Raw genomic sequence first — 72,089 nt, forward strand, 5'->3', positions numbered from 1 at the left:
GCTCAGTTACACAGCAGAGATCACGGTTACAAAGCAGAGAGCACAGTTACACAGCAGAGAGCTCAGTTACATAGCAGAGAGCTCAGTTACACAGCAGAGAGCACGGTTACACAGCAGAGAGCACAGTTACACAGCAGAGAGCACAGTTACACACAGAGAGCAAGGTTACACATCAGAGAGCACAGTTACACAGCAGCGAGCACGGTTACACAGCAGAGAGCTCAGTTACACAGCAGAGAGCACAGTTACACAGCAGAGAGCTCAGTTACACAGCAAACAGCACAGTTACACAGCATAGAGCTCAGTTACATAGCCGAGGTCAAGGTTTCACACCATAGAGCACATTTACACAGCAGAGTGCTCAGTTACACAGCAGAGAGCACGGTTACACAGCAGAGAGCTCAGTTACACAGCAGAGAGCACAGTTACACAGCAGAGAGCTCAGTTACACAGCAGAGAGCACAATTACACAGCAGAGAGCTCAGTTACACAGCAGAGAGCTCAGTTACACAGCAGAGAGCACAATTACACAACAGAGAGCTCAGTTACACAGCAGAGAGCACAGTTACACAGCAGAGAGCACAGTTACACTGCAGAGAGCTCAGTTACACAGCAGAGAGCACAATTACACAGCAGAGAGCTCAGTTACACAGCAGAGAGCACAGTTACATAGCATAGCAGAGAGCTCGGTTACTCAGCAGAGAGCACGGTTACACAGCAGAGAGCACAGTTACACAGCAGAGAGCAAGATTACACATCAGAGAGCACAGTTACACAGCAGCGAGCACGGTTACACAACAGAGAGCTCAGTTACACAGCAGAGATCACGGTTACAAAGCAGAGAGCACAGTTACACAGCAGAGAGCTCAGTTACATAGCAGAGAGCTCAGTTACACAGCAGAGAGCACGGTTACACAGCAGAGAGCACAGTTACACAGCAGAGAGCACAGTTACACACAGAGAGCAAGGTTACACATCAGAGAGCACAGTTACACAGCAGCGAGCACGGTTACACAGCAGAGAGCTCAGTTACACAGCAGAGAGCACAGTTACACAGCAGAGAGCTCAGTTACACAGCAAACAGCACAGTTACACAGCATAGAGCTCAGTTACATAGCCGAGGTCAAGGTTTCACACCATAGAGCACATTTACACAGCAGAGTGCTCAGTTACACAGCAGAGAGCACGGTTACACAGCAGAGAGCTCAGTTACACAGCAGAGATCACGGTTACGAAGCAGAGTGCTCAGTTACACAGCTGAGAGCTCAGTTACACAGCAGAGAGGTCAGTTACACAGCAGAGAGCACAGTTACACAGCAGAGAGCACAATTACAAATCAGAGAGCACAATTACACGGCAGAGAGCTCAGTTACACAGCAGAGAGCACAGTTACATAGCAGAGAGAACGGTTACACAGCAGAGAGCACGGTTACACGGCAGAGAGCACAGTTACACAGCGGAGAGCACAGTTACACAGCAGTGAGCACAATTACACAGCAGAAAGCTCAGTTACACAGCAGAGAGCTCAGTTACACAGCAGAGAGCACAATTACACGGCAGAGAGCTCAGTTACACAGCAGAGAGAACAGTTACACACAGAGAGCAAGGTTACACATCAGAGAGCACAGTTACACAGCAGCGAGCACGGTTACACAGCAGAGAGCTCAGTTACACAGCAGAGAGCACAGTTACACAGCAGAGAGCTCAGTTACACAGCAAACAGCACAGTTACACAGCATAGAGCTCAGTTACATAGCCGAGGTCAAGGTTTCACACCATAGAGCACATTTACACAGCAGAGTGCTCAGTTACACAGCAGAGAGCACGGTTACACAGCAGAGAGCTCAGTTACACAGCAGAGATCACGGTTACGAAGCAGAGTGCTCAGTTACACAGCTGAGAGCTCAGTTACACAGCAGAGAGGTCAGTTACACAGCAGAGAGCACAGTTACACAGCAGAGAGCACAATTACAAAGCAGAGAGCACAATTACACGGCAGAGAGCTCAGTTACACAGCAGAGAGCACAGTTACATAGCAGAGAGAACGGTTACACAGCAGAGAGCACGGTTACACGGCAGAGAGCACAGTTACACAGCGGAGAGCACAGTTACACAGCAGTGAGCACAATTACACAGCAGAAAGCTCAGTTACACAGCAGAGAGCTCAGTTACACAGCAGAGAGCACAATTACACGGCAGAGAGCTCAGTTACACAGCAGAGAGCACAGTTACATAGCAGAGAGCACGGTTACACAGCAGAGAGCACGGTTACACAGCAGAGAGCACAGTTACGCAGCGGAGAGCACAGTTACACAGCAGTGAGCACAATTACACAGCAGAAAGCTCAGTTACACAGCAGAGAGCACAGTTACACAGCAGAGAGCACGGTTACACAGCAGAGAGCACAGTTACACAGCAGAGAGCACAGTTACACAGCAGAGAGCTCAGTTATATAGGAGAGAGCACAGTTACATAGCAGAGAGCACCGTTACACAGCAGAGAGCACAGTTACACAGCAGAGAGCACAGTTACACAGCAGAGAGCTCAGTTACACAGCAGAGAGCACAATTACACAGCAGAGAGCTCAGTTACACAGCAGAGAGCTCAGTTACCCAGCAGAGAGCACAATTACACAGCAGAGAGCTCAGTTACACAGCAGAGAGCACAGTTACACAGCAGAGAGCACAGTTACACAGCAGAGAGCTCAGTTACACAGCAGAGAGCAGAATTACACAGCAGAGAGCTCAGTTACACAGCAGAGAGCTCAGTTACACAGCAGAGAGCACAATTACACAGCAGAGAGCTCAGTTACACAGCAGAGAGCACAGTTACATAGCATAGCAGAGAGCACGGTTACACAGCAGAGAGCACAGTGACACAGCAGAGAGCAAGATTACACATTATAGAGCACAGTTACACAGCAGCGAGCACGGTTACACAACAGAGAGCTCAGTTACACAGCAGAGATCACGGTTACAAAGCAGAGACCACAGTTACACAGCAGAGAGCTCAGTTACATAGCAGAGAGCTCAGTTACACAGCAGAGAGCACGGTTACACAGCAGAGAGCACAGTTACACAGCAGAGAGCACAGTTACACACAGAGAGCAAGGTTACACATCAGAGAGCACAGTTACACAGCAGCGAGCACGGTTACACAGCAGAGAGCTCAGTTACACAGCAGAGAGCACAGTTACACAGTAGAGAGCTCAGTTACACAGCAAACAGCACAGTTACACAGCATAGAGCTCAGTTACATAGCCGAGGTCAAGGTTTCACAGCATAGAGCACATTTACACAGCAGAGTGCTCAATTACACAGCAGAGAGCACGGTTACACAGCAGAGAGCTCAGTTACACAGCAGAGATCACGGTTACGAAGCAGAGTGCTCAGTTACACAGCTGAGAGCTCAGTTACACAGCAGAGAGGTCAGTTACACAGCAGAGAGCACAGTTACACAGCAGAGAGCACAATTACAAAGCAGAGAGCACAGTTACATAGCAGAGAGCACGGTTACACAGCAGAGAGCACGGTTACACAGCAGAGAGCACAGTTACACAGCGGAGAGCACAGTTACACAGCAGTGAGCACAATTACACAGCAGAAAGCTCAGTTACACAGCAGAGAGCACAGTTACACAGCAGATAGCTCAGTTACACAGCAGAGAGCTCAGTTACACAGCAGAGAGCACAATTACACAGCAGAGAGCTCAGTTACACAGCAGAGAGCACAGTTACATAGCATAGCAGAGAGCACGGTTACTCAGCAGAGAGCACGGTTACACAGCAGAGAGCACAGTTACACAGCAGAGAGCAAGGTTACACATCAGAGAGCACAGTTACACAGCAGCGAGCACGGTTACACAACAGAGAGCTTAGTTACACAGCAGAGAGCTCAGTTACACAGCAGAGAGCTCAGTTACACAGCAGAGATCACGGTTACACAGCAGAGAGCACAGTTACACAGCAGAGAGCTCAGTTACACAGCAGAGAGCTCAGTTACACAACAGAGAGCTCAGTTACACAGCAGAGAGCACAATTACACAGCAGAGAGCTCAGTTACACAGCAGAGAGCTCAGTTACCCAGCAGAGAGCACAATTACACAGCAGAGAGCTCAGTTACACAGCAGAGAGCACAGTTACACAGCAGAGAGCACAGTTACACAGCAGAGAGCTCAGTTACACAGCAGAGAGCAGAATTACACAGCAGAGAGCTCAGTTACACAGCAGAGAGCTCAGTTACACAGCAGAGAGCACAATTACACAGCAGAGAGCTCAGTTACACAGCAGAGAGCACAGTTACATAGCATAGCAGAGAGCACGGTTACTCAGCAGAGAGCACGGTTACACAGCAGAGAGCACAGTGACACAGCAGAGAGCAAGATTACACATTATAGAGCACAGTTACACAGCAGCGAGCACGGTTACACAACAGAGAGCTCAGTTACACAGCAGAGATCACGGTTACAAAGCAGAGACCACAGTTACACAGCAGAGAGCTCAGTTACATAGCAGAGAGCTCAGTTACACAGCAGAGAGCACGGTTACACAGCAGAGAGCACAGTTACACAGCAGAGAGCACAGTTACACACAGAGAGCAAGGTTACACATCAGAGAGCACAGTTACACAGCAGCGAGCACGGTTACACAGCAGAGAGCTCAGTTACACAGCAGAGAGCACAGTTACACAGTAGAGAGCTCAGTTACACAGCAAACAGCACAGTTACACAGCATAGAGCTCAGTTACATAGCCGAGGTCAAGGTTTCACAGCATAGAGCACATTTACACAGCAGAGTGCTCAATTACACAGCAGAGAGCACGGTTACACAGCAGAGAGCTCAGTTACACAGCAGAGATCACGGTTACGAAGCAGAGTGCTCAGTTACACAGCTGAGAGCTCAGTTACACAGCAGAGAGGTCAGTTACACAGCAGAGAGCACAGTTACACAGCAGAGAGCACAATTACAAAGCAGAGAGCACAATTACACGGCAGAGAGCTCAGTTACACAGCAGAGAGCACAGTTACATAGCAGAGAGCACGGTTACACAGCAGAGAGCACGGTTACACAGCAGAGAGCACAGTTACACAGCGGAGAGCACAGTTACACAGCAGTGAGCACAATTACACAGCAGAAAGCTCAGTTACACAGCAGAGAGCACAATTACACGGCAGAGAGCTCAGTTACACAGCAGAGAGCACAGTTACATAGCAGAGAGCACGGTTACACAGCAGAGAGCACGGTTACACAGCAGAGAGCACAGTTACACAGCGGAGAGCACAGTTACACAGCAGTGAGCACAATTACACAGCAGAAAGCTCAGTTACACAGCAGAGAGCACAGTTACACAGCAGAGAGCACAGTTACACAGCAGACAGCACGGTTACACAGCAGAGAGCACAGTTACACAGCAAAGAGCTGAGTTACACAGCAGAGAGCACAATTACACAGCAGAGAGCTCAGTTACACAGCAGAGAGCACAGTTACATAGCAGAGAGCACGGTTACACAGCAGAGAGCACGGTAACACAGCAGAGAGCACAGTTACACAGCAGATAGCTCAGTTACACAGCAGAGAGCTCAGTTACACAGCAGAGAGCACAATTACACAGCAGAGAGCTCAGTTACACAGCAGAGAGCACAGTTACATAGCATAGCAGACAGCACGGTTACTCAGCAGAGAGCACGGTTACACAGCAGAGAGCACAGTTACACAGCAGAGAGCAAGGTTACACATCAGAGAGCACAGTTACACAGCAGCGAGCACGGTTACACAACAGAGAGCTTAGTTACACAGCAGAGAGCTCAGTTACACAGCAGAGAGCTCAGTTACACAGCAGAGATCACGGTTACACAGCAGAGAGCACAGTTACACAGCAGAGAGCTCAGTTACACAGCAGAGAGCTCAGTTACACAGCTGAGAGCTCAGTTACACAGCAGAGAGCTCAGTTACACAACAGAGAGCTCAGTTACACAGCAGAGAGCACAATTACACAGCAGAGAACTCAGTTACACAGCAGTGGGCACAGTTACATAGCAGAGAGCACGGTTACACAGCAGAGAGCACGGTTACACAGCAGAGGGCACAGTTACACAGCAGAGAGCACAGTTACACAGCAGTGAGCACAATTACACAGCAGAAAGCTCAGTTAAACAGCAGAGAGCACAGTTACACAGCAGAGAGCACAGCTACACAGCAGACAGCACGGTTACACAGCAGAGAGAACAGTTACACAGCAGACAGCACGGTTACACAGCAGAGAGCACAGTTACATAGCAGAGAGCACGGTTACACAGCAGAGAGCACGGTTGCACAGCAGAGAGCACAGTTACACAGCAGAGAGCACAGTTACACAGCAGTGAGCACAATTACACAGCAGAAAGCTAAGTTAAACAGCAGAGAGCACAGTTACACAGCAGACAGCACAGTTACACAGCAGACAGCACGGTTACACAGCAGAGAACACAGTTACACAGCAGACAGCTCGGTTACACAGCAGAGAGCACAGTTACATAGCAGACAGCACAGTTACACAGCAGCGAGCACAGTTACACAGCAGAGATCAAGGTTACACAGCATAGAGCACATTTACACAGCAGAGAGCACAGTTACACAGCAGAGAGCACAGTTACACAGCAGAGAGCACAGTTACACAGCAGAGAGCTCAGTTACACAGCAGAGAGCACTGTTACACAGCAGGGAGCTCAGTTACACAGCAGAGAGCACAGTTACACAGCAGAGAGCTGAGTTATATAGGAGAGAGCACGGTTACACAGGAGAGAGCACAGTTACACAGCAGAGAGCAAGGTTACACAGCAGAGAGCTCAGTTACACAGCAGAGAGCCCAGTTACGCAGCAGAGAGCACAGTTACATAGCAGAGAGCTCAGTTACACAGCAGAGAGCACGGTTACACAGCAGAGAGCACAGTTACACAGCAGAGAGCACAGTTACACACAGAGAGCAAGGTTACACATCAGAGAGCACAGTTACACAGCAGCGAGCACGGTTACACAGCAGAGAGCTCAGTTACACAGCAGAGAGCACAGTTACACAGCAGAGAGCTCAGTTACACAGCAAACAGCACAGTTACACAGCATAGAGCTCAGTTACATAGCCGAGGTCAAGTTTTCACACCATAGAGCACATTTACACAGCAGAGTGCTCAGTTACACAGCAGAGAGCACGGTTACACAGCAGAGAGCTCAGTTACACAGCAGAGAGCACAGTTACACAGCAGAGAGCTCAGTTACACAGCAGAGAGCACAATTACACAGCAGAGAGCTCAGTTACACAGCAGAGAGCTCAGTTACACAGCAGAGAGCACAATTACACAACAGAGAGCTCAGTTACACAGCAGAGAGCACAGTTACACAGCAGAGAGCACAGTTACACTGCAGAGAGCTCAGTTACACAGCAGAGAGCACAATTACACAGCAGAGAGCTCAGTTACACAGCAGAGAGCACAGTTACATAGCATAGCAGAGAGCTCGGTTACTCAGCAGAGAGCACGGTTACACAGCAGAGAGCACAGTTACACAGCAGAGAGCAAGATTACACATCAGAGAGCACAGTTACACAGCAGCGAGCACGGTTACACAACAGAGAGCTCAGTTACACAGCAGAGATCACGGTTACAAAGCAGAGAGCACAGTTACACAGCAGAGAGCTCAGTTACATAGCAGAGAGCTCAGTTACACAGCAGAGAGCACGGTTACACAGCAGAGAGCACAGTTACACAGCAGAGAGCACAGTTACACACAGAGAGCAAGGTTACACATCAGAGAGCACAGTTACACAGCAGCGAGCACGGTTACACAGCAGAGAGCTCAGTTACACAGCAGAGAGCACAGTTACACAGCAGAGAGCTCAGTTACACAGCAAACAGCACAGTTACACAGCATAGAGCTCAGTTACATAGCCGAGGTCAAGGTTTCACACCATAGAGCACATTTACACAGCAGAGTGCTCAGTTACACAGCAGAGAGCACGGTTACACAGCAGAGAGCTCAGTTACACAGCAGAGATCACGGTTACGAAGCAGAGTGCTCAGTTACACAGCTGAGAGCTCAGTTACACAGCAGAGAGGTCAGTTACACAGCAGAGAGCACAGTTACACAGCAGAGAGCACAATTACAAAGCAGAGAGCACAATTACACGGCAGAGAGCTCAGTTACACAGCAGAGAGCACAGTTACATAGCAGAGAGAACGGTTACACAGCAGAGAGCACGGTTACACGGCAGAGAGCACAGTTACACAGCGGAGAGCACAGTTACACAGCAGTGAGCACAATTACACAGCAGAAAGCTCAGTTACACAGCAGAGAGCTCAGTTACACAGCAGAGAGCACAATTACACGGCAGAGAGCTCAGTTACACAGCAGAGAGAACAGTTACACACAGAGAGCAAGGTTACACATCAGAGAGCACAGTTACACAGCAGCGAGCACGGTTACACAGCAGAGAGCTCAGTTACACAGCAGAGAGCACAGTTACACAGCAGAGAGCTCAGTTACACAGCAAACAGCACAGTTACACAGCATAGAGCTCAGTTACATAGCCGAGGTCAAGGTTTCACACCATAGAGCACATTTACACAGCAGAGTGCTCAGTTACACAGCAGAGAGCACGGTTACACAGCAGAGAGCTCAGTTACACAGCAGAGATCACGGTTACGAAGCAGAGTGCTCAGTTACACAGCTGAGAGCTCAGTTACACAGCAGAGAGGTCAGTTACACAGCAGAGAGCACAGTTACACAGCAGAGAGCACAATTACAAAGCAGAGAGCACAATTACACGGCAGAGAGCTCAGTTACACAGCAGAGAGCACAGTTACATAGCAGAGAGAACGGTTACACAGCAGAGAGCACGGTTACACGGCAGAGAGCACAGTTACACAGCGGAGAGCACAGTTACACAGCAGTGAGCACAATTACACAGCAGAAAGCTCAGTTACACAGCAGAGAGCTCAGTTACACAGCAGAGAGCACAATTACACGGCAGAGAGCTCAGTTACACAGCAGAGAGCACAGTTACATAGCAGAGAGCACGGTTACACAGCAGAGAGCACGGTTACACAGCAGAGAGCACAGTTACGCAGCGGAGAGCACAGTTACACAGCAGTGAGCACAATTACACAGCAGAAAGCTCAGTTACACAGCAGAGAGCACAGTTACACAGCAGAGAGCACGGTTACACAGCAGAGAGCACAGTTACACAGCAGAGAGCACAGTTACACAGCAGAGAGCTCAGTTATATAGGAGAGAGCACAGTTACATAGCAGAGAGCACCGTTACACAGCAGAGAGCACAGTTACACAGCAGAGAGCACAATTACACAGCAGAGAGCTCAGTTACACAGCAGAGAGCTCAGTTACCCAGCAGAGAGCACAACTACACAGCAGAGAGCTCAGTTACACAGCAGAGAGCACAGTTACACAGCAGAGAGCACAGTTACACAGCAGAGAGCTCAGTTACACAGCAGAGAGCAGAATTACACAGCAGAGAGCTCAGTTACACAGCAGAGAGCTCAGTTACACAGCAGAGAGCACAATTACACAGCAGAGAGCTCAGTTACACAGCAGAGAGCACAGTTACATAGCATAGCAGAGAGCACGGTTACTCAGCAGAGAGCACGGTTACACAGCAGAGAGCACAGTGACACAGCAGAGAGCAAGATTACACATTATAGAGCACAGTTACACAGCAGCGAGCACGGTTACACAACAGAGAGCTCAGTTACACAGCAGAGATCACGGTTACAAAGCAGAGACCACAGTTACACAGCAGAGAGCTCAGTTACATAGCAGAGAGCTCAGTTACACAGCAGAGAGCACGGTTACACAGCAGAGAGCACAGTTACACAGCAGAGAGCACAGTTACACACAGAGAGCAAGGTTACACATCAGAGAGCACAGTTACACAGCAGCGAGCACGGTTACACAGCAGAGAGCTCAGTTACACAGCAGAGAGCACAGTTACACAGTAGAGAGCTCAGTTACACAGCAAACAGCACAGTTACACAGCATAGAGCTCAGTTACATAGCCGAGGTCAAGGTTTCACAGCATAGAGCACATTTACACAGCAGAGTGCTCAATTACACAGCAGAGAGCACGGTTACACAGCAGAGAGCTCAGTTACACAGCAGAGATCACGGTTACGAAGCAGAGTGCTCAGTTACACAGCTGAGAGCTCAGTTACACAGCAGAGAGGTCAGTTACACAGCAGAGAGCACAGTTACACAGCAGAGAGCACAATTACAAAGCAGAGAGCACAATTACACGGCAGAGAGCTCAGTTACACAGCAGAGAGCACAGTTACATAGCAGAGAGCACGGTTACACAGCAGAGAGCACGGTTACACAGCAGAGAGCACAGTTACACAGCGGAGAGCACAGTTACACAGCAGTGAGCACAATTACACAGCAGAAAGCTCAGTTACACAGCAGAGAGCACAATTACACGGCAGAGAGCTCAGTTACACAGCAGAGAGCACAGTTACATAGCAGAGAGCACGGTTACACAGCAGAGAGCACGGTTACACAGCAGAGAGCACAGTTACACAGCGGAGAGCACAGTTACACAGCAGTGAGCACAATTACACAGCAGAAAGCTCAGTTACACAGCAGAGAGCACAGTTACACAGCAGAGAGCACAGTTACACAGCAGACAGCACGGTTACACAGCAGAGAGCACAGTTACACAGCAGAGAGCTGAGTTACACAGCAGAGAGCACAATTACACAGCAGAGAGCTCAGTTACACAGCAGAGAGCACAGTTACATAGCAGAGAGCACGGTTACACAGCAGAGAGCACGGTAACACAGCAGAGAGCACAGTTACACAGCAGATAGCTCAGTTACACAGCAGAGAGCTCAGTTACACAGCAGAGAGCACAATTACACAGCAGAGAGCTCAGTTACACAGCAGAGAGCACAGTTACATAGCATAGCAGAGAGCACGGTTACTCAGCAGAGAGCACGGTTACACAGCAGAGAGCACAGTTACACAGCAGAGAGCAAGGTTACACATCAGAGAGCACAGTTACACAGCAGCGAGCACGGTTACACAACAGAGAGCTTAGTTACACAGCAGAGAGCTCAGTTACACAGCAGAGAGCTCAGTTACACAGCAGAGATCACGGTTACACAGCAGAGAGCACAGTTACACAGCAGAGAGCTCAGTTACACAGCAGAGAGCTCAGTTACACAGCTGAGAGCTCAGTTACACAGCAGAGAGCTCAGTTACACAACAGAGAGCTCAGTTACACAGCAGAGAGCACAATTACACAGCAGAGAGCTCAGTTACACAGCAGAGAGCTCAGTTACCCAGCAGAGAGCACAATTACACAGCAGAGAGCTCAGTTACACAGCAGAGAGCACAGTTACACAGCAGAGAGCACAGTTACACAGCAGAGAGCTCAGTTACACAGCAGAGAGCAGAATTACACAGCAGAGAGCTCAGTTACACAGCAGAGAGCTCAGTTACACAGCAGAGAGCACAATTACACAGCAGAGAGCTCAGTTACACAGCAGAGAGCACAGTTACATAGCATAGCAGAGAGCACGGTTACTCAGCAGAGAGCACGGTTACACAGCAGAGAGCACAGTGACACAGCAGAGAGCAAGATTACACATTATAGAGCACAGTTACACAGCAGCGAGCACGGTTACACAACAGAGAGCTCAGTTACACAGCAGAGATCACGGTTACAAAGCAGAGACCACAGTTACATAGCAGAGAGCTCAGTTACATAGCAGAGAGCTCAGTTACACAGCAGAGAGCACGGTTACACAGCAGAGAGCACAGTTACACAGCAGAGAGCACAGTTACACACAGAGAGCAAGGTTACACATCAGAGAGCACAGTTACACAGCAGCGAGCACGGTTACACAGCAGAGAGCTCAGTTACACAGCAGAGAGCACAGTTACACAGTAGAGAGCTCAGTTACACAGCAAACAGCACAGTTACACAGCATAGAGCTCAGTTACATAGCCGAGGTCAAGGTTTCACAGCATAGAGCACATTTACACAGCAGAGTGCTCAATTACACAGCAGAGAGCACGGTTACACAGCAGAGAGCTCAGTTACACAGCAGAGATCACGGTTACGAAGCAGAGTGCTCAGTTACACAGCTGAGAGCTCAGTTACACAGCAGAGAGGTCAGTTACACAGCAGAGAGCACAGTTACACAGCAGAGAGCACAATTACAAAGCAGAGAGCACAATTACACGGCAGAGAGCTCAGTTACACAGCAGAGAGCACAGTTACATAGCAGAGAGCACGGTTACACAGCAGAGAGCACGGTTACACAGCAGAGAGCACAGTTACACAGCGGAGAGCACAGTTACACAGCAGTGAGCACAATTACACAGCAGAAAGCTCAGTTACACAGCAGAGAGCACAATTACACGGCAGAGAGCTCAGTTACACAGCAGAGAGCACAGTTACATAGCAGAGAGCACGGTTACACAGCAGAGAGCACGGTTACACAGCAGAGAGCACAGTTACACAGCGGAGAGCACAGTTACACAGCAGTGAGCACAATTACACAGCAGAAAGCTCAGTTACACAGCAGAGAGCACAGTTACACAGCAGAGAGCACAGTTACACAGCAGACAGCACGGTTACACAGCAGAGAGCACAGTTACACAGCAGAGAGCTGAGTTACACAGCAGAGAGCACAATTACACAGCAGAGAGCTCAGTTACACAGCAGAGAGCACAGTTACATAGCAGAGAGCACGGTTACACAGCAGAGAGCACGGTAACACAGCAGAGAGCACAGTTACACAGCAGATAGCTCAGTTACACAGCAGAGAGCTCAGTTACACAGCAGAGAGCACAATTACACAGCAGAGAGCTCAGTTACACAGCAGAGAGCACAGTTACATAGCATAGCAGAGAGCACGGTTACTCAGCAGAGAGCACGGTTACACAGCAGAGAGCACAGTTACACAGCAGAGAGCAAGGTTACACATCAGAGAGCACAGTTACACAGCAGCGAGCACGGTTACACAACAGAGAGCTTAGTTACACAGCAGAGAGCTCAGTTACACAGCAGAGAGCTCAGTTACACAGCAGAGATCACGGTTACACAGCAGAGAGCACAGTTACACAGCAGAGAGCTCAGTTACACAGCAGAGAGCTCAGTTACACAGCTGAGAGCTCAGTTACACAGCAGAGAGCTCAGTTACACAACAGAGAGCTCAGTTACACAGCAGAGAGCACAATTACACAGCAGAGAACTCAGTTACACAGCAGTGGGCACAGTTACATAGCAGAGAGCACGGTTACACAGCAGAGAGCACGGTTACACAGCAGAGGGCACAGTTACACAGCAGAGAGCACAGTTACACAGCAGTGAGCACAATTACACAGCAGAAAGCTCAGTTAAACAGCAGAGAGCACAGTTACACAGCAGAGAGCACAGCTACACAGCAGACAGCACGGTTACACAGCAGAGAGAACAGTTACACAGCAGACAGCACGGTTACACAGCAGAGAGCACAGTTACATAGCAGAGAGCACGGTTACACAGCAGAGAGCACGGTTGCACAGCAGAGAGCACAGTTACACAGCAGAGAGCACAGTTACACAGCAGTGAGCACAATTACACAGCAGAAAGCTAAGTTAAACAGCAGAGAGCACAGTTACACAGCAGACAGCACAGTTACACAGCAGACAGCACGGTTACACAGCAGAGAACACAGTTACACAGCAGACAGCTCGGTTACACAGCAGAGAGCACAGTTACATAGCAGACAGCACAGTTACACAGCAGCGAGCACAGTTACACAGCAGAGATCAAGGTTACACAGCATAGAGCACATTTACACAGCAGAGAGCTCAGTTACATAGCAGAGAGCTCAGTTACACAACAGCGAGCACGTTTACACAGCAGATAGCTCAGTTACATAACAGAGAGCTCAGTTACACAGCAGAGAGCTTAGTTACACAGCAGCAGGCAGAGTTACGCAGCAGAGAGCACAGTTACACAGCAGAGAGCACAGTTACAAAGCAGAGAGAACGGTTACACGGTAGAGAGCACAGTTACACAGCAGGGAGCTCAGTTACACAGCAGAGAGCTCAGTTACACAGCGGAGAGCTCAATTACACAGCAGCAGGCACAGTTACACAGCAGTGAGCACGTTTACACAGCAGATAGCTCAGTTACATAACAGAGAGCTCAGTTACACAGCAGAGAGCTTAGTTACACAGCAGCAGGCAGAGTTACGCAGCAGAGAGCACAGTTACACAGCAGAGAGCACAGTTACACAGCAGAGAGCGCAGTTACACAGCAGGGACCTCAGTTACATAGCAGAGAGCTCAGTTACACAGCGGAGAGCACGGTTACACAGCAGAGAGCACAGTTACACAGCGGAGAGCACAGTTACACAGCAGTGAGCACAATTACACAGCAGAAAGCTCAGTTACACAGCAGAGAGCACAATTACACGGCAGAGAGCTCAGTTACACAGCAGAGAGCACAGTTACATAGCAGAGAGCACGGTTACACAGCAGAGAGCACGGTTACACAGCAGAGAGCACAGTTACACAGCGGAGAGCACAGTTACACAGCAGTGAGCACAATTACACAGCAGAAAGCTCAGTTACACAGCAGAGAGCACAATTACACGGCAGAGAGCTCAGTTACACAGCAGAGAGCACAGTTACATAGCAGAGAGCACGGTTACACAGCAGAGAGCACGGTTACACAGCAGAGAGCACAGTTACACAGCGGAGAGCACAGTTACACAGCAGTGAGCACAATTACACAGCAGAAAGCTCAGTTACACAGCAGAGAGCACAGTTACACAGCAGAGAGCACAGTTACACAGCAGACAGCACGGTTACACAGCAGAGAGCACAGTTACACAGCAGAGAGCTGAGTTACACAGCAGAGAGCACAATTACACAGCAGAGAGCTCAGTTACACAGCAGAGAGCACAGTTACATAGCAGAGAGCACGGTTACACAGCAGAGAGCACGGTAACACAGCAGAGAGCACAGTTACACAGCAGATAGCTCAGTTACACAGCAGAGAGCTCAGTTACACAGCAGAGAGCACAATTACACAGCAGAGAGCTCAGTTACACAGCAGAGAGCACAGTTACATAGCATAGCAGAGAGCACGGTTACTCAGCAGAGAGCACGGTTACACAGCAGAGAGCACAGTTACACAGCAGAGAGCAAGGTTACACATCAGAGAGCACAGTTACACAGCAGCGAGCACGGTTACACAACAGAGAGCTTAGTTACACAGCAGAGAGCTCAGTTACACAGCAGAGAGCTCAGTTACACAGCAGAGATCACGGTTACACAGCAGAGAGCACAGTTACACAGCAGAGAGCTCAGTTACACAGCAGAGAGCTCAGTTACACAGCTGAGAGCTCAGTTACACAGCAGAGAGCTCAGTTACACAACAGAGAGCTCAGTTACACAGCAGAGAGCACAATTACACAGCAGAGAGCTCAGTTACACAGCAGAGAGCTCAGTTACCCAGCAGAGAGCACAATTACACAGCAGAGAGCTCAGTTACACAGCAGAGAGCACAGTTACACAGCAGAGAGCACAGTTACACAGCAGAGAGCTCAGTTACACAGCAGAGAGCAGAATTACACAGCAGAGAGCTCAGTTACACAGCAGAGAGCTCAGTTACACAGCAGAGAGCACAATTACACAGCAGAGAGCTCAGTTACACAGCAGAGAGCACAGTTACATAGCATAGCAGAGAGCACGGTTACTCAGCAGAGAGCACGGTTACACAGCAGAGAGCACAGTGACACAGCAGAGAGCAAGATTACACATTATAGAGCACAGTTACACAGCAGCGAGCACGGTTACACAACAGAGAGCTCAGTTACACAGCAGAGATCACGGTTACAAAGCAGAGACCACAGTTACATAGCAGAGAGCTCAGTTACATAGCAGAGAGCTCAGTTACACAGCAGAGAGCACGGTTACACAGCAGAGAGCACAGTTACACAGCAGAGAGCACAGTTACACACAGAGAGCAAGGTTACACATCAGAGAGCACAGTTACACAGCAGCGAGCACGGTTACACAGCAGAGAGCTCAGTTACACAGCAGAGAGCACAGTTACACAGTAGAGAGCTCAGTTACACAGCAAACAGCACAGTTACACAGCATAGAGCTCAGTTACATAGCCGAGGTCAAGGTTTCACAGCATAGAGCACATTTACACAGCAGAGTGCTCAATTACACAGCAGAGAGCACGGTTACACAGCAGAGAGCTCAGTTACACAGCAGAGATCACGGTTACGAAGCAGAGTGCTCAGTTACACAGCTGAGAGCTCAGTTACACAGCAGAGAGGTCAGTTACACAGCAGAGAGCACAGTTACACAGCAGAGAGCACAATTACAAAGCAGAGAGCACAATTACACGGCAGAGAGCTCAGTTACACAGCAGAGAGCACAGTTACATAGCAGAGAGCACGGTTACACAGCAGAGAGCACGGTTACACAGCAGAGAGCACAGTTACACAGCGGAGAGCACAGTTACACAGCAGTGAGCACAATTACACAGCAGAAAGCTCAGTTACACAGCAGAGAGCACAATTACACGGCAGAGAGCTCAGTTACACAGCAGAGAGCACAGTTACATAGCAGAGAGCACGGTTACACAGCAGAGAGCACGGTTACACAGCAGAGAGCACAGTTACACAGCGGAGAGCACAGTTACACAGCAGTGAGCACAATTACACAGCAGAAAGCTCAGTTACACAGCAGAGAGCACAGTTACACAGCAGAGAGCACAGTTACACAGCAGACAGCACGGTTACACAGCAGAGAGCACAGTTACACAGCAGAGAGCTGAGTTACACAGCAGAGAGCACAATTACACAGCAGAGAGCTCAGTTACACAGCAGAGAGCACAGTTACATAGCAGAGAGCACGGTTACACAGCAGAGAGCACGGTAACACAGCAGAGAGCACAGTTACACAGCAGATAGCTCAGTTACACAGCAGAGAGCTCAGTTACACAGCAGAGAGCACAATTACACAGCAGAGAGCTCAGTTACACAGCAGAGAGCACAGTTACATAGCATAGCAGAGAGCACGGTTACTCAGCAGAGAGCACGGTTACACAGCAGAGAGCACAGTTACACAGCAGAGAGCAAGGTTACACATCAGAGAGCACAGTTACACAGCAGCGAGCACGGTTACACAACAGAGAGCTTAGTTACACAGCAGAGAGCTCAGTTACACAGCAGAGAGCTCAGTTACACAGCAGAGATCACGGTTACACAGCAGAGAGCACAGTTACACAGCAGAGAGCTCAGTTACACAGCAGAGAGCTCAGTTACACAGCTGAGAGCTCAGTTACACAGCAGAGAGCTCAGTTACACAACAGAGAGCTCAGTTACACAGCAGAGAGCACAATTACACAGCAGAGAACTCAGTTACACAGCAGTGGGCACAGTTACATAGCAGAGAGCACGGTTACACAGCAGAGAGCACGGTTACACAGCAGAGGGCACAGTTACACAGCAGAGAGCACAGTTACACAGCAGTGAGCACAATTACACAGCAGAAAGCTCAGTTAAACAGCAGAGAGCACAGTTACACAGCAGAGAGCACAGCTACACAGCAGACAGCACGGTTACACAGCAGAGAGAACAGTTACACAGCAGACAGCACGGTTACACAGCAGAGAGCACAGTTACATAGCAGAGAGCACGGTTACACAGCAGAGAGCACGGTTGCACAGCAGAGAGCACAGTTACACAGCAGAGAGCACAGTTACACAGCAGTGAGCACAATTACACAGCAGAAAGCTAAGTTAAACAGCAGAGAGCACAGTTACACAGCAGACAGCACAGTTACACAGCAGACAGCACGGTTACACAGCAGAGAACACAGTTACACAGCAGACAGCTCGGTTACACAGCAGAGAGCACAGTTACATAGCAGACAGCACAGTTACACAGCAGCGAGCACAGTTACACAGCAGAGATCAAGGTTACACAGCATAGAGCACATTTACACAGCAGAGAGCTCAGTTACATAGCAGAGAGCTCAGTTACACAACAGCGAGCACGTTTACACAGCAGATAGCTCAGTTACATAACAGAGAGCTCAGTTACACAGCAGAGAGCTTAGTTACACAGCAGCAGGCAGAGTTACGCAGCAGAGAGCACAGTTACACAGCAGAGAGCACAGTTACAAAGCAGAGAGAACGGTTACACGGTAGAGAGCACAGTTACACAGCAGGGAGCTCAGTTACACAGCAGAGAGCACTGTTACACAGCAGGGAGCTCAGTTACACAGCAGAGAGCACAGTTACACAGCAGAGAGCTGAGTTATATAGGAGAGAGCACGGTTACACAGGAGAGAGCACAGTTACACAGCAGAGAGCAAGGTTACACAGCAGAGAGCTCAGTTACACAGCAGAGAGCCCAGTTACGCAGCAGAGAGCACAGTTACAAAGCAGAGAGCACAGTAACAGCAGAGAGCACAGTTACACAGCAGAGAGCACGGTTACACAGCAGCGAGCACGGTTACACAGCAGAGAGCCCGGTTACACAGCCGAGAGCACAGTTACAAAGCAAAGAGCATGGTTGCACAGCAGAGAGCTCAGTTACATAGCAGAGAGCTCAGTTACACAACAGCGAGCACGTTTACACAGCAGATAGCTCAGTTACATAACAGAGAGCTCAGTTACACAGCAGAGAGCTTAGTTACACAGCAGCAGGCAGAGTTACGCAGCAGAGAGCACAGTTACACAGCAGAGAGCACAGTTACACAGCAGAGAGCACAGTTACACAGCAGGGACCTCAGTTACATAGCAGAGAGCTCAGTTACACAGCGGAGAGCTCAGTTACACAGCAGCAGGCACAGTTACGCAGCAGAGAGCACCGTTACAAAGCAGAGAGAACGGTTACACGGTAGAGAGCACAGTTACACAGCAGGGAGCTCAGTTACACAGCAGAGAGCTCAGTTACACAGCGGAGAGCTCAATTACACAGCAGCAGGCACAGTTACACAGCAGTGAGCACAGTTACAAAGCAGAGAGCACAGTTACACAGCAGAGAGCACAGTTACACAGCCGGGAGCTCAGTTACATAGCAGGGAGCTCAGTTACACAGCGGAGAGCTCAGTTACACAGCAGCAGGCACAGTTACGCAGCAGAGAGCACAGTTACAAAGCAGAGAGCACGTTTACACAGCAAAGAGCGCAGTTACACAGCAGGGAGCTCAGTTACATAGCAGAGAGCTCAGTTACACAGCGGAGAGCTCAGTTACACAGCAGCAGGCACAGTTACACAGCAGTGAGCACAGTTACACAGCAGAGAGCACGGTTACACAGCATAGAGCACAGTTACACAGCAGAGAGAACAGTTACACAGCAGGATATACATTTACAAGCAGGGCCTCTCTGTGTGCAGCAGAAAACACATTTTCCTAAATCACCTTTTTCTCCATCTCGGCACCTTTTCTGTGTCATTGTGTGTGTGTCCTGATAGTCTCTTCCTGCTTTTCTGTGTGTCTTTCTCTGTCTGTCACAGCCGTGCTGATGTTACGCATTAATCTCACTTTTCCCAAACAGTAATTGTGATTGATAGATACAGAAAGATTTCCACAGTGACATTCAGTACCAATGTTTGATAGAAACTGAATCCCGCCCTCACATACAGTACCAGATATTGACTCATAATGAAGGAATCCTGCTCTCACAAACTGTTCCAGAGACTGAGGTGCAAAGTGTTCCCTCCACTCGCGAACACTACCTGTGATTTACAGATACAGAACAAATCTCAGTCAGGTGAGTAGCAGAGTTTGATGGGTACGACATGTATTCCACACTCACCTTCTCTGCGCCAGATAATCAGATGCAGTCGACACGCGGTGTCTGTGTTGGTTTAACAAGAGTTTTACACAAGACCCGGTCCACATTTACACAATATCAGGGTATAAGACGTTGGAGCAGAAGTAGGCCATTCAGCCCATCGAATATGCTCCGTATTTCAATGAGATCATGCTTGACCTGATATATGACGTGTTATGACCTCATACGGTGGCACGTTGTCACAGTGGCTACCTCACAGCGCCTGCGATCCGGGTTCAATTCCAGCCTTTGGTCACTGACTGTGTGGAGTTTGCACTTTCTCTCCGTGTCTGTGTGGGTTTCCTCCGGGTGCTGCGATTTCCTCGCACAGTCCAAATGTGTGCGGGGTAGGTGGAGTGTCCATGCTAAATTGCCCCTTAGTCTTCAGAAAGGTGGGTAGTGTTACAGGGATGTGATGGGGACACAGGGGCTCTTTCAGAATATCGTTGCAGAGTCGATTGGCAGAATGGCCTCCTTTTACATTTTAATGATTTCATGATAATCCTCATGTCCACTTTCCCGGCTTTTTCTCTCTACATTTCATGATGAATCTTTAAAACCAACATTCCAACCAAGCCTCAGGTAGCAGTAACTCCTCAATGGTCGTTGATTTCCCGGCTGTCAATCATTTGGCCAATCTGAGGGAAGTCACAACCTGGAAATGTCATACATTGATCCAGTCCTAAAGTAAATTAAGTCCCTGATCACCATAGGCCCTTTGAGGGTAAGATCTGACTGCTGGTGATTTAACCTGAGGATCACCATACCTCAGGCGAGGAGCAATAATAATAATAATAATCGCTTATTGTCACAAGTCGGCTTCAATGAAGTTACTGTGAAAAGCCCGACTCGCCACATTCCGGCGCCTGTCCCGGGAGGCTGGAACGGGAATTGTGAGAAGGCGGGGTTTTCATGATTCAGTTCTATTATAGCTGTGTGATCTGAAACTAATCCATCTGGTTTTCTCTCTGTTAATCTTGTCTCACAGTGAGGCAAACCTCACTGATTGGATAGACGAGTGATCGTTCTTCAGTCTTGTCATGAACGGACCCGCTGAATATGGAGGGAAATCCTGTGTGGCAGGATTTACCTCCAACTCAATCTATAAGTGTGTGGATGATAGCACTGTGGTAAGTCGTATCGCAAACAATGACGAATCAGATACAGAAGGTAGATAAATCACATGGTTGCATAGTGTACTGTTATGTGACTTTACCTTCAAGACATGGACATTTAAGCAATGTACATTGAAGAAAACAGTGATGTCAGAGAGTGGTAAGAGCTGGGCTTTAGGTCAGCCATTTTGTAGGTTTTTAGTTTCAGTTTAAAAGCAGCTTGTGTGTGTCTGTGTGTTTCCAGAGAGCTGCAAGTTTGAAAAGAGCTTGGGATCGTCTGTGTTTGCAGTGATCTGGGCCTCTGACATAAAGGACGATCTCTGGATTATTTGGGAGATTTAAATTCATAATTGGAAAGCCTTTAGCCTGATGTGATTCTGTTTAAAGGTGTTAAGTCGCTTGGAAGTTTGAAGGCACATTTTGTGGAATTATTTACCATTGCAATATTTTCTGAGTGATCTTTGAAGTAAGGGGTGTTAAGAGATCCAATGTTTATTTAAGATGTTAAGTTGAGTTCATGGGATAAACAGTTTTTTGTGTTTAAAAACCCACGTGTCCATAATTGTAATCCCACACCTAGGGAAAAAGCCATGTGCTAAGATGCTAAGAAAAGCAACAAATCCATTGAAGGGAGAGATTGGTTGAACTTCATGATACATCTTGGGGTTCTGAAAACGCCTCGCCCATAACAATTGGGGGCTCATCCGGGATAAAAGTCTATCTATTGGATTGGCTTTTGTGAACTTAAAGACAGTGAAGGATTGTTGCTTTTCCGCTGTGGTATTTTAGTTTAAGTGGGGAGAGTGTTGTGAACCATGGCTCTTTCAGAGGCCCAGAAGTTTTTGGATGTGGAGAATGTCACACGTACTACTTTACGGACAGGGACGAAAAGCAGACTGTTAGATTTGGCAAGAACATTGCAGTTAACATTACCTGACAAAATGCGAAAAGATGAGGTAGTTATGACGGTGGTTAAGCATTTAAAGTTGCCTGAGATAGAGTTTGACTCATTGGAAATGGCAAAAATTCAGTTGCTAATGAAACAAATGGAACATGAGAACGAATTAAAGCGGCTTGAATACGAGAGTGAGAGAGAGGAAAAAGGAAGAGAAAGAGAGTGAGAGGAAAAAGAAAGGGAGCGAGAAGAAAGAAGAAAAGCAAGAATAGCCCTAGCAGAACAAAAAGAAAAGGAAAGGGAAATACAGATCAGGGAAAAAGATAAAGATAGGGAGTTTGAACTTCAGAAAATGGCCATGAAACTTGACAATCTGTAAAAATTGGCAGATGTGAAGGGAAACGTACAGTTGGATGATAGCGATGAGGATAGTGAGAAAGAGCGTCATAGTCGAAGGCTTGGTGGGAATCTATTTAAATATGTCCAAGCATTACCAACCGTTGACGAGAAGGAAGTGGAAGCCTTTTTCATTTCATTTGCGAAGGTAGCGAAACAAATGAAATGGCCACAGGACATGTGGGTGTTACTGATTCAAACAAAGCTGGTAGGTAGAGCGAGTGAAGTGTTTGCATCACTCCCGGAGGAGGTATCTGGAACGTATGAGGAGATGAAAAAACCCATCTTGAGTGCATATGAGCTAGTGCCGGAAGCTTCCAGACAAAGGTTTAGAAATTTAAGGACAGAATTTGGTCAAACATACATGGAGTTTGAAAGGCTGAAACAGAGTAATTTTGATAGGTGTATAAGGGCTTTGAAAATAGATCAAACGTATGAAGCTCTCAGAGAAAGAATACGTTTGAAGGAGTTTAAAAATTCAATTCCTGATGTAGTGAGAACTCATGTGGAAGAACAGGGGGTTAAAACTGCGAGGTTAGCAGCGGAAACGGCAGATGATTATGAATTTGTTCATAAATCAAAGATTGGTTTCCGACATCAGTTTCAGCAGTGGAGGGATAGAAACTGGGGACATGAGAAATACTCAAGTGGGAAAGGTAAAGGTGATCTGATGGCAGACAATAAAGAGAGAGTACCTCAGATTAATAAAGACATCCAGGAAGTTGGAAAAGAACTGAAAAGTTTCAAATGTTTTCACTGTAATAAACTAGGCCATCTAAAGTCACAGTGTTGATGGTTGAAGAAAAGCACTGAGAAGGTTGATTTGGTAAAACAGGATAAGACGGTGGGGTTTGTTAGAGTGGTAAAGGAAAGCCCAAGGGAAGTGAAGGAGGTGCAAACAATTGTACAGCCTGTTAAGGAAGTAATTGTTAAGAAGGTGCCAGATGTATTTAAAGAATTTAGTTGTCTGGGTAAAGTTTACTCATGTGTATCAGGAGGAGCAGGTAAATAAGTCACAATTTTAAGAGATACAGTAGCTAGTCAATCTTTAATTGTAAGAGATGAGGAATTATGTAGTTTGGGAAGAATGTTGCCAGAAAAGGTGGTGATATGTGGAATTCAGTGTGAGAGGAGTAGCGTTCCATTATATAAGGTAAGGTTGGAAAGTCCAATGAAGGGAAGTGCTAGTCGGAGTAATAGATAAACTATCTTGTCCAGGAATACAGTTTATCTTGGGTAATGTATAGCTGCATCGCAGATGGGAGTGATGCCTACCGTGGTTGATAAACCAGTGGAAAATCAGACAACTGAAGTGTTGAAGGACGAAGATCCTGGGATTTTTCCGGATTGTGTAGTAACAAGGTCGCAAAGTCACAGGCTAAGGCAAGATGAGAAATCAAAGAGTGAAGATGAAGTTGAAGTGCAATTATCCGAAACGATTTTTGATCAGATGGTTGAAAAAGAACAAGAACAGGTGGAGGATGAGGCGGATATTTTTAGTTCAGGAAAATTGGCGGAGTTACAACGGAAAGATGTAGAAATGAAACGGATATATCAGAAAGCATAAACGGAAGAGGAATCTGAGAGTATACCAGAGTGTTATTCCCGTAAAAATGATGTCCTAATGAGAAAATGGAGACGTGTACATATGCAGGCGGAAGAAAAGTGGGCAGAAGTTCATCAAGTAGTATTGCCGGTAGGGTATACAAAAGAGGTGTTGCGAGTTGCACATGAGGTACCAGCGGGAGGTCATTTGGGAAAAGGGAAAACTCAAGCTAAAATCCAGGAACATTTTAATTGGCCTGGACTACATAAAGATGTAGTTAAAATTTGTCAATCATTTCGCACATAGAACATAGAACATAGAACATTACAGCGCAGTACAGGCCCTTCGGCCCTCAATGTTGCGCCGACCTGTGAAACCACTCTAAAGCCCACCTACACTATTCCCTTATCGTCCATATGTCTATCCAATGACCATTTGAATGCCCTTAGTGTTGGCGAGTCCACTACTGTTGCAGGCAGGGCATTCCATGCCCTTACTACTCTCTGAGTAAAGAACCTACCTCTGACATCTGTCCTTTATCTATCTCCCCTCAATTTAAAGCTATGTTCCCTCGTGCTAGACATCACCATCTGAGGAAGAAGGCTCTCACTGTCCACCCTATCCAATCCTCTGATCATCTTGTATGCCTCAATTAAGTCACCTCTTAACCTTCTTCTCTCAAACAAAAACAGCCTCAAGTCCCTCAGCCTTTCCTCATAAGATCTTCCCTCCATACCAGGCAACATTCTGGTAAACCTCCTCTGCACCCTTTCCAATGCTTCCACATCCTTCCCATAATGCGGCGACCAGAATTGCACGCAATACTCCAAATGCGGCCGCACCAGAGTTTTGTACAGCTGCAACATGACCTCATGGCTCCGAAACTCAATCCCTCTACCAATAAAAGCTAACACACCATACGCATGTCAAGTGATATGGAAAACTCTAGCAGTGATGTAACCAGCGCCCTTAATACCCATTCCAGCATTTGCTACAGGAATAGTGCCAGAGGACTGGAGGACAGCAAATGTGGTCCCTTTGTTCAAAAAGGGGAGCAGAGACAACCCCGGCAACTATAGACCGGTGAGGCTCACGTCTGTAGTGGGTAAAGTCTTGGAGGGGATTATAAGAGACAAGATTTATAATCATCTAGATAGGAATAATATGATCAGGGATAGTCAGCATGGCTTTGTGAAGGGTAGGTCATGCCTCACAAACCTTATTGAGTTCTTTGAGAAGGTGACTGAACAGGTAGATGAGGGTAGAGCAGTTGATGTAGTGTATATGGATTTCAGCAAAGCGTTTGATAAGGTTCCCCACGGTAGGCTATTGCAGAAAATACGGAGGCTGGGGATTGAGGGTGATTTAGAGATGTGGATCAGAAATTGGCTAGCTGAAAGAAGACAGAGGGTGGTGGTTGATGGGAAATGTTCAGAATGGAGTTCAGTTACAAGTGGAGTACCACAAGGACCTGTTCGTGGGCCGTTGCTGTTTGTCATTTTTATCAATGACCTAGAGGAAGGCGCAGAAGGGTGGGTGAGTAAATTTGCAGACGATACTAAAGTCGGTGGTGTTGTCGATTGTGTGAAAGGATGTAGCAGGTTATAGAGGGATATAGATAAGCTGCAGAGCTGGGCTGAAAGGTGGCAAATGGAGTTTAATGTAGAGAAGTGTGAGGTGATTCACTTTGGCAGGAATAACAGGAATGCGGAATATTTGGCTAATGGTAAAGTTCTTGAAAGTGTGGATGAGCAGAGGGATCTAGGTGTCCATGTACATAGATCCCTGAAAGTTGCCACCCAGGTTGATAGGGTTGTGAAGAAGGCCTATGGAGTATTGGCCTTTATTGGTAGAGGGATTGAGTTCCGGAGTCGGGAGGTCATGTTGCAGCTGTACAGAACTCTGGTTCGGCCGCATTTGGAGTATTGCGTACAGTTCTGGTCACCGCATTATAGGAAGGACGTGGAGGCTTTGGAGCGGGTGCAGAGGAGATTTACCAGGATGTTGCCTGGTATGGAGGGAAAATCTTATGAGGAAAGGCTGATGGACTTGATGTTGTTTTCGTTGGAGAGAAGAGGAGACTTAATAGAGGCATAAAAAACGATCAGGGGGTTAGATCGGGTGGACAGTGAGAGCCTTCTCCCGCGGATGGAAATGGCTTGCACGAGGGGACATAGCTTTAAACTGAGGGGTAATAGATATCGGACAGAGTTCAGAGGTAGGTTCTTTACGCAAAGAGTAGTGAGGCCGTGGAATGCCCTACCTGCAACAGTAGTGAATTCGCCAACATTGAGGGCATTTAAATGTTTATTGGATAAACATATGGATGATAATGGCATAGTGTAGGTTAGATGGCTTTCGTTTCGGTGCAACATCGTGGGCCGAAGGGCCTGTACCGTTCTATGTTCTATGTTCTACCTCGATGCAATCCGGCCTCACAACTTGGACTGGATTGTCACATCGGTGATTGCAGAAACTTTGGAAAAATGAGTCCCACTGGGAGAAAGCAGGATGGAAAATCGACGATGATGGGTTTCGAACCCACGCATGCAGAGCACAATGGATTAGCAGACCGTCCCCTTAACCACTCGGCCACCTCACTCCGAAAGCGCATTGATCTGATCAAATCAAAGGCTTGTCAGGTACAAATAACCATTGTATTCAGCCAGTTGCGCGGATGCAAAAGCGTGCGTCTGCTTTTACTTGAGGAGAAATTCAGAATCCCACACCATGATCAAACGACCTTTAAATACCCTGTCCGTTTCTTCACGTGTTCTGCACTGATATATTCGCTGCAATAACCTTCGGCGGTATGTGATGGGGGGATACTGGTGAGCATCGCTGCCTTCCAAGCAGTTGATCCGGGTGCGATTCCCGGCCATCGCAATAATAATTTGATCGGAGGCGTTTGCGTGATTTCGTGTGTTTCGAGCTGAGGAAGAGAGCTGGAGAAAATGAGGTAGCTGGAGGCAGGAATCTTCGCTTGTTCTAAATAGTCTGGTTGGATTGTTCACATCCGTCCGAGTGGCGAAAGTGTGATCTCGGTTTCTATAGTAGTTTATTATTGGATATTGTTATATATGCTTATTGCCCCTCTGTGGGGTATTCCTGGAAGTTATTATATAAACTTTTCCCCTTCTCGCTGTTAAAGGATTTGAAAACACTGAAAAACTCCCGGTTTGATCTTTACCAAATGACATGACTGTGTTCATAAAACATAACTCATTCCAGTCAGTGGAGATGTGATATTGGTACCAATAATACTCACACACCACAGCAGATGTTGTCTGTTTTCCTCAGAGAGAGTCAATTGAAGAGCTTCCCTATTTTGTTACTTTGAGCTTCACAGTGATGTAATGCTGTCTGCTTCATTCCTGGCGCAAATGTCCGGATCACACTGGAAGCAACACTTTGATACTAATCTACTGAAAAGAAAAGGCGGATGTGCCGCAGGGTGATAGAGTCATGTTTAATTTTGGGGTGACTGAGAATATAAATAGCAGAGGATGGTTTCGATCCATCGACCTCTAGGTTATGGGCCCAACACGCTGCGCTGCGCCACTCTGCTTTTTAGACCCACTGTGTTCGCAATTGCTGTTCTGCGGCAGCCACATAACTATTTTACTCTTAAACGAGAACCACGTGTTGTGAAGCTCACCTTGGCTGGACAATAACACGGAACATCAGCACGGCTGTAACAGACAGAGAAAGACACACAGTAAAGCAGGAAGAGACTATCAGGACACACACACAATGACACACAGAAAAGGTGCCGAGCCAACCAGCAAGGTACTGAAATGGAAAAACTGGTTATTTAGGAAAAAGGGATTTTCTGTTCCACAAAGATAGGCAATTAAATGTTTTTCCTGCTGTGTAACTGTGCTCCCTGCTGTCTGCTGTGTAACTGAGCTCTCTGCTGTGTAACTGTTCTCTCTCTTGGAACCGTGACTGTGCCGGTGACAGACCTTCACTGTGATTGTGTCAGATCATTCCCTGTTGTGTAAATGTGTTCCCAGTTGTGGAAATATGATCCGTCTGAAGCAGAACCTTTCTGCGCCATTACTGAGACGAAATTTCAATTCCAGATTAAGTAAATCTTGTCACGAAAGATCAGTTCAGGCCTCTGGAGTCCCAGTTCAGGAACATATCCTTGTGTTCCTGTTATCAAATCAGTCCGTTCAGCTCAACACTCTCAGATTACAATATGGAAGCGCCCAACGTGGGTCTGGAACCCACGACCCTGGGATTAAGAGTCCCATGCTCCACCGACTGAACTAGCCGGGCTGATGTCCAAATTACCATTAACCCTCTTCCTGAGGAGATTAGAATTTGCTAAAAATCGATTAATTCTTCAGTCACAGTCGTTGGGAGCATGGCTCGAACCTACTGGGGAAAGTCCAACACCTTAACCACTCGATCATCGCAGCTGTGTTCAATAGGTCATTCATTAAACATTATAAAACATACAATACATTATAAAACCGGCCTGGAATCACTCCAGGAAGTTCTTGCATTCCGGCGATGAACGGTGCCCCGGTGTTTATGTGAGGAGCGGTTGAATCTACCTTAAAATGACCATTGGATTTGGAGAGAAGCCTTGAGAGACTCGAAAATCCCAGCTCCCGAAACACACAATTTCACGAATTCAATTGTTTGCGTAAGAAAAACAGTTGCATTGGAAATATCCTCGAAGTTCATTTTTGCTTTACATGGAACAGCACAGAACGTCCCAGTCTAGATCCAAATTAAAGCATGAGTGGGGTGCAGGATTGGAGGGTCATGCAGAGTCGATGGGCCGAATGGCCTCCTTCTGCATTGTACTGTTTTCTAGGGAAACAGAGAGAATCACAGTATTTATTCACATGCGATAAACATCGGCCCGTATGTCCCATGCGGTGGTCGCGTGGCTTAATGGCTGAGGCATCTGATTTCTGTGAACCTAATGAAGCTATCAGAAGATTGGAGGCTCGAGTCCCACCGCGATCGTTTGATATAGAAATCCGGTGGAACTTGCTGTCAGTCGAGTTTTCCTTCCTCCGCTCAAAGTTTCACCTTTCCATCCAAACGTTGCAGGGCTCTTTTTGGAATATAATTTTTTGGAACATTGTTCATTCAATTCGCTTTCATCTTAGTATTTTATTTATCCACTGATGAATCTCTTTGACTTGGATAAAATATAGAATAAAATATTATGTATCAATCGGTTCAATACAATTCTGTGGAGGAAATTCTAATATCATCAGGAAGACAGACAGAGTCAAAGAGTAGTGGATGTTGGCAGCATGGAAACAGCCCTTCGTCCCAGCTTGTCAATGCCGCCCAGTTTCTATCACTAAGCTAGTCCCACTTGCCCGCATTTGGCCCATATCCATCTACACCCACCCTGCCCATGTAACTGTCTAACTGATTTTTAAAAGACAAAATGATAACTGCCTCTGCCCCTGTCTCTGGCAGCCCGTTCCAGATGCTCCTCATTACCTTATTTATGCTCCTCATTATTTCATAGACCTCTATGACATCACCCATAAGCCTCCTACGCTCCAGGAAAAAAAAGTCCCAGCCTATCCAGCCTCTACTTTTCACTCACACCATCAAGTCCTGGTAGCATCCTAGTAAATCACTTCTGCACCCTTTCTAGTTCAACAATATCCTTCCGAAAATAGGGTGACCAGAATTGAACACAGTATTTCCCTTGTGGTCTTACCAGCATGTATTGTACAACTTGAACAAGACATCACAACTCTTGTATTCAATATTTTGACCTTAAAACCTAGCATGCTGAATGCCTTCTTCCCCACCCTGTCCACTTGCGACACCACCTTCAAGGATGTGTGAATCTGTTCTCCTCGATCTGTTGGTTCTGTATTTCTCCCCAATTCCCTACCATTAACTGAGTAGGTCAATCACTGATTTGACCTACCAAAATGCATCACCTCACATTTATCCAAATTAAACTCCATCTGCCATTCATCGGCCCACTGGCCCAAGATGTTTAATAATGAGCCGAATCAATTGTTGTTCAGAGGGATGAAAGATTATGTCACTGGATTGGGAATCCAGAGGCCTGACCTAATCTTTGGGACAGGGAATAATTCCCAGCATTCAAAATCACTGATTTAATAGCTTTTCAGGGGGGTTGACAGGGGGGATGCTGAGAGTTTGCTTCTCCATGTGGGAGAGTCTGGGACCTGAGGGATTAATCTCAGGGGAAGGGACCGCCCAGTTAAGCCAGAAATTATGAGTAATTTCTTCTCTAAGGAGATAGTGTATCTGTGGAAATATCCTTTCTAAGCGAATACGATTGTCGAGGATGGGTCAGTTAATATGTTCATGATTTAATCAGTAAAGAAAACAAGGATTATGGGGATGTGGCGGGAAAGTGGGTTTGAGGATTATATCAGATCAGTCATAATCTCTTTGAATGGTGGAGCAGACACGATTGGCCGAATGGCATACTTCTGCTCCTCCGTCTACCAGTGTAATGAGGTCATCTGATGAAGTTGATTTCACGGCTGGGCGGCCGGTTCTGGAAAGACAAAATCTGCCAGCAGTGCCCCAGATGAAGCTGGCGTCTGTTTTGGAGTTTCTGAAGCCGCAAGTTTTCATGGTGCCAACTCCTGCCCAAAGCTGGTGTCGTGATTTAAATCGATTATCAGACAGAGGATTCGGAATATCGGTATAGAGATTGGTGCAAGAAGATTCACTCCTCAGGCCTGTTGAACTCCGAATCTAAACTCCATCCTAGTTCCTGAGACACTGAATGAATCATCAGGTCACCCTCAATAAGTGGCCCAACGCGGAGACGCAGGAAATGGATCATCGACGAGAATGGATTCAGACCCGCAGATGCAAAGCACAATGGATTAGCAGCGCATCGCCATCACCCCTCGGCCAACTCGCCATATGACCTGACTTCACCAAACCACCTCATGGATATTTAATGTGCACAATAACTAACGGAAGAAGGTCGTCTGTGTGCATTGGTCCAGATGTGCAGCCAGATGTGAAGTGTTGGGAATGTTGTTTCTGTCAGCAAATTACATTTCCATCATACCAGCTGAAGGATTGTTCTGAATGGACTGATGGGAAACACTTCAACACCATGTTTCACATGTTTCTACACATTGTAAATAAAACACCGCGGAAAGACTGAAAGATACAAACATTTGATCGCATCATGATGAAGATCAGTCAGACGCCTTAAACATCCCGTCAATGTCGGAGTTCTGACGATTCTAATTTGTTATCCAGAGAATCCCTGCAGGACATTCGGCCTCTTGAGTCTGCACCGAACTTCCGAAAGATACCGGAGGCACCCGGAGGAAACCTACGCAGACACTGCACAGACAGCTCCCTGGAGCTGTGAAACAACTGTGATAGTCACTGTGCTACCGTGCTGCCTACAGTGCGAGTAGGTTTCGAATCTGTGCGGAGGAACCCCATTTGACTGCAAGTACCAAGCCACAGCCACTCCGCTAACTGAACTACGTTTAACAAGACATTCATTGACAATTTATGCGATATAAACCCAACCTGGAATCACTCCAGGAAGTTATTGCTTTCATGCGATGACGGGTCTCCCAGTCTGTCTGTGAGAAGGGATAGAATATCCGTGGAAAAAGACCATTGGATTTGGAGTCTGTCATAATATCCACTCATGTATATAATGAGATGCAGACAGTCAGTGATGGACACACAGGATGACCAGTAGGCACAACACAGTGCAGCCAATCACCAAACAGGACACTACCACTATAAAGCCAGAGGGCATTAGGTTTCCCGCTCTCTCTGGACCCAGCCACTGAGACAGTCAGAGTCCACGAGCTAGCAAGTGCAAACACCATGCGGGAGCTAGTAAGTCTGATCAGGCTACTACAAGGTCTCCAGTCAGTTCAGTATAGTGTCGACCCACAGCTGAATATGTGTATCAGTTCTATCGTTGAATAAAACAGTGTTGGATTTTCTCCAGTGTTCGACGTCTGTTTATAGCTTCCCTGCATCGAGTGCAGTCCACATTGAGCCTACCTGCCTAACACATCATGGTACCAGAGTGATACTGATCTTGACGGACCTATCTCCAGTGAACCAGCATTGACCAGGAAGCAGCCATCCGGTGAAATGGAAAACACCAGCCTCCTCCGCAGCTCTGCATCTCCGGCAACCTTGGCGCCAATTGGAAAATCTTCAAGCAAAAGTTCCTCCTGCAGATCGAGGCCTCTGACCTCGAAGCAGCATCGGATGCCAGGAAGATCACATTATTTGTCTCCACCGTGGGGGACCACGCCATCCACATCTACAACTCCCTTACATTCGCTGCCGGCGAAGACAAAACAAAATTCGAAATAGTCCTGCTGATGTTTGACAGCCACTGCGACACTGAGGTGAATGAGAGCTTTAAATGGTACTTTTTCCAGCAGAGGCTTCAGGGTAAGAATGAAACTTTTCAGTCCTTCGTGACCCATCTCCGCATCCTAGCGCAGTCATGTTACTATGACTCGACGGCAGATTCCATGATCCGGGATCAGATCGTTTTCGGTGTCCACTCCGACTCCCTTCGGCAGCAGCTCCTGAAAGTCAAACAGTTGACCCTCTCAGTTGCTATCGAGACATGCGTTATCCATGAGCATGCTAAGAATCGTTACTCCCACATCGGGGCGGCAGAAACTGCAAAACTGGCCTCCCATGAGGTGGAACGGGTGCAGGCCATTGTTCAAATGCACGGCCTGAGCATCGAGGAGAGTGGTCGCTTTGTGCGCTTTTCCCGGGTCCCTGCGCATGTGCGCCATGACCGAGTGGACGACGAGGCCGAAAACATGACTGCACAGGTGCGTACGTCGACCGATCGCACGGCGCATGCACGATGGCGCACGAAATGCCCTGCCGTCGGCGTCATGACATCTCCGAATTGTGGCTCCACCCACTTAAAGCGGAAATGTCCGGCAAAAGGACGCCGGTGTCTACAGTGTGGCAAGCTTGGCCACTATGCAGCCCTTTGCAGATCTGCTCCACCGCTCAGCAGCCAGCGATCCCAGCTGCGGCGCAGAAGTGTCCGCTCAATACAACAAGGCATGCCAGATTCCGATCCCGACAGCCCAACAGACCCTGATGCTGAGTGCGTCAGGTCCCCATACCGGGTGGGCATCATAACTACACATGCGCTGCCTTCCACCACAACGAGAAACGCCTCTCGATCCTCAGTGTGGATCGGCGAGTGGTGTGCTGTCCACACAATTAATGAAATGAAAACGAAATGAAATGAAATGAGACAAGGCTTGCATCCGATTCAAACTTCACACCGGCGCATCAGCGAACCTCATCTCAAAATCCGGCCTCGACACCATGCGCGCCAGACCAAGCATTCTTCCACCGGTTCCTTGACTACTGTGGCAATGCCACAGCTGCCAGTGGTTCCTGTCAACTAGGGGTACCCAACAAGGCGACACGGCAACACTGTGGTTTGAAATCGTCGGGCCTGATAGATCGTCCCTGCTCGGTGCTCGAGCTCCTGAAACTGGTTCAGCGAGTCCACGCCACGTCATCATCACCGGCGACGGCCTCGCCAGCAAGTTACAAGCCTATTTATATTCTCACTCACACCAAACGGAAACAAGTCGCTATTTGTCAGCAGCACACCTGCCTTCTTCTTTATAACAGGAAGATCCAATACCTCCTTTTCAATGAAAAAGCGTTGGTCTCAGGACATGAGATTCCAGCTTAAATATGCACAGCAAGACCCCACCGGCAGAAGCCCAGTTCATGACTCGATAATCTGCTTCAGTGACTCTGGTTGAGGAATTAATATTGATCCCAAGAGAAGGGTAAAATTCGTCTTCTCTTGCAAATAGTCTGGCAGGTTCGATTGTTCACATCCCTCAAAGAGGGGCAGTTGGGAACTCGGTTTCTATTGTGATTCATTGCTCGATAAAGTTTTATTTCCCTATTGGTCCCCTGTGAGTTATTACTGGATATCGTTCTATATCTATATTGCCCCTCTGTGGGGTACTACTGGATAACGTTTCCTGTGCAGCTTTGACTAAGGGTCACCTGGACTCGAAACCTTAGCTCATTTCTCTCCCTCCAGATGCTGTCAGATCTGTTGAGACTTTAAAGCATTTTCTCTGTGATTCCCTCTGTGTGAGCTTTACAATGTTGTAATGTGTCATGCTGTCTCTTTCATTCTTGGGACTAATGTCGATATGAGACTGCAAGAAATTTTCTGATAGGTATTTGCTGCAAAGCAAACAGGAACGTGTGTTATGTTTACTTTTGGCGTGAGGGAGAATGTAAATAGCAGAGAATACCCTCGATTCCACGACCTCGGTCTAATGGCCCAGCACTTCCGCTGCGCACTCTCCTCCTTAAACCAGGAGCTACAACATTACTGCCCTGTGGTAACCACACAATTATTCACTTCCTCATTTTTTTCTTTCAACAAGAACACACGTTTGAGCACACTGATACTGGTCAGCACAGTTCAGTTAATTAACTTTCGTGCGGAATGGTTGTTCTGTGGAAGGTGATGTGATTTCTTCTGTGACGTTGTTCTGATGGGAAAGTGGGGAGTGACTGGAATCACCTTTATAAAATGAAGTTCGGGGCAGCAGTTTCATCTCTCTGGGAACATTGATCACGCTGTTACAGACTTCCTCAAACTTTGCCTCAAGTCCGACCACAAAAATAAGATCACCGAGCAGAGTGGCGCAGCGGAAGCGTGCTGGGCCCATAATCCAAAGGTCGATGGATCGAAACCATCCTCTGCTGTTCGTACTCTCAATCACACCAAACGGAAAAGAGTTGCTATTTGTCAGCAGCACATCTGCCTTTATCTTTATTGGTACCAAAGTTTTGCTTTCAGTCTTATCCACTCTTTGACACCTGTTCTTCAGCTAGCCACAGTACAGTCGAGGTGATTAAGTTGACTTCTCCCAGAACACTCTTCTGCCGCCTCTACTGGATGAACGTTCACCTGATTGGACAGTGGAGGGGTTCTTCGGCTCCTTGTCTGTGAGAGCAGCACCGGAAGCAGCTGTGGAGAGAGATTGCAGTCGCCAGAATGCAACTCTCCAATTAGATACTTCACGCCCTCAGATCTTAGAGTTTCAAAACCTTCGTCTGAGGAACAGGTAGAGCGGTATATCGTACCTTGCTGATTAGAGGAAGCTGATCAATGCAGCAATGAGAAGCTCCTTAACCACCAGCGGGTTGGACAAGGATGTCACCCAGATCCAGGACTCTGGCTGGGGTTGAAAAGTAGGGAAAGCATGTCTTGTTTGAAATGTAATAACGATGAAGACAGACTTTAAGTCGATTTGTGCACGGATCTTAGTTTTTGCGTCAACGCATCAGGATGGCCGAGCGGTCTAAGGCGCTGCGTTCAGGTCGCAGTCTCTTCTGGAGGCGTGGGTTCGAATCCCACTCCTGATATTTTCTTTTACTCCACGAGGTTAAATTTCTCCAGCAAGATTTTCAACCTCAGGAAGATCCAATACCTCCCTTTCAATGGAAAAGCGTTAGTCTCAGGACATGAGATTCCAGCTTAAATATGCACAGCAAGACCACACCGGCAAAAGCCCAGCTCATGACTCGACAATCTGCTTCGGTGAGTCTGGTTGAGGAATTCATATTGATCCCAAGAGAAGGGTAAAGTTCGTCTTCTCTTGTAAATAGTCTGGCAGGTTGGATTGTTCACATCCGTCCAAGAGGGGAAGTTGGGGACTCGGCTTCTATTGTGATTCATTACTCGATAAAGCTTTATTTCCTTATTGGCCCCCTGTGAGTTATTACTGGATACCGTTATATATCTATATTGCCCTCTGTGGGGTACTACTGGATAACGTTTCCCGAGCAGCTTTGACTAAGGGTCACCTGGACACGAAACGTCAGCTCATTTCTCTCCCTTCAGATGCTGTCAGAACTGCTGAGACTTTAAAGCATTTTCTCTGTGGTTCCCTATGTGTGAGCTTTACAATGTTGTAATGTGTCATGCTGTCTCTTTCATTCTTGGGACTAATGTCGGGATGAGACTGCAAGAAAGTTTCTGATAGCTATTTTCTGCAAAGCAAACAGGAACGCGTGTTATGTTTACTTTTGTTGTGAGGGAGAATGCAAATAGCAGAGAATACCCTCGATTCCTCGACCTAGGGCTAATAGCCCTGCACGATTCCGCTGCGCACTCTGCTCCTTAAACCAAGAGCTACAACATTACTGCCCTGCGGTAAGCACACAATTATTCACTTCCTCATTTTTTTCTTTCAACAAGAACAGACGTTTGAGCACACTGATACTGGTCAGCACAGTTCAGATAATTAACTTTCGTGCGGAATGGTTGTTCTGTGGAAGGTGATGTGATTTCTTCTGGGACGTTGTTCTGATGGGAAAGTGGGGAGTGACTGGAATCACCTTTATAAAATGAAGTTCGGGTCAGCAGTTTCATCTCTCTGGGAACATTGATCACGCTGTTACAGACTTCCTCAAACCTTGCCTCAAGTCCGACCACAAAAGAAAAGAGCACCGAGCAAAGTGGCGCAGCGGAAACGTGCTGGGCCCATAATCCAGAGGTCGATGGATCGAAACCATCCTCTGCTATTCGTACTTTCAATCAAACCAAACGGAAAAAAGTTGCTATTTGTCAGCAGCACATCTGCCTTTTTCTTTATTGGTACCAAAGTTTTGCTTTCAGTCTTATCCACTCTTTGACACCTGTTCTTCAGCTAGCCACAGTACAGTCGAGGTGATTAAGTTGACTTCTCCCAGAACACTCTTCTGCCGCCTCTACTGGATGAACGTTCACCTGATTGGACACTGGAGGGGTTCTTCGGCTACTTGTCTGTGAGAGCAGCACCGGAAGCAGCTGTGGAGAGAGATTGCAGTCGCCAGAATGCAACTCTCCAAAGAGATACTTCACGCCCTCAGATCTTAGACTTTCAAAACCTTCGTCTGAGGAACAGATAGAGCGGCATATCGGACCTTGCTGATTAGAGGAAACTGATCAATGCAGCAATGAGAAGCTCCTTAACCACCAGCGGTTTGGACAAGGATGGCACTCAGATACAGGACTCTGGCTGGGGTTCAAAAGTCGGGAAAGCATGTCTTGTTTGAAATGTAATAAAGATGAAGACAGACTTTAAGTCGATTTGTGCACGGATCTTAGTTTTGGTTTTCAACGCATCAGGATGGATGAGCGGTCTAAGGCGCTGCGTTTAGGTCGCAGTCTCTTCTGGAGGCGTGGGGTCGAATCCCACTCCTGATGTTGCCTTTTACTCCACGAGGTTAAATTTCTCCAGCAAGATTTTCAACCTCAGGAAGGTCCAATACCTCCCTTTCAATGGAAAAGCGTTGGTCTCAGGACATGAGATCCCAGCTTAAATATGCACAGCAAGACCCCACCGGCAGAAGCCCAGTTCATGACTCGATAATCTGCTTCAGTGACTCTGGTTGAGGAATTAATATTGATCCCAAGAGAAGGGTAAAATTCGTCTTCTCTTGTAAATAGTCTGGCAGGTTGGATTGTTCACATCCGTCCAAGAGGGGAAGTTGGGGACTCGGTTTCTATTGTGATTCATTGCTCGATAAAGCTTTATTTCTTATTGGCCCCCTGTAGTTATTACTGGATACCGTTATATATCTATATTACCCCTCTGTGGGGTACGACTGGATAACGTTTCCCGAGAAGCTTTGACTAAGGGTCACCTGGACACGAAACGTCAGCTCATTTCTCTCCCTCCAGATGCTGTCAGATCTGCTGAGACTTTAAAGCATTTTCTCTGTGGTTCCCTATGTGTGAGCTTTACAATGTTGTAATGTGTCATGTTGTCTCTTTCATTCTTGGGACTAATGCCGGGATGAGACTGCAAGAAAGTTTCTGATAGCTATTTGCTGCAAAGCAAACAGGAACGTGTGTTATGTTGACTTTTGTTGTGAGGGAGAATGCAAATAGCAGAGAATACCCTCGAATCCTCGACCTCGGGCTAATAGCCCTGCACGCTCCCGCTGCGCACTCTGCTCCTTAAACCAGGAGCTACAACATTACTGCCCTGCGGTAACCACACAATTATTCACTTCCTCATTTTTTTCTTTCAACAAGAACAGACGTTTGAGCACACTGATACTGGTCAGCACAGTTCAGATAATTAACTTTCGTGCGGAATGGTTGTTCTGTGGAAGGTGATGTGATTTCTTCTGGGACGTTGTTCTGATGGGAAAGTGGGGAGTGACTGGAATCACCTTCATAAGCTGAAGTTCGGGGCGGCAGTTTCGCCTCTCTGGGGACATTGATCACGTTATTACAGATTTCCTCAAACGTTGCCTCAAGTCCGACCACGAAATTTATTTGCTACGAGTCGAATGGCATCGCGGGAGTGTGCTGGGCCCAAAACCCAGATGTCGATGGATCGAAACCATCCTTTGCTATTCGTATTCTCACTCACACCAAACGGAAAAAGTTGCTGTTTGTCAGCAGCACATATGCCAATTTTTTTATTAGTATCAAAGTTTTGCTTTCAGTCTGATCCGCTCTTTGACACCTGTTCTTCAGCTAACCACAGTACAGTCGAGGTGACCAAGTTGACTTCTCCCAGAACACTGTTCTGCCGCCTCTACTGGATTAACGTTCACATGATTGGGCACTGGAGGGATTCTTCGGCTAATTGTCTGTGAAAGCAGCACCGGAAGAAGCTGCGGAGAGAGTTGCAGTCGCCAGAGTGCAACTCTCCAATTAGATACTTCATTCGCTAAGATCTTAGACTTTCAATACCTTCGTGTGAGGAACAGGTAGAGCGGGAATTCGGGCCTTGTTGATGACAGCAAACTGATCAATACAGCAATGGGAAGCTCCTTAACCTTCCAGCGGTTTGGACAAGGATGGCACTCAGACACAGGACTCTGGCAGGTGTTCAAAAGTAGGAAAAGCATATCTTGTTTGAAATGAAATAACGATGAAGATAGACTTTACGTCGATTTGTGCACGGATCTTAGCTTCGAAGACAACGCATTAGGATGGCCGAGCGGTCTGCGTTGAGGTCGCAGTCTCTGCTGGAGGCGTGGGTTTGAATCCCATTCCTGATATTGACTTTTCCTCCACGAGGTTAAATTTCCCCGCGCAATATTTCAACCTCAGGAAGATCCAATCCCTCCCATTCAATGGAAAAGTGTTGGTCTCAGGACATGCGATTCCTGCTTAAATACGCTCAGCAATACCCTCCAGGCAGAAGCCCATGTAACGACTCGATAATCTGCTTAATGACTCTGGTTGAGGAATTCAAATGGATCACAGGACTCCGGCTAAAATTAATCTTCTTTTGTTGTACATCGGTCTGGCTGGTTGCGTTGTTCTCATCCGTCCGAGACGGGAAGTTGGGAACACGGTATCTATTGTGATTTATTTCTAGTTAATGCTTTATTAACGTTTTGCCGCCCTGTGAGGTATTACTGGATATCGTTATATCTCTCTATTGCCCCTCTGTGTGGTACTACTGGATGACGTTTGCAGTCCAGCTTTGACAAAGTTTCTCCTGGACTCGAAACATTAGCTCTTTTCTCTCCCTACAGATGCTGGGAGACTTGCTGAGATTTTAAAGCATTTTCTCTGTGGTTCCCTATTTGTGACATTTACAATGTTGTAATTTGTCATGCTGTCTCCTTCATTCCTGGGACTAATGTCGGGATGAGACTACAATAGAGATTCTGACTACAATAGAAATTTGCTGCAAAGCAAACAGGATCGTGCGTTATGTTTACTTTTGGCGTGAGGAAGAATGTATATTTTGCTTTCGTGCTGCATGGTTGTTCTGTGAAGGTGATGTGATTTCTTCTGTGACGTTGTTCTGATGGGAAAGTGGGGAGTGACTGGCATCACTTTTACAGAAAGAAGTTCGGGGCGGAAGTTTCACCTCCCTGGGAACGTTGATCAAGCTGTTACCGAATACTTCAAACTTTGCCTTATGTCCGACCGCGAATAGCTCAACCACGAGCGGACTGGCGCAGCGGGAGCGTGGTGGGCCCATAGCCCAGCAGTCGCTGCACCAAAACCATCGTCTGCTATTTGTATTCTCACTCACACCAAAAGCAAACAAGGCGCTATCTCCCAGCAGCACATCTGCCTTTTTCTTTATTAGTATCAACATTTTCCTTTCAGTATGATCTGCTCCTTGACACCTGTTCTTCAGCTACCCACAGTATAGTCGAGGTGACTAAGTTGACTTCTCCCAGAACTCCCTTCTGCCGCCTCTACTGGATGAACTTTCACCTGTTTGGACACTGGAGGGGTTCTTCGGCTGTGAAAGCAGCACCGGAAGCAGCTGTGGAGAGAGATTCCAGTCGCCAGGATGCATCTCTCCAATTGGATACTTCACGTCGCTCAGATCTTCGTCTCTCAATACCTTCGTGTGAGGAACAGGTTATAATGAAAAAATATATCATTTGAACCATGAATGTGAACCTGGAAAAGACTGAGATTTGAAATGAAATGGAAAGGTCCCACAAAGGGGTAACAGCCGCAGGTTGTTTAAAATACAGATAGCTTCGCAGGCGTTAAAGAAAACAGATATGGACAAATCAACCTGGTTTTAAAGTTAAAAAGACATTCAATCAATTTAAAATCTTAAGTTATATAAACGGGAACAGTATTTCACACTTCCTGAGAAGTGCATTATTTTACTGAACAATTAAAAAAGGAACAACCAGGATCTTAGATTTAAATTGGGGGAGAAGGTTAAGCGGGAAACCTTGCTGACGCCACTTAAATATGAGACAACTGCTTTCCAGCTAAGAAACACATGAGGTGGTACGTTTCTACCATAATTTCACATTTTTGACGTTAAAAATCTTTTAGCAAATAATCAGGTCATAGTGTATAGGTCCAAGCCAGATAAGGTTAGAAATATAGGGGGCGACCTGCCGTTGACACCAGCTGACCAGTAGAAGTGCAGAGGCGAACTGCTTCGTTGAACACGAGTTCATATTTAGTATTGAGACTGAGAAAACACATCAGTAAAGACAGATATCAGAAAAGTTGCTGGCGAAGCAACAAATACATGTATTACCTGCCAAACAAAAGTATTACATGTCAAGCAGAATAAGCTAGTTCAACGACAGGGAGATTGCATTAGCTACAGTCAGCAAGCAACAGCTACATTTCAATAAATGCCATGTAGAAACTAAGGCTGCGCAAAGGGCTATATAATACCTAATAATTCAGCAGCCAGCTCTCATAGCTGCCCTCGGTCATGGGTAGGACTGAACACGGAAGCCGAGCAGAACAGCGAATCCATCAGGAAAAAAACAAACGTTACAGGAGAAAATTGTCAAGGCAGACTTGAAGGTCTAACAACTGACCAGGAAGATGCAAAGAAAATATCTTATTACTTTTCTGTAAAAACAGTGATTACATCTTTTAATTTGAAATTAAAACGAACTTAAATTGATAACCTGAAAGAGTGTTTTTCGAAAGTTTACTTCACTCTACTTAGAAAAGCCGGACCCGTGAGTGAAGCACCTGAGTGGAAAGTAAACAGAATCTTCTCTGAAGACATGGGTTATGCCGTGGGATAACATGAAACACTGGTTTGACCCGAATAGCGCCCACCTAAGTCTGCATAGGAGTCAGGGAGTGAGAATCCCTGTTCATCATTGAGAATATCTTGACCCTTTTCTGGTACAGGGGGAATTCTAAGAATAGTGGTGAGGTTTTAACTTCATGTCGCGCAACGTGGAGGGCTAGAATGTTAGAAGTTTCTGGGTAAAGCGAGGCTAGAATATTAGAAGTTTCTAACCTACACAGGGAATGGAATATTAGACGATTCTAGTTCCCAAATAATTGTTAGAATATTAGAAGTTTCTAGTATATGTGTGAGGCGAACTTTACCTGCCGAGTTTAATGCGGAAAGTCATGTGTGATTGACTTTTGGAAGGATATTCTGTGGATCGGGGGGACCTAAAACTTAGTTGGGTGCGAGCGTCAGAAGACTAGAAGATACTGACCCTGAGTAAAAGTCTGCAAGACATCTTAGTAAAGGTACTGGGATTCTTGCATCCATTACTGGTAGAAGGAGGACAAAAATAAATCTTCCTTGGAGTCAAGCAGATTATGAGGGAAAGCCTAGAGAAATAGGGACGCCGAGAAAACTTTAGAAACCAAGATCAATCGACCTTTAACTAAAACAAGAAGACAGTGCCTCAGTACCCCTGGATAGGTCCCAGATAGGGTGCATATCCTGAATGTCGGAGTGCACCTGAAAGGGACAACCAGGAACAGAAATTTAGAATCCAGAAAATGGCAATTAGGGTAATCCTCTTGCTCTGAAACACGGTCAAGAGATGTGAAGCAATGGGGCGAGCGTACGGGGCGAGAGTGGAAGAGATTAAAAGAGGCAAAAAAAACTCCTTGATAAGGGAGGCTTATCAGAACGGAGGGGTCTCATTTTTGTTAGAGTGCCTAAAACCCGATGGAATAGACATCCAAGGTCTCGGTGGATAAATGAGTGTGTGTGTGTTTAATAAGGATTTGTGAATTTCCCTTTGGTGTTTCAAGTTTTTAAAATGTTGTATTTTGCAAAACCGAGTTTCACATCAATTAGAAGTTATAAACGGCAGGTAGAAATGTGACCAATATTATGAGGTAGTAAATCAGTATGTTCAGAACTAAATTGGTCACAGCATAAACACAAAAAGAGGTTTTACTCAGTCAGAGCTCTGTGCAGGAAAGTACTTTGAAACTAACCCGTTGAAATTGACACGGCACAGCTCCAGCAGGTTCCTCGTGCCCGAAGACTCAAAAGATAGTCAGGAGCAGGAAAAATGATGTTTAGAATGTTAAATACATGGTAGAAGGAGCTTTAGGGAATAAAGATATTAGACCAGAAGTTAGATTAGGAGAATTACTTTCAGTATCAGGAAATGAGAATCTGATGGCAGGGAAATATTCAATAAAATTCGATGCAGGAAAAATTAGGATATTAAATACCAATCGATAGCACAGAGGCAGTTTGGGTGAAGCTACCAACTAAAACTAGGTAAAAGGTAAAGAAAAGATCGTTCAGAATTTGGGTGAACATATAGTTGAATTAGAGAAGCATGGCGTCTGGAGCAAAAAGAATTATATCAGAAATGAAACATCTGACCCAGCTAAATAATAACCAAGGGATTATGATAATCCATAGGCAACCTTTCGGCAGCAAAGAAGAAACGTAATCAGCAAGGATTGTATATGGGATGGTATGAAAGTGACAAAATGTCATTACTGCAGAGAAAACCTAGCTAACGATGATGTAATTCTGAAATGATGTGCAGGATTGTGGAGAAGTGACAAACTTATTATCCCAATTAGTGAGGGAGTATATAGTTTAAAAGATGTTGGGATGACCCGGGGACATAAAATTAGCCTAACAGTGTTCAGAGACTGTATCACCGCAATGGTGCCGTGCCAGAGGGTAGACCATACCCCCAAACCGGTTGGACAAGGAGAAAAGGAATGTTGTACGAAATTAATGATTGACCCGGGATATGGATTTGGAAAAAATATGAACCAAAACTTTCCCGATACAGGGAAGGGGTTTCTGTGGATAAATTGAAACCCCCAGACAATGGACAGGCTTTAGAGGAAAGGAATGTTTAGTTATGAGTGTCAGTGAATTACTGCACTCACTAGTATTATGTGATGAAGTAGAGTGGGATGACAGTGAATTAAAACCTGTTAGCAGCATTGATAGGACAGATGATGAAGATAAAATGTCATGTTCAGAACTTACCTTTCATAAAAATCCTGTCATAATCAGAAATAAAGAAATTGGAGTTAAGTCAGTAGCAATATCCGAAATGTATCAGGGTAAGTTTCAACCAGATTGGACCACTGAGCGAGCAAAAGAGGAGGAGTTTGAGATTCTTCGAATCTCACTCAGGGGTGCAATGATAGAAGGAGAAGGCTTAACCGGCCTTAATTGTATGATGTACATAATTGAGCAAAAACCAAGCCACCAAAAAACCCAAAAAGAAACAAAAAGGACATCCGGAGGTCCTGGAGAGGGCACTTCTGGAGTATCCAAACAAGAATAGAACATACAAATGAACAAATAGGGCCCTCTCCAACCTTGGCCTGTTCGTTTGATTTTTCAGATAGATAGAATGATACAGACACATTTGTTTGGAAGGAGAAAAAGGACTACAATCAAGAGGGATACAAGGATCGGGTTTAAAGAAGGAATGGAAGAAGCTAGGACTAGGAGTAAGCTAGATTGGTTAAAATGGGGGGCAACAATGTTAATGGGGATTGCCGTGATTAGTTTCGGAATATTAGTATTCTAATTGCATTAGGGGAATCAGGTGAAGTAATGGGATATGGAAAAATAGATACCAGCTTCAGTCAGATAAAACACATAATAAAAATAAGAATAAGCAAATGTTTAAATATAACGGAAGAAATCATTGATTTCCAAATCATCCAGGAGATAGGCTCAACAGCAGTCTGTTAGAATCAAGCAACAGTGTCAGTAACAACATATTCAGTAGAATGTTGGGAGCACTTGCAAGCAGCCTGGAATACGTACTAAAATTATCAGATCGGTTAAAGATTTTTAGACAGTATTCGGGGAAAACTAATGATACTAACTGGGACCCCGAGAAAGGGCAAGTTAAGATAAGAAATGCGTTGCAAAACAAAACCACAAGTAGGAGTAATTTGGGAAACGATTTGATAGACGTGGGCTTAAAAATTAAAGAAACATTTAAAACAGCAATTAAAATTATAGCAAGTCCATTTAAATGGTTTTGGACTACGTTAACCTTGGTTCAAAACAATTGGTACTTGTTTGTATCAATTGCGGGAGGGGTAATTGCCGCCGCATTGCTGTGGAAATTGGGAAATTTTAAATTATGTCAAAACCTATGTTGCAAATGTTGAAATAAAATTGCTCAACGGAAAGAGAGAAAAATGATATAATTGGTTACATATTTGAGGACCGTAACTGACAAAGCCAGGAAGAAATCTTTTCGAGTTGGGAATAAACCGAAGTATCAAATGATTACTGAGCAGTGAAACCTTCGGTCACACTTCTCTGACTGGACATGTGGCCTGGACACCAGCTGATGGATGATCTGAGTTCTCCACGGGACGTGTACTACATGATGGATTTTTTAAGGGTCGCGACAGACAGCAGCGACTGACGAGGAACCCCCACAGTTTACGAGACAATAGTATTAAGACATTTTTGTTTGTTTGAGCTTGATGTTGCAGTGCGAAATTTACAACCAATGTTTTAAACGAAGTTTTCTTGAGGCATTATGATAATTATTTTTTTTAAAATGTCGTGCATCTTATTAAGAATTGTTATGTATGTATGAAAAAGAATTTGACATGGCTTGAGATAACAGATGCCAACTGACAAGGAACAAATGCAGGACTTTGGTAGTTGATTTTAGTTAGAGGGAGCCTTACAGCACTAAACTACAATGGGCGGCAGATAGCTGGGCAATAGAACAATTGGAACTAGGATAGCATTGGATGCTGTCAAAAGCATGAATTATTCTAAAGAACAAGTGACATCTACAGATACAATTGACATGCTTAGAACTAAACGCAACAGCACAGAATCTGACAGAGTTAATTAGAACTTGAGACAGGAGCACAACTTGTCATACAATAGCGAAAACCAGCAGGGAATCTCAGTCTGTCTGATGATGACGGAGCTAAAGCTGCTCAACAGTTTGAACAAATTTAGTTTACTCAACATCCACAAAGGGTGTGAGTTTTCTGTAAAATGGGACTGTTTTAATACAAAGGGGTTAAACAAGGGTTCACTTAAAGTGTAGTAAGGGTAATCTCGTGGGTAATTTACCAAAGTACCAGCACATATCATATCACGGGGAATATTGATGTTGTTAATACCATGTGTGATTTATATACTCTCATTATTGGGCACAAGTTCTGGCTTAAAAATCACTCTGTTAAGACCAGGAAACGATGTGTTGATATTAAATTTTGTCTTACAGATTGTGATTGCTAAAAAATATGTGAAGATGTAACACACAAACTGTTTGTGTGATTAGTTGCATAGCAAAGTGTTAAGATAAGGCTTACTTTTGTAACTTTGTACTTGACAACAGGGAGGAATAATGTTTATATGGAAGACGATAAAGTGATGATTCGATGTGAAGAAAGTGGGCTCAATTGAGTTGGACCCCCACCAGTTGGATGTATTAAATGTATTGCTCCTTGCAATAGAAATAGGGTTGTCAACCATTTTTGGTTGGTTATGTGGCGACTGTTATAAGGGCAAATATACGCGTCATGTGTTTCAAGAGATGATAACGGAGGAAAGGGATCTTGAAGAGACATGGCAGTCAGTTACAATAGCATCTATATCAAATGGTTCCGGACGTACTTGGTTCAGGGACATTTTAGTTACCCATGAGAGAAAATCAGGGTTGGAAGTGGGGTCAAAGACACCTTTTAAATTGATGATGCACGGGAGTAAGTGGTTAATACATGATAAAGTCGTTTACGATACCAATGAGGAACATAAGGCAATTTGGATGCAACAGGAATGGGACACTCGACTGCCAGTGACAGGTAAACAAACTTTTTGGTTACTGATGTATTGAGTGGCTTACTGATCCTAAGGGACACGAGGCAGCTTGTACGGTGCTGCTATCCCAAGGAGATAAAATGCTTTGGAGATAGTGGAACACACGAAAAATAGCTATTGGGTTACCTTTATGAACAGCTGCCACTATAGTCCACGGTGATTATAATTAAACAATGACCTGTCTGTCACCTGTGGTATAAGCGATGGATAAAATCACACGATGGGGTTGGGACACGATTTGAAAACAGGAAAATTGAATATTGAAAGCACAGATATGGGATACGATGGTATAAAATGAGTAGGGGGATAAGAATTAAAAGAATGGGGCCATGTTTCAAATGCCAAGAGGGGGTGTAATGCAAAAGTTGAACAATATGTCATTTGAACCATGAAAGTAAGCCTGGAAAAGCCTGAGATTTCAAAAGAAAGCGAAAGGTCCCACAAAGGGTTAACAGCCGCAGCTTGTTTGAAATACAGATAGCTTCACAGGCATTAAAGAACAGAGCTAGAGCCAACTCATCCTGTTTTTCAAGTTAAAAAGACATTCAATCAATTTAAATGTTTAAGTTATATAAAAGGGAACAGTACTTCACACGTCTTTAGAAGTGCATTATTTTATAGAACAATTCAAAAAGGAACAGCCAGGATCTTCGGTTTAAATTGAGGGATAAAGGTTAGGCGTGAAACCCTGCTGACGCCAGTTAAATATGAGACAACTGCTTTCCAGCAAAACACATGAGGTGGCACGTTTATAACATAATTTACACATTTTTGACGTTAAAAACCTTTTAGAAAGTAATCAGCTCATAGGGTATAGGTCCAAGACAGATAAGGTTAGAATTACAGAGGGCTTCGACACCAGCTGAACCGTAAAAGTGCAGAGGCGAACTGCTTCGTGGAACACGAGATCATATCCAGTATTGACACTGAGAAAAACATCACTAGAGGCAGATATCAGAAAAATTGCTGACCAAGCAACAAATAAATTTATTAGCTGCCAAACAAATGTATTACCTGTCAAGCAAAATAAGACTGGGAGCTTACATTAGCTACAGTCGGCAAGCAGCAGTTACATTTCAATAAAGGTCATGTAGAAAGTTAGGCTGCGCAAAGGGCTCTATGAATGGTAATAATTCAGCATCCAGCGAGTCAGCTCTCATAGCTGCCCTCGGTCATGGAAAGGACTGAACACGGAAACCGAGCAGAACAGCGACTCCATCAGGAGAAAACCAAATGTTAAAGAAGAAAGATTGTCAAGGCAGTCCTGAAGGCCTAACAACTGACCAGGACGGTCCAAAGAAAAGGTCTTATTACTTTTCTGTAAAACAGTGATTTTATCTTTTAATTTGAAATTAAAACGAACTTAAATTGAGAACGTGAAAGAGTGGTTATTAGAAAGGTTACTTTACTCCACTTAGAAAAGCCGGACCCGTGAGTGAAGCTACTGAATGGAAAGTAAACAGAATCTTCTATGAAGACATGTGTTATACCGGCGGATGACTTGAAACACTAGTTTGACCCGAATAACACCCAGCTAAGTCTGCACAGGATTCAGAGAGTGAGAATCCCTGTTCACCTGTTAGAATATCTTGACCCTTTTCTGGTATAAGGGGAATTCTAAGAATAGTGATGAGGTTTTCAGATCGCTCAGATCTTAGACTCTCAATATCTTCGTGTGAGGAACAGGTAGATCGGGAATTCGGTCCTCCTTGATTGGAGCAAACGGATAAATGCAGCAACGAGAAGCTCCTTAACCCCCAGAGGCTTGGAGAGGGATAGCACTCAGGTACAGGACTCTGGCTGGGGTTTGAAAATAGACAAAGCACATCTTGTTTGAAATGAAATGACGATCAAGATACAATTTAAGTCGATTTGTGCAGGGAGCTTTTTTTCCACGCCAACGCGTTAGGGTGGCTGAGCGGTCCAAGGTGCTGCGCTAAGCTTTGTAGTCTCCTCTGCAGGCGTGGGTTCGATTCCCACTCCTGATAGTAACTTTTCCTCCACGAGGTTAAATTTCTGCAGCAAGATTTTCAACCGGAGGAAGATCCAATATCTAATATTCAATGTAAAAGCGTTGGGCTCAAGGACAGGTGATTCCTGCTTATAAACGCACAGCAAGTCCCCACAGGCAAAAGCCCAGTTAATGACTCGATAATCTGCTTCAGTGACTCTGGTTGAGGAATTAATATTGATCCCAGGGCTCCGGGGAACATTCGTCTTATCTTGTTGTAAATAGTCTGGCTGGTTGGAAGGTTCACATCCGGCCGAGAGGGGAAGTTGGGAACTCGGTTTCTATTGTGATTCATTGCTCGATAAAGCTTTATTTCCTTATTGGCCCCTGTGAGTTATTATGGATATCGTTATATATCTATATTGCCCCTCTGTGGGGTACTGCTGGATAACGTTTCCAGTCCAGCTTTGAGAAAGGCCTTCTGGACTCGAAACTTTAGCTCTTTTCTCTCCCTACAGATGCTGTCACGCCTGTTGAGATTTTACAGCATTTTCTCTGTGGTTCCCTATGTGTGAGCTGTACAATGTTGTAATGTGTCATGCTGTCTCCTTCAATCCTGGGACAAATGTCGGGATGAGACTGCAAGAAAGATCCTGATAGGTATTTGCTGCAAAAACAGGAAGGTGCGTTATGTTTACTTTTGGTGTGTGGGAGAAAGTAAATAGCAGAGAATACCCTCGATTCCTCGACCTCGGGCTAATGGCCCAGCACGCTTCCGCTGCGGCATTCTGCTCCTTAAACCAGGAGCTACAACATTACTGCCCTGCGGTAGCCAGAAAACTATTCATTTCCTCGTTTTTTCTTTCAACAACAACACACGTTTGAGCACACTGATTCAGGTCAGCGTAGTTCAGATACTTTACTTTCGTGCTGAATGGTTGTTCTGTGAAGGTGATGTGATTTCTTCTGTGACGTTATTCTGATGGAAAAGTGGGGAGTGACTGGAATCACCTTTATAGAAGGAAGTTCGGGGCGGCAGTTTCACCTCTCTGGGGACATTGATCAACCTGTTACTGATTCCTTCAAACTTTGCCTCACATCCGACCCCGGAGGTCACTGAAAGCTTTGTGATGATTCTGATATGCAGACGTTTTAAACGAAACTGTGAAACAACATAATGATTTGATCCACTCAATAACAATAGCTGAGATTGGGGCATTGTATGTGTGTGTCAGTTGTCTGCCAGTGTCCGTTAAAATGTCTGCATGTCAGAATCAACACAAAGCTTTCAGTGGCATTGTGCATTGTCTGTGTGTGGAGGGGAGAGTGCATTTCGGCGTTTGGGTGTAAATAAATCTTTAACTGTCAGTCTCTGGTGTGACATGTGAATATTGGATCAATTCTCTATCTGCAGTCTCTGTTGCTGTGTGTGGCTGTGTTGTATCATTCTGTGAATCTCACCCTGGTGCTCTCTGTGAATTTAAGGTTGCTTTATTTGGTGTACGATAAATTCAGAGACACATGGCACGGTCAAACAATCTTTCAATCTCGTGTTCGTTTCGTTCACCGCAGCGGGAGCGGTGCGCAAGTGATTTCTGGGAGGTAAGTTTATCCTTTAAAAACACTTACCTTCACAGGACCAGGCCAGTCGATTTCAGCGGGAGCGGTGCACAAGTGATTTCTGGGAGGTAAGTTTATCCTTTAAAAACACTTACATTCACATGAACAGGCCAGTCGATTTCAGCGGGAGCGGTGCGCAAGTGATTTCTAGGAGGTAAGTTTATCCTTTAAAAACACTTACCTTCACAGGAGCAGGCCAGTCGTTTCAGCGGGAGCGGTGCGCAAGTGATTTCTGGGAGGTACGTTTATCCTTTAAAAACACTTACCTTCACAGGAACAGACCAGTCGATTTCAGCGGGAGCGGTGCGCAAGTGATTTCTGGGAGGTAGGTTTATCCTTTAAAAACACTTACCTTCACAGGAGCAGGCCAGTCGTTTCAGCGGGAGCGGTGCGCAAGTGATTTCTAGGAGGTAAGTTTATCCTTTAAAAACACTTACCTTCACAGGAGCAGGCCAGTCGATTTCAGCGGGAGCGGTGCGCAAGTGATTTCTGGGAGGTACGTTTATCCTTTAAAAACACTTACCTTCACAGGAACAGACCAGTCGATTTCAGCGGGAGCGTGCGCAAGTGATTTCTGGGAGGTAGGTTTATCCTTTAAAAACACTTCTTTTCTGTTTTATTTTTTTCGACCCGCGGACATCTGGGAAGCCCCCCTCTACCCTCCCCCCCCCCCCCCCCCCCCCCAACCAATAAATTCTGGTGGAGAGGAAACCCGAGTAGTGTCTCCCACCCGCCCTCCTCCTCTAACCTAATAATAAGACCCATTGGTGTGAGGTAAGTGCCATATTATATTATTATTATATTATATTATTAGCATTGTGCAGGTCAAGGTTCGGAGGTGGAGATCAGTCTATGTCAGGGAGAGAACCTGAGAACATCTAAGACACTCAGAAGGTAAGAAGGTAAGTAAGCGATTTTTACTCATTTTTACTTTTATACCTTTTTCAAATTGTGTGTGTCGGGGGGGGGGGGGGGGGGGGACTGAAGTGACATCACAGAAAAGCTGTGGCCTGAGTGGCTGGTTGGGAATCTACAATAAATTTTAAAAAATTAAGCATTGGTAACTAATTAAACATAATTACTTAATTATAATTTAGAGGGGTATCTAAGCCAGAGATCGGAGAGTACTATATTTAGCTTTCGCCTTTCTATTAGAAATCTAGTGCTAGGAAACAGATAGTTAACAGTAACTTAGAAATTAAAAAAATATATATTAAAAAATTTTTTTTTTTTAAAAATTTTTATTTATATTATATGACGCAATGTCAGTTAGAGGGGTGCAGTGCTCTGACTGTGAGATGTGGCAGGTCCGGGAGGCTTCCAGCGTCCCGGATGGCTTCATCTGCAGAAAGTGCACCCAACTGGAGCTCCTCACAGACCGCATGGTTCGGTTGAAGCAGCAATTGGATGCACTTAGGAGCATGCAGGTGGCGGAAAGCGTCATAGATCGCAGTTATGTAAATGTGGTCACACCCAAGGTGCAGGCAGAGAAATGGGTGACCACCAGAAAGGGCAGGCAGTCAGTGCAGGAATCCCTTATGGTTGTCCCCCTCTCGAACAGGTATACCCCTTTGGATACTGTCGGGGGGATAGCCTATCAGCGGAAAACAGCAGCAGCCAGAGCAGTGGCACCACGGCTGGCTCTGATGTTCAGAAGGGAGGGTCAAAGCGCAGAAGAGCAATAGTAATAGGGGACTCTATAGTCAGGGGCACAGATAGGCGCTTCTGTGGACGTGAAAGAGACTCCAGGATGGTATGTTGCCTCCCTGGTGCCAACGTACCAGATGTCTCCCAACGGGGAGAGGGCATCTTGAAGGGGGAGGGCAAACAGGCAGAGGTCGTTGTACATATTGGTACTAACGACATAGGCAGGAAGGGGCATGAGGTCCTGCAGCAGGAGTTCAGGGAGCTAGGCAGAAAGTTAAAAGACAGGACCTCTAGGGTTGTAATCTCGGGATTACATGCCAGTGACTCTAGAAATAGGAAGATAGAGCAGCTAAACACGTGGCTCAACAGCTGGTGTAGGAGGGAGGGTTTCCGTTATCTGGAGCACTGGGAGCTCTTCCGGGGCAGGTGTGACCTATATAAGAAGGACGCGTTGCATCTAAACCGGAGAGGCATAAATATCCTGGCCGCGAGGTTTGCTAGTGTCACACGGGAGGGTTTAAACTAGTATGGCAGGTGGGTGGGCACGGGAGCAATAGGTCAGAAGGTGAGAGCATTGAGGGAGAATTAGGGAATAGGGACAGTGGGGCTCTGAGGCAGAGCAGACAGGGAGAAGTTGCTGAACACGGCGGGTCTGGTGGCCTGAAGTGCATATGTATTAATGCAAGAAGTATTACAGGTAAGGCAGATGAACTTAGAGCTTGGATTAGTACTTGGAACTATGATGTTGTTGCCATTACAGAGACCGGGTTGAGAGAAGGGCAGGATTGACAGCTAAACGTTCCAGGATTTAGATATTTCAGGCGGGATAGAGGGGGGTGTAAAAGGGAAGGCGGAGTTGCGCTACTGGTTCGGGAGAATATCACAGCTGTACTGTGGGAGGACACCTCAGAGGGCAGTGAGGCTATCTGGGTAGAGATCAGGAATAAGAAGGGTGCAGTCACAATGTTGGGGGTTTACTACAGGCCTCCCAACAGCCAGCAGGAGATCGAGGAGCAGATAGGTAGACAGATTTTGGAAAAGAGTAAAAACAACAGCGTTGTGGTGATGGGAGACTTCAACTTCCCCAATATTGACTGGGACACACTTAGTGCCAGGGGCTTAGACGGGGCGATGTTTGTAAGGAGCATCCAGGAAGGCTTCTTAAAACAATATGTAGACAGTCCAACTAGGGAAGGGGCGGTACTGGACCTGGTATTGGGGAATGAGCCCGGCCAGGTGGTAGATGTTTCAGTAGGGGAGCATTTCGGTAACAGTGACCACAATTCAGTAAGTTTTAAAGTACTGGTGGACAAGGATAAGAGTGGTCCTAGGATGAATGTGCTAAATTGGGGGAAGGCTAATTAAAACAATATTAGACGGGAACTGAAGAACATAGGTTGGGGGCGGATGTTTGAGGGCAAATCAACATCTGACATGTGGGAGGCTTTCAAGTGTCAGTTGAAAGGAATTCAGGACCGGCATGTTCCTGTGAGGAAGAAGGATAAATATGGCAATTTTCGGGAACCTTGGATAACGAGAGATATTGTAGGCCTCGTCAAAAAGAAAAAGGAGGCATTTGTCTGGGCTAAAAGGCTGGGAACAGATGAAGCCTGCGTGGAATATAAGGAAAGTAGGAAGGAACTTACGCAAGGAGTCAGGAGGGCTAGAAGGGGTCACGAAAAGTCATTGGCAAATAGGGTTAAGGAAAATCCCAAGGCTTTTTACACGTACATAAAAAGCAAGAGGATAGCCAGGGAAAGGGTTGGCCCACTGAAGGATAGGGAAGGGAATCTATGTGTGGAGCCAGAGGAAATGGGCGAGGTACTAAATGAATACTTTGCATCAGTATTCACCAAAGAGAAGAAATTGGTAGATGTTGAGTCTGGAGAAGGGTGTGTAGATAGCCTGGGTCACATTGAGATCCAAGAAGACGAGGTGTTGGGTGTCTTAAAAAATATTAAGGTAGATAAGTCCCCAGGGCCTGATGGGATCTACCCCAGAATACTGAAGGAGGCTGGAGAGGAAATTGCTGAGGCCTTGACAGAAATCTTTGGATCCTCACTGTCTTCAGGGGATGTCTCGGAGGACTGGAGAATAGCCAATGTTGTTCCTCTGTTTAAGAAGGGTAGCAAGGATAATCCAGGGAACTACAGGCCGGTGAGCCTTACTGCAGTGGTAGGGAAATTACTGGAGAGACTTCTTCGAGACAGGATCTACTCCTATTTGGAAGCAAATGGACGTATTAGTGAGAGGCAGCATGGTTTTGTGAAGGGGAGGTCGTGTCTCACTAACTTGATAGAGTTTTTCGAGGAGGTCACTAAGATGATTGATGCAGATAGGGCAGTGGATGTTGTCTATATGGACTTCAGTAAGGCCTTTTACGAGGTCCCTCATGGTAGACTAGTACAAAAGGTGAAGTCACACGGGATCAGGGGTGAGCTGGCAAGGTGGATACAGAACTGGCTAGGTCATAGCAGGCAGAGAGTAGCAATGGAAGGATGCTTTTCTAATTGGAGGGCTGTGACCAGTGGTGTTCCACAGGGATCAGTGCTGGGACCTTTGCTCTTTGTAGTATATATAAATGATTTGGAGGAAAATGTAACTGGTCTGATTAGTAAGTTTGCAGACGACACAAAGGTTGGTGGAATTGCGGATAGCGATGAGGACTGTCAGAGGATACAGCAGGATTTAGATTGTTTGGAGACTTGGGCGGAGAGATGGCAGGTGAAGTTTAATCCGGACAAATGTGAGGTAATGCATTTTGGAAGGTCTAATGCAGGTAGGGAATATTCAGTGAATGGTAGAACCCTCAAGAGTATTGAAAGTCAAAGAGATCTAGGAGTACAGGCCCACAGGTCATTGAAAGGGGCAACACAGGTGGAGAAGGTAGTCCAGAAGGCATACGGCATGCTTGCCTTCATTGGCCGGGGCATTGAGTATAAGTATTGGCAAGTCATGTTGCAGCTGTATAGAACCTTAGTTAGGCCACACTTGGGGTATAGTGTTCAATTCTGGTCGCCGCACTACCAGAAGGATGTGGAGGCTTCAGAGAGGGTGCAGAAGAGATTTACCAGAATGTTGCCTGGTATGGAGGGCATTAGCTATGAGGAGCGGTTGAATAAACTCGGATCGTTCTCACTGGAACGAAGGAGGTTGAGGGGAGACCTGATAGAGGTCTACAAAATTATGAGGGGCATAGACAGAGTGGATAGTCAGAGGCTTTTCCCCAGGGTAGAGGGGTCAATTACTAAGGGGCATAGGTTTAAGGTGAGAGGAACAAAGTTTAGAGTAGATGTACGAGGCAAGTTTTTTACGCAGAGTGTAGTGGGTGCCTGGAACTCGCTACCGGAGGAGGTGGTGGAAGCAGGGACGATAGTGACATTTAAGTGGCATCTTGACACATACATGAATAGGATGGGAATAGAGGGATACGGACCCAGGAATTGTAGAAGATTGTAGTTTGGTCGGGCAGCATGGTCGGCACGGGCTTGGAGGGCCGAAGGGCCTGTTCCTGTGCTGTACAATTCTTTGTTCTTTGTTCACGTGCGCTGTAGTGAGATAATCTCTGAAAGAATTTCTCTGGAGCTCCAAACGCCTCCCAATTTAAGTCAATGTCTCCATCTCGATCGCACAGATTTGTTAAATGGTGCTTTGCGAAGCTTGCCCGGGATTTGAATCCGGGACATCTCGCTCTTTAGAGAAATGAAATCTTCGACGCGAGAGTCACACCCCGAGACCAACGATCTACTCGGTGGTTGAATTTCACTCCATGCAAATTATCATTGCCTCGCAAAGGCTAACGCCCATATGTTCCCCACACAATTATAAATCAGAAATGTGAATGAACAATGTGACATTTATCTCTTTGTTCTGGAGCTGATCAGAAGCAGTGATGTCAGTTTGCACAACTCGACAAGTCGGCCTGTGGTTGCGCGTCGGCAATATCGTGTTTATGTAATTCTGCCAGTCAGTGGGTTCAGTTGTCATTTTAGGAGAAATTCGAAGTCATCATGGCTTCACCAGTGGCCTCATGGTTAAGGTGTGAGTGATATTAATCATGATGTGATCAAATGAGAGTCTGTTTCAGTCTTTCCGCGGGGAGTTTTCATGCTGAGAAGAAACATGTTGGACATGGTCTGGGAATGTTTCACACCGGTCCATTCCCAACATTCCCTCACCTGATGGGATGGGGTTTTCCTTCCAAACGTTGCGGCTCACCTGATTAATATTGATTAAATATCAGTTATCAATAATTCTTTTAGATGTTTAATTTAGTTTATTTAAAAAATGATAATTCTAATACAGGAGACATTTTTTCTTTCATTCCCCAAACAGCCAAATTTGGTGAAAACTATCAATGAGAGGCAAAAGGTGAACCGTGGTCAGTGGTTTGTTTATGGAACTGAGTTCATATTCTGGAACAGAGCCACTGCGAGGGGGGTTCGAAGCTGCACAGGGAAACCCGGTGCGACCTTGAGTGGAACACCTTACCCACTCGGCCGTCACCGTCTTTGTACCTCCTCCCTTCTCAATATCCAAGGCCCCAAACACTCTTCCCTAGTGAAACAGTAACACACTAGTTCTTTTTCAGTTTAATCCACTGTATTTGCTCCTACATTTTGGTCTCATCTACTTCAGCACACCAAATCGCAGACTGGCTGCCCGCTTGGAGACATCTTAGTTTAGTCCGTTAGCCTGACTCCGAACTTCCTCCCACTTGTCATTTCAAATCTCCATTGCTCCTACTCTGACCTTTCTGTCCTTGATCTGTTACAGTGTTCCAATAGAGATCAACGTAACCTCGAGGAAGGTTACGTCGTCTGTAACTCAGTACGCCAGAGAATTCGGGACACAACATCGAGTTCAATAGTTTATTGAATCATATTGCATTCCTTCCCTTTTCAGTTGGACGGCGGAGAGGTATTTGGAGATGTTTCGAAAATGAATTGAAGATCTATATGCTGAGACAACTTGAATCGTGGCCGCCATTGGCGGAGAAATGAAAGTGTAACTGAGCAAGAGGAGAGGGATGGATTCAGAAAGAGAAAGAGAAATGTCTGGGAATGGAACCGGAACTCCAGTCTGGGAAGTGAGAAATTTCCCCCTGAACTACTGACGTTCACACAGCCGCTCATTCCATGTGTCCAGTCGGAAACCTGTCTGAAGCAACATGCAGTTTAACATAGCGCCTGTGATAAACCTCCACTGTCATGAGCTGTTCATTACAGCTGTGATAAACGTGTTGGTGTTAGCATTGAATGGTGAAGATTCACATCCTTGTTTGCAGCTGTCTATCAGAAACAGTCTGGAAACCTGACTGAACTGATGTGTGTGCCCAGTTTGCAATCTGTCAGGTCAACAGCTTTCAAAGATTTTATTTTGGTCCTGACTCTGCTTGTTCTGTGAAGGTGATGAGTTTTCTTCTGTGACGTCATTCTGATGGGAAAGTGAAAAGTGAATGGCGTCACGGTTGTGGAATGAATTTCCGGCGGCAGTTCCACTTTTCTGCGAACATTGATAAACGTTTTACTAATTGATTCATACTTTACTTAACACCCGACTCTGTCGAGATTCGAACCCACAACCTTCGAATGTCTCATCATGACGAGAAGGACAAAGCGCTCTCCGTTGCGCCACAGAGCCACGCCTGCAGCAAAATCCCCATCCCTATTTGGGAATGTCTGAAGTTGTCCAACAGGCAGTTCAAAAGTTCAGTAATTTGGTCAGTGACTGCACCTGAGGAAGGAGCAGTGCTCAGAAAGCTGGTGATTTGAAACAAACCTATTGGACTTTAACCTGGTGTTGTAAAACTTTTTACTGTGCATTGTAAACGTACTTTATTGTCTGTAAATGTTTGGGCCGTCCTGTGGTGAAAAGAGCGACAGACATTCCAGTCGAACCCCTTCTGTAAATGTGGCTCCAGTCACTTTTCACTATCCCATCAGAATGACGTCACAGAAGAAAACTCATCACCTTCTCGGAACACCCATTCAGGACAAAAATAAAATCTTTGAAAGCTGCTGACCAGAGTCAGGCTGCTCACTCCTAAAGCAGATTGCCAACTGGACATATACATCAGCGGGCAACTGTTCAGTCAACGTTCCAGACTGTTTCTGACAGACAGTTCCCCGCATGGGAATGTCTGAAGTTGTCCAACAGGCAGTTCAAAAGTTCAGTAATTTTGACAGTGATTACATTTTAAAAGTACTTTATTGTCTGTAAAAGTTTGGGCCGTATTGCCGTTGTGCAAAGATCGACAGAAATTCCAGTAGAACTCTGAAAGCACGCAGACAGGTTGGTGCAATGGGAGGACACGTGCATAAGGAGCACATCCGGCCTATCGAGTCTGCACCGGCCCTTGGAAAGAGAACCCCACCAAAGCTAACACCGCCGCTGTATACCCGGAACCCAGCAACCCCACCCAACCTGCAGGTCTTTGCACTGTGGGAGGCAACCCACGCAGACACGAGGAGAATGTGCAGACAATGGCCCAAGCACGGAATCGTACCTGGGACTCTGGACCTGTGACGCGACAGTGCTAACTACCGTGCTATCAATGAGATTGAGTGATCTGATGATAACATCTCAACTCCACTTTGCTGCCTTACCCCCTAACCCTTGATTCCCTTCCTGACGGAGCACTACAGCTCGGCCCTATCCATGCCCTACCCCCAAAGCTCGAACTAATGTTTGGAAAATAAGAGTCAATTAAACATGGCCCATCCACCAAACCTGCAGATAGTTGGACTGTGGGAGGAATGCGGTGCAGTACCGAGGTCCCACTGCCTGATCGCTTCCCATTCTATTCATCCTTCAGCCTCTGATTTGAGCAATAAGGTATTTTACTCATTAATTGTCTGCAGGACACACTCCAGGCACAGCTTTTCTGTGGTCTTCTCACAGACAAGTCCACTCTTCACTTTCTGACTCACATCTTGCTGCAGTTTCTTCAAACCAGCCCCTCCAACTGCCCACCAGAGTCTCAGGTAGTTTAAGTATTTCTCTGAAATTCGCAAGAAGAAGATCACAGTGTCTGTGAGGGCATATAAGGGTTTAATCCACACTCACATACAGACTGATAATGAGGGACTGACACACAAACACACACACGCATCCCGCCACGGCAGATGGTGAAATATGAAATCAATAAAAACATCTGGAATTAAAAGTCTGATGACCATGAACCGTTTGTCCGAAAGCCCAACTGGTTAACTTTAGGCAGAGAAATCTTACCTGGTCTGGCTGTACATGTGCCTCCCGACCCACAGCAATGTGGTTTTCCCTTACCTGTCTCCGGATGACTTACCAAGCCGCTCATTTCACGGCAGTTTGTGATGGGCAGTAATTTCTGGCCAAGCCAGCGGGGCCCACATCGCATGAATGAATTTAAAAGATCGGAAATTCAAAACGAGAGATTGATAAATACAAAATTAATCCCAAACTAATTTACAGTCCGGAATCTGGCAGTCAGAACAAATCGCTTGGACATGCACGGTTTCAACGACACAATTAGCAAGTGATCCAACCTTCACACAGCAGCGGGAAATGCAAAAACAGTCTGAATATTACACAGATATATTGAACCAGAGAATGACTGATACAGAGTGAATCATTTACACTCACACGAAGTATAATCCAGTCGTGCTTTCACTAGAGTTTCACATGGGTGCCACTGCTTCGGCAACAGGTATGTCTTGTCAATGAGAACAGTCTTTGCTGCCTGGCTACCGTATAGCAGTAACGACAATAGTAACTTGCTCCTGAGCAGAAGAGCGCAGCGGAGCGGACTGATCACATGATCCAAAAGTCAATGGATCGTAACTATCTTCTGCTATGCAACAGATCACCTGGATTTTCCTTGTGGTAAATGTTTATTAGTCTGCCCTCAATCGACAAGCAATCTCCAGAGTCGTTTTTATTCGCAAATTGACACGAGCAGTAAGTGCTTCAAAAGCACACCCGCCGAGGATTTCGCCTTGCTCTCAACCCATTTCAGGCCATATTCAGAATTACATGGAACATAGAGTGCCGCAGGAGGCCACTCGGCTGATCGAGTCTGCACCCACCCAATCCCCGGAACCCAATAACCCGTCCTAACCTTTTTGGACACGAAGGGCAATTTATCATGGACAATCTATCTCACCTGCATGTCTTTGGACTGTGGGTGTAAACCGGAGCACCTGGACGAAACCAACGCAGACAGGGGGGGGACGGGGACGTGCAGACTCCGCACAGACAGTGACCCAGCGGGGAATCGAACCTGGGACCCTGGCGCTGTGAAGCCACAGTGCAAGACACTTGTGTTACCGTGCACCCTTTTTTCTCAGCCCATTTCAGGCCATGCTGCGAATTACCTTCCCTTGTTCCCTCATACACCTTGATCATCAGAACAGCAAAGAGAAAAAAATCCAATTACCCTCCATAAAAACAAGACAGAGAAGTGCATACATATTACTACAGTCTGTCTGATCGACAGGACACACTGCAGTAATTCTCCATGCTTATTTGGACAGCAGCGCCCTCCCTTTGTCATGCACTGGAATGCATTGCTTCGGAGTGTGACAGAGGCAGGTTGTAAATGTATCCGGATAAGCACTTGGCACGTCATAACCTTCAAGGCTATTGGCCAAGTGCTGGGAAATTGGATTCGGTCGCCAGGTCACGTGTATTTCATGCGTCGGTGTAGATTCGATGTGCCAAAGAGCCTCTTCTGCATGTATAATTCTGTGATTCAGTGACATAGAGAAGGAGAAGAGGGTCAGCACAGCGGAAACAGCATCACTTTAAATACACAGTTAATAAGTATTTGACAGATCTGATCGTTCCTCTCAATCACTGATTTAAATTTGGAAATAAATCTCCAAGTTCACCATGAGCTGTTCAGGTGAATTTTCGTATCTTGAGGTTTACAGGAGAAACATATTGTATTAAATCATTCTGTGAGTGTTTCTGGTTGATGCACTGATGATGCTCGGAGTTCCCAGCGTTTACTCATTGGTCTTTATAACAGTTAATCCAGTTTTAATTTTGACTTGTTCTCGGGCAGAGGATAGTAACACATGTCAGTGAGCATCCACATTTATGGATGATGCCTCAAAACCCTTCACGGCTCACGGAGTGAAGAATATTATCGACATGGAAAATGACCAAGTTTGGCAGCTGGAGCTCTCCCTTGTATTTTCTGCGATCTGGGTGACAGCTGATCATGAAAACTGAAAAAGCGTTGCAGCCGTTGGCCGCGCGGCAAATATTTTCTTGCTTTATTTCAATTACTTCTGGGGTCCACTTCCTCCGCCTCCATTTGAAAAATAAACCACCCAAACTTCTGGCTGCCATCAGAACCCGCTAAGTTTAGTAATGTGACAACTTGTATCTTTATTGACTTGTCAGAGACACCACAGTAAATACGCCACTCCTGCACGAACTGCACCCAACTATACCCAATGTGGTGGTCAGACACAAGTGAGTCATGTGGGGAAGTCCTTGTGCCGTACATCCCACTCCTGACACCATGTAGATCAGCTAATTTCACAAAGACTGGCGACCAAGGACTTGTAAGAAACAACAATGCGCGGCAGGAGCACAGTGGTTAGCCCTGTTGCTTCACAGCGCCGGGGTCCCGGATTTGATTCGCCGCTGGGTCACTGTCTGTGCGGAGTCTGCACGTTCTCTCCGTGTTTGCGTGGGTTTCCTCCGGGTGCTCAGGTTCCCTCCCACAAGCCCAGAAAGATGTGCTTTTAGGTGAATTGGACATTCAGAATCGTCCTTTAGTGAACCCGAACAGGCGCCGGAGTGTGGCGACTAGTGGTTATTCGCACTAACATTATAACAGTATTCATGTAAGCATGCTTGTGACACTAAAGAAGAGGAAGGAGCCTGAGGAAGGAGCAGCGCTCCGAAAGCTAGTGACATCGAAACAAACCTGTTGGACTTTAACCTGGTGTTGTAAGACTTCGTACTAAAGAAGACGGCAGCCCAGTAGCAGTGGGCTAGCTCTATTGCCTCACGGCGTTTGAGATGCCAGGTTCGGTCCCGGCTCTGGGATCCCGTCTGCGTGGAATTTGCACAGTCTCCCCGTCTTTGCGTGGGTTTAGTCCCCACAACCTAAAGTGCTGCAGGGTAGGTGGATTGGACACGCTGAATTGCCCCTTAATATATATATATTTTTTAATTGGGTACTCTAAATTTAAAAAAAGGAAAAGTGGCTGAAAGCGAGTTGTGCGAAAAGGCAACGATGTATTCATTACCCGTTTGAATTGCAGCGAAAAAACATCAACATAATAATCATCTTTATCAGTGTCGTAATCCCGATTACGTGATGATGCTGTGAAAATCCCCTAGTCGTCACACTCCGGCGCCTGTTCGGGATAACTGAGAGGAATTCAGAATGTCCAATTCGCCTAACAAGTACATCTTTTGGGAGGAAACCGAAGCAGCCAGAGGAACCCCACGCAGACACGGGGAGAACGTGCAGACCCGGCACAGTCAGGGGCCCAAGCCAGGAATCGAGCCCAGGTCCCTGGCACTGTGCAGGGACAATGCAAATCAATGTGGTACAGTGCCGCCCAACATGGCTTTTAGCGGTTAACATTATTGTAAAACACCAATTAGTCACTATTAAAGCCCCAGACATCTGCTTTCTGACTGAGCGAACCTGCTCATCCCGATCTATCGGAAAATGTAAGACTCCCATTCCAGCCATATTGTTGCAAAACAATCTAATCTCTGATTTAATCCATTATCCTGGTTCATTGCTTGTGTATTCGTTCGATAAATACTGAGGGGGCGGCACGGTAGCACAGTGGTTAGCACAATTGCTTCACAGCTCCAGGGTCCCTGTTTCGATTCTGGCTTGGGTCACTGTCTGTGCGGCGTCTGCACATTCTCCCCGTGGGTGCGTGGGTTTCTCGGAGTGCTCCGGTTTCCTCCCACAGTCCAAAGATGTGCAGGTTAGGTGGATTGACCTTGCTAAATTGCCCTTAGTGTCCAAAATTTCCCATAGTGTTGGGTGGGGTTGCTGGGTTATGGGGATAGGGTGGAGGTGTGGACCTTTTGAAGGTTGCTCTTTCCAAGAGCCGGTGCAGACTCGATGGGCCGAATGGCCTCCTTCTGCTCTGTAAATTCTATGAATCTGTGTGACCGAGCCCGGTAAGAGATGGTCGTAGAGTTACATCTGTCTGAACAATTGACACAGATTCAGCTCCTGGCCATCACAGTGGTGAATTATTTAATTAGATATCGCAGGTCAGGACAGAAAATGAGGGGACAGTCCTCAAATAAAATTCACAAAATATTCTCATCATCTAACTTCATCTCTCCCGTTTCAATTTATTTTCCGTGGAAGGTTTAGGCAACAATAGTAAATAGTAAATAGAAACATTGGTAAAAAGGTGGGTTAATCGGGTCAAAAAAACGACACAATCAAAGTTCAATTTACAAACAGTGTTATGGATACTCCTGGGGCCAGATGAATTAGCAACTAAATTATTTACATAATAAACAATAATAAAAAATATATGATTGGTGGCTCGATGGAGCAAGTGATACAGTGTAGGACTTGTATTTCGTGTTCTGCTGAGACGTTCTGACGTTATTGGTTCGAAATCAGCCAGAGTCGCCTTTTTAAAATAAATTTAGAGTACTCAATTCATTTTTTCCAATTAAGGGGCAAATTAGCGTCGACAATCCACCTAGCTTACACATTTATTTTGGGTTGTGGGGGCGAAACACACGCAGTCACGGGGAGAATGTGCAAACTTCACACGGACAGTCACATAGAGCCACGATCGAACCTGGGACCGCGGCGCATGATACCACAGTGCTAACCACTGCGCCAGCGTGCTGCCCAGTGGAGTCGGCTTTTGGGTGGGACCAAGGCACAGTGGTTAGCACTGCTGCATCACAGAGCCAGGGATCCGGGTTCAATTCCAGCATTGGGTGACTGTGTGCGGAGTTTGCACGTTCTCCCCATGTCTGAACAAAGAACAAAAAACAAAGAAATGTACACCACAGGAACAGGCCCTTCGGCCCTCCAAGCCCGTGCCGACCATGCTGCCCGACTAAACTACAATCTTCTACACTTCCTGGGTTCGTATCCCTCTATTCCCATCCTATTCATGTATTTGTCAAGATGCCCCTTAAATGTCACTATCGTCCCTGCTTCCACCACCTCCTCCGGTAGCGAGTTTCAGGCACCCACTACCCTCTGCGTAAAAAACTTGCCTCGTCCATCTACTCTAAACCTTGCCCCTCTCACCTTAAAACTATGCGCCCTAGTAATTGGCCCCTCTACCCTGGGGAAAAGCCTCTGACTATCCACTCTGTCTGTGCCACTCATAATTTTGTATACCTCTATCAGGTCTCCCCTCAACCTCCTTCGTTCCAGTGAGAACAAACCGAGTTTATTCAACCGCTCCTCGTAGCTAATGCCCTCCATACCAGGCAACATTCTGGTAAATCTCTTCTGCACCCTCTCTAAAGCCTCCACATCCTTCTGGTAGTGTGGCGACCAGAATTGAACACTATACTCCAAGTGTGGCCTAACTAAGGTTCTATACAGCTGCAACATGACTTGCCAATTCTTATACTCAATACCCGGCCAATGAAGGCAAGCATGCCGTATGCCTTCTTGACTACCTTCTCCACCTGTGTTGCCCCTTTCAATGACCTGTGGACCTGTACACCTAGATCTCTTTGACTTTCAATACTCTTGAGGGTTCTACCATTCTCTGTATATTCCCTCCCTGCATTAGACCTTCCAAAATGCATTATCTCACATTTGTCCGGATTAAACTCCACCTGCCATCTCTCCGCCCAAGTCTCCAAACAATCTAAATCCTGCTGTATCCTCTGACAGTCCTCATCGCTATCCGCAATTCCACCAAACTTTGTGTCGTCTGCAAACTTACTAATCAGACCAGTTACATTTTCCTCCAAATCATTTATATATACTACAAGGGCGGCCGACACATAGCGACACCGCGACCTGGAGGCTCTCCTCCAGCCACTCACCATCCTGTATTAGAACTATATCTCTGTTTCTTCACTATAGCTGGATTAATTTTATTTCTCTGATGTAATGTACCTGTCTCTGTGTATATCTCTGTCTGTGTGTACATGCGTGTTTCTATATATATGTGTGTATCTGAGAATATGTGTGAATGTTTATGTGCCTGTGTCTGTATACCTGTTTTTGCGGGTGTGTACAACTCTGTGTACTGTGTGTGTACACGTGTATATACCTGTGTGTGTATGTTTGTGTATCTGTGTAACTCTGTGTATAATGTGTGTGGGCCTGTACACTGTGTGTATACGTGTGATTGTATGTCACTATTGTTTCCTCTCTGAGAGTCTTTTAACCATTTCTAAATCTCTCAGAGGTACAATTGTTGAGTCTGATTGCTTTTTGTGATTGCTATTTATGAATGAGTCCAGTGTCTTTCAGCATTTTACTCTGAACAACCGTTTGAGAATAATCCTGAATCTGTCATGCTCCAGGACTCAGTGGCATGATGGATCTTAGTCTGAACATGTGTTTGAGGATTATCCTGTACCTGTCAGGCTCTGTGACTCAGTGCGAAGATGCGGTTCAGGATGTGACCTTTCAATCTCTGGGACAGTTTATAAGTTTGCCTTCATTCCACGTAATTTTCCAGCACAGAAAGAAACCATTGCTGTGGGAGGCTTGAAGCAAACAATGTGTGATAGTTTTGGACCAGCATTTAATATCAGAACACAATTGTGAAAGATAATGTAACCTTCAAACTGATACTGGATTGCTCTGGAAGTTTAACTCAGGTTGTACAGATTGATTTGATCTGTCACACTCAGTCTGATTCTGAGTCAGAATTTTGACATGAATGTAAAATGGACCACAGTCTGGAATTGCTGCAGTATCTTCCATCCGGAACAGAGTGAGTGAGGATTTTGCAATAGTTTGCAAGTTGCAGCTCAGTTCATAGTCAGCGAAATGATATTGCATCTTTTATTTTCATAAATTAGGTGAGTTTTAAACGAGAATCAGTGTTTGTATCTTTGTCGCTTTCAGCATATCTCAATCTGAGAAGGCACCTGATATTTGTGTTTGCTTCTAATGTATTTGTGAGGACGCACTCTGAGGATTAATACAGCCACCCCTGATGTGAGAGATGTGGCTGGTATTTCACTCTATTCTCAGAGTACATTATTACGGTTAATTGTGTAATTCTAAACCGGAATCCATGTGTCAGTTTTCTCTGATATTGATTATTTCACTAAGCTGCTCCATTGTGGAACTGATACAGTGATGATGAGAATGGGTGAGAATTTGCACTGGGATTTATGGGGCCTCCTGTCAGTGGTACTGTGTTAGGGTGACATGGACACAGCGTCTGTCTCTCCTGCTGTTTGATTGATGGGTTGAAAATGTGTCTCTGGAACTGTTTCTGCTGCCTGAGACTGTGGAACTGATGACCTGTCTGTGTCTCTTTGCTCTGTCAGTGACAATGTACGGATTGTGTGTGGGAAAGAGCTGGCGACACTCTTCCCTGTAACTTGTGTGGAGGAAACATCACCCCTGATCCCGTGTGACTTCACCTTTTGTACTAGTCTACCATGAGGGACCTTGTCAAAGGCCTTACTGAAGTCCATATTGACAACATCCACTGCCCTACCTGCATCAATTATCTTAGTGACCTCCTCGAAAAACTCTATCAAGTTAGTGAGACACGACCTCCCCTTCACAAAACCATGCTGCCTCTCACTAATACGTCCATTTGCTTCCAAATGGGAGTCGATCCTGTCTCGAAGAATTCTCTCCAGTAATTTCCCTACCACTGAAGTAAGGCTCACCGGCCTGTAGTTCCCGGGATTATCCTTGATACCATTCTTAAACAGAGGAACAACATTGGCTATTCTCCAGTCCTCCGGGACATCCCCTGAAGACAGTGAGGATCCAAAGATTTCTGTCAAGGCCTCAGCAATTTCCTCTCCAGCCTCCTCCAGTATTCTGGGGTAGATCCCATCAGGCCCTGGGGACTTATCTACCTTAATATTTTTTAAGACACCCAACACCTCGTCTTCTTGGATCTGAATGTGACCCAGGCTATCTACACACCCTTCTGCAGACTCAACATCTACCAATTTCTTCTCTTTGGTGAATACTGATGCAAAGTATTCATTTAGTACCTCGCCCATTTCCTCTGGCTCCACACATAGATTCCCTTGCCTATCCTTCAGTGGGTCAACCCTTTCCCTGGCTACCCTCTTGCTTTTTATGTACGTGTAAAAAGCCTTGGGATTTTCCTTAACCCTATTTGCCAATGACTTTTCGTGACCCCTTCTAGCCCTCCTGACTCCTTGCTTAAGTTCCTTCCTACTTTCCTTATATTCCACGCAGGCTTTGTCTGTTCCCAGCCTTTTAGCCCTGACAAATGCCTCCTTTTTCTTTTGACGAGGCCTACAATATCTCTCGTTATCCAAGGTTCCAGAAAATTGCCGTATTTATCCTTCTGCCTCACAGGAACATGCCGGTCCTGAATTCCTTTCAACTGCCACTTGAAAGCCTCCCACATGTCAGATGTTTATTTGCCCTCAAACATCCGCCCCCAATTTATGTTCTTCAGTTCCCGCCTAATATTGTTATAATTAGCCTTCCCCCAATTTAGCGCATTCATCCTCGGACCATTCTTATCCTTGTCCACCAGTACTTTAAAACTTACTGAATTGTGGGCAGTGTTCCCGAAATGCTCCCCTACTGAAACATCTAGCACCTGGCCGGGCTCATTCCACAATACCAGGTCCAGTACCGCCCCTTCCCTAGTTGGACTGTCTACATATTGTTTTAAGAAGCCCTCCTGGATGTTCCTTACAAACTCCGCCCCGTCTAAGCCCCTGGCACTAAGTGAGTCCCAGTCAACATTGGGGAAGTTGAAGTCTCCCATCACCACACCCTGTTGTTTTTACTCTTTTCCAAAATCTGTCTACCTATCTGCTCCTCTATCTCCCGCTGGCTGTTTGGAGGCCTATACTAAACCCCCAACATTGTGACTGCACCCTTCTTATTCCTGATCTCTACCCATATAGCCTCACTGCCCTCTGAGGTGTCCTCCCGCAGTACAGCTGTGATATTCTCCCGAACCAGCAGCGCAACTCCGCCTCCCCTTTTACATCCCCCTCTATCCCGCCTGAAACATCTAAATCCTGGAACATTTAGCTGCCAATCCTGCCCTTCCCTCAACCAGGTCTCTGTAATGGCAACAGCATCATAGTTCCAAGTACTAATCCAAGCTCTAAGTTCATCTGCCTTACCCGTAATACTTCTTGCACTAAAACATATGCACTTCAGGCCACCAGACCCGCTGTGTTCAGCAAATTCTCCCTGTCTGCTCTGCCTCAGAGCCCCACTGTCCCTATTCCCTAGCTTTTCCTCAATGCTCTCAACATCTGACCTATTGCTCCCGTGCCCACCCCCCTGCCATACTAGTTTAAACCCTCCCGTGTGACACTAGCAAACCTCGCGGCCAGGATATTTATGCCTCTCCAGTTTAGATGTAACGCGTCCTTCTTATATAGGTCACACCTGCCCCGGAAGAGCTCCCAGTGGTCCAGATAACGGAAACCCTCCCTCCTACACCAGCTGTTTAGCCACGTGTTTAGCTGCTCTATCTTCCCATTTCTAGCCTCACTGGCACGAGGCACAGGGAGTAATCCCGAGATTACAACCCTAGAGGTCCTGTCTTTTAACTTTCTGCCTAGCTCCCTGAACTCCTGCTGCAGGACCTCATGCCCCTTCCTGCCTATGTCGTTAGTACCAATATGTACAACGACCTCTGCCTGTTTGCCCTCCCCCTTCAGGATGCCCTCTACCCTTTCGGAGACATCCTGGACCCTGGCACCAGGGACGCAACATACCATCCTGGAGTCTCTTTCACGTCCACAGAAGCGCCTATCTGTGCCCCTGACTATAGAGTCCCCTATTACTATTACGCTTCTGCGCTTTGACCCTCCCTTCTGAACATCAGAGCCAGCCGTGGTGCCACTGCTCTGGCTGCTGCTGTTTTCCGCTGATAGGCTATCCCCCCGACAGTATCCAAAGGGGTACACCTGTTCGAGAGGGGGACAACCATAAGGGATTCCTGCACTGACTGCCTGCCCTTTCTGGTGGTCACCCATTTCTCTGCCTGCACCTTGGGTGTGACCACATTTACATAACTGCGATCTATGACGCCGAGCTGTTTATGTTTATGTGGAGCTAATGCTTCCTCTTTTGCGGCATTCTAAAACGTGAGTTCTTAAGCTTAGAGTAAGCGATAGCAAATTTAAAAAACATTTGAGGAAAAACTACTTGTCGCATCGCAGTAATAGTTGTAACGGATGTGTTTGCGCGACATTGTGAGTTTCAAACTGAGGAAGACTGGCCAACAGTTTTTCATTCAGAATTTATGCGCAATTATGTAATTGAGGTGCATAAGATGTACACAGTACTCCAAATGTGGCCTTACCAAAGTTTTGTACAGCTGCATCATCACCTCACGGCTCTTAAATTCAATCCCTTTGCTAATGAACGCTAGCACACCATAGGCATTCTTCACACCTCTATCCACTTGAGTGGCAACTTTCAAAGATGTATGATCGTAGACCCCAAGATCTCTCTGCTCCTCCACATTGCCAAGAACTCTACCGTTAACCCTGTATTCCGCATTCATATTTGGCCTTCCAAAATGGACAACCTCACACTTTTCAGGGTTAAACTCCATCTGCCACTTCTCAGCCCAGCTCTGCATCCTATCTATGTCTCTTTGCAGCCTACAACAGCCCTCCTTACTATCCACAACTCCACCAATCTTCGTATCGACTGCAAATTTACTGACCCACCCTTCAACTCCCTCATCCAAGTCATTAATGAAAATCACAAACAGCAGAGGACCCAGAACTGATCCCTCCGGTACGCGACTGGTAACTCGGATCCAGGCTGATTATTTGCCATCCACCACCACTCTCCGACTTCTATCGGTTAGCCAGTACGTTATACAACTGGCCAAATTTCCCACTATCCCATGCCTCCTTACTTTCTACAGAAGCCTACCATGGGGAACCTTATCAATTCCTTACTAAAATCCATGTACACTACATACACTCTTTACCTTCATCCACATGCTTGGTCACCTCCTCAACGAATTCAATATGACTCGTAAGGCAAGACCTACCCCTCACAAATCCGTGCTGACTATCCGGAATCAAGAAGTGTCTTTCCAGATGCTCAGAAATCCTATCCTTCAGTACCCTTTCCATGACTTTGCCTACCACCGAAGTAAGACTAACTGGCCTGTAATTCCCAGGGTTATCCCTAGTCCCTTTTTTGAACAGGGCACGACATTCGCCACTCTCCAATCCCCTGGTACCACCCCTGTTGACAGTGAGGACGAAAAGATCATTGCCAACGGCTCTGCAATTTCATCTCTTGCTTCTCATAGAATCCTTGGATATATCCCGTCAGGCCCGGGGGACTTGTCTATCCTCAAGTTTTTCAAAATGCCCAACACATCTTCCTTCCTAACAAGTATTTCCTCGAGCTTACCAGTCTGTTTCACACTGTCCTTTCCAACAATATGGCCCCTCTCATTTGTAAATACAGAAGAAAAGTACTCGTTCAAGACCTCTCCTATCTCTTCAGATTCAATACACAATCTCCCGCTACTGTCCTTGATCGGACCTACCCTCGCTCTAGTCATTCTCATATTTCTCACATATGTACAAAAGGCCTTGGGGTTTTCCTTGATCCTACCCGCCAAAGATTGTTCATGCCCTCTCTTTGCTCTCCTAATCCCTTTCTTCAGTTCCCTCCTGGCTACCTTGTATCCCTCCAACGCCCTGTCTCAACCTTGTTTCCTCAGCCTTACATAAGTCTCCTTTTTCCTCTTAACAAGATATTCAACCTCTCTTGTCAACCAGGGTTCCCTCACTCGACCATCTCTTCCCTGCCTGACAGGGACATACATATCAAGGACACGTAGTACCTGTTCCTTGAACAAGTTCCACATTTCACTTGTGTCCTTCCCTGACAGCCTATGTTCCCAACTTATGCACTTGAATTCTTGTCTGACAACATCGTATTGACCCTTCCCCCAATTGTAAAACTTGCCCTGTTGCACGCACCTATCCCTCCCCATTACGAAAGTGAAAGTCACAGAATTGTGGTCACTATCTCCAAAATGCTCCCCCACTAACAAATCTATCACTTGCCCTGGTTCATTACCAAGTACTAAATCCAATATTGCCCCTCCTCTGGTCGGACAATCTACATATTGTGTTAGAAAAGCTTCCTGGACACACTGCACATACACCACCCCATTCAAACTATTTTGATCTAAAGAGTTTCCACATAATGTTTGGGAAGTTGAAGTCACCCATGACTACTACCCTGTGACTTCTGCACCTTTCCAAAATCTGTTTCCCAATCTGTTCCTCCACATCTCTGCTACTATTGGGGGGCCTATAGAAAACTCCTAACAAGGTGACTGCTCCTTTCCTATTTCTGAATTCAACCCATGCTACCTCAGTAGGCTGATACTCCTCGAACTGCCTTTCTGCAGCTGTTATACTATCTCTAATTAACAATGCCACCCCCAACACCACCTCTTTTACAACCCTCCCTAATCTTATTGAAACATCTATAACCAGGGACCTCCAACAACCATTTACGCCCCTCTTCTATCCAAGTTCCCGTTATGGCCACCACATCGTAGTCCCTAGTACCGATCCATGCCATAAGTTCACCCACCTTATTCCTGATGCTTCTTGCGTTGAAGTATACACACTTCAACCCATCTCCGTGCCTTCAAGTACTCTCCTTTGTCAGTGTTCCCTTCCCCACTGCCTCATTACACGCTTTGGCGTCCTGAATATCGGCTACCTTAGTTGCTGGACTACAAATCCGGTTGTCATTACCCTGCTAAATTAGTTTAAACCCTCCCGAAGAGTACTAGAAAATCTCCCTCCCAGGATATTAGTGCCCCTCTGGTTCAGATGCAACCCGTCCTGCTTGTACAGGTCCCACCTTCCCCAGAATGCGCTCCAATTATCCAAATACCTGAAGTCCTCCCTCCTACACCATTCCTGCAGCCACGTGTTCAGCTGCACCCTCTCCCTGTTCCTAGCCTCGCTATCACGTGGCACCGGCAACAAACCAGAGATGACAACTCTGTCTGTCCTGGCTTTTAACTTCCACCCTAACTCCCTAAACTCATTTATTGCCTCCACACCCCTTTTCCTACCGATGTCGTTGGTACCAATGTGCACCACGACTTCTGGCTGCTCCCTCTCCCCCTTAAGGATCCTGAAGACACGATCCGAGACATCCCTGGCCCTGGTACCCGGGAGGCAACATATCTTCTGCGAGTCTCGCTCGCGACCACAGAATCTCCTATCTATTCCCCTAACCATTGAATCTCCTACAACTATTGCTTTTCTATTCTTCCCCCTTCCCTTCTGAGCCCCAGAGCCAGACTCAGTGCCAGAGACC

The 72,089-nt window shown here is 46.1% G+C and overlaps 2 non-coding genes across 2 annotated transcripts; one reads left to right on the forward strand and one right to left on the reverse strand.

Moving 5' to 3' along the window:
* Positions 1–28,008: 28,008 nt before the first annotated feature.
* trnak-cuu (transfer RNA lysine (anticodon CUU)) lies at positions 28,009–28,081 on the reverse strand. Its single transcript has one exon. It is a non-coding gene; the product is annotated as a tRNA-Lys (tRNA).
* Positions 28,082–35,138: 7,057 nt separating this feature from the next.
* trnal-cag (transfer RNA leucine (anticodon CAG)) lies at positions 35,139–35,221 on the forward strand. Its single transcript has one exon. It is a non-coding gene; the product is annotated as a tRNA-Leu (tRNA).
* Positions 35,222–72,089: the final 36,868 nt, after the last annotated feature.

This window comes from Scyliorhinus torazame, chromosome 24 (assembly GCF_047496885.1).
Source record: "Scyliorhinus torazame isolate Kashiwa2021f chromosome 24, sScyTor2.1, whole genome shotgun sequence".
In the NCBI taxonomy this organism is placed as follows: domain Eukaryota; kingdom Metazoa; phylum Chordata; class Chondrichthyes; order Carcharhiniformes; family Scyliorhinidae; genus Scyliorhinus; species Scyliorhinus torazame.